The sequence below is a fragment of the Apium graveolens genome, chromosome 5, assembly GCF_009905375.1.
Source record: "Apium graveolens cultivar Ventura chromosome 5, ASM990537v1, whole genome shotgun sequence".
In the NCBI taxonomy this organism is placed as follows: domain Eukaryota; kingdom Viridiplantae; phylum Streptophyta; class Magnoliopsida; order Apiales; family Apiaceae; genus Apium; species Apium graveolens.
This window is the reverse complement of record NC_133651.1, coordinates 216433081-216505169: the sequence shown is the minus strand read 5'-3', so window position 1 is coordinate 216505169 and position 72089 is coordinate 216433081. Positions and strand designations below refer to the sequence as shown.

General features: G+C 36.6%; 1 non-coding gene across 1 annotated transcript; it reads right to left on the bottom strand.

Moving 5' to 3' along the window:
• Positions 1-27331: 27331 nt before the first annotated feature.
• Positions 27332-27438, bottom strand: LOC141662780 (small nucleolar RNA R71). Its single transcript, XR_012550872.1, has one exon. It is a non-coding gene; the product is annotated as a small nucleolar RNA R71 (small nucleolar RNA).
• Positions 27439-72089: the final 44651 nt, after the last annotated feature.

The window sequence follows — 72089 nt, the reverse complement described above, 5'->3', positions numbered from 1 at the left end:
CGGTAGTGACCGGCCAATCCTACCTCTGGTAGTCGACCAAACCATGATCATCAATTCATCAGTGGTCCTTTATCCAATCCTGTCAGGATCCTCCATGGGATCCTCCTCAACAACTATCCCTTCTAGGACAACATCCTCAACCGCTAAATCCTCAATATCAACATCATCCGGTTCTGCATTAGGACACTCTATCGGATCCACAATCCGATCTCCAATTAGTAATAAAATATCATCGCGATGTTGTTCCTCAACTTCAGGGTTCGGAGTCCCGCTACCATATACGATAACGAACTACGCTTCTATCGCTACATTTATAAGGGTTCCCATTAGGGTTTTAACTGTCAGTACTACGTTAGGTAGTCCGACTATGAACTTGGCAAGAGTTCTTATTATCTTAGTGAACTTATTATCTTAACGTCCCATCATCTCTGAGGTTTATAACGCTTAGCTCTGATACCATTTCTGTAACACCCCCAGATCCGGGGTCGGGGATCCGGGTCGTCACGAGTTCCATTTCCCTTAACAACACCCAATCTTAATAATTACTCAACTACTCTGTACTGTGACCCCACTATAAACACACACACCACACGTTATAGTCTCAGAGATGAATATCCAAAAAAATAATCACAAGTCATTTTATTCCACAATTATATGCCAATACACCTTAAACAGGTTTCTGAATAAATTTACATTTCTTTGCCATTATTACAATTCATAAATATACATAATCTGATACATCAAAAGTTGAAAGCCTAGCCTATTGGTAGTTCCTACCTCAGCTATGGCGGCATCAGTGCTTCTAGAAAACTGCGGAACGTCTCCTAACCTCTTGCGAATCGGGAGCTTGGTCCAGTTCATCTTGTCTATCTGATGTTGTGTGATGAAAGAAGAAAGCAAGGGTGAGCAGCAAGCCCACCAAAATAATATGTATAATGATTAACAATATATGAGCCTTCTCATAGTACTCATGAAAGTCTTGGTCAAAAGAAATGAACCAAGTTGATATCTTAATGCGATGAAGTCGCAAAATATTCAGTGTATATATATATACATATATACTTTTCAAAATATTGGAAGTCCTCTTCCATGCATAATATACACAAAGTCCCAGTGTATAACTGTATAAAAAAAATATCGTTGCAAGGTGATCTCATATATCTAACCTTGTCTCAACGTTTTTCTGAAAATCTTTGTCATTCATAAGACAATTATTAATTAGATATAAGTTTAAAAGATGAAGTTACAAGATACCCCAATATACTTATATATTTCCCAAATACTACTTGAACTACCACCGTTCAAGTTATAATTAGCTTCAAAAGTTCATCACATAGATGAGACTGTAAGGCAAGATTTGAATAGATTAAATCTTTAAAATATTATCAAAATAAAATGAAGTTACGAGATACTTCATTTGATGTAAACATCATTTTGAAAACTTGACCCTGCCAACACTCAACAATCGCCCAACTGTAGCCTTTCTATCGAAATGCTCTAGGTAGTGTTGCAGAAATTATCCAATTGGATGATGAACTCATTACGGGAGTTTGCCGCGCCAGGAAGACCACTTACGATGATCAGTCGTAGTAGTACAACCCCACCATTTTCTACATGTAGAGGAGAACCTGTCGGATTTACTTGTCAACCGAACACTGAACTCCTAAGGAATGGACCGCCTTAGCGGAACTTCCAGGCCATTTGGGCCAATATAATAAGGCTGGGCCGGCGCTACTCGGCCACTTATGCCACTCCTAGTTCAGATGAAATCCATGACTCTGAAACGTAAAGCTTGTCCCCACTTTCCCCAAGTAGAAACTTGTTGATACGGCTCCACCAAGAAGTCGTATCTATTTGGAAAGGAGAACTCACCGATATTTCCCAGGCGATGCCTGTTAATGGATTAACTTGTTCCAAGAATTTTACTTCCCGAGTGTTGGGTAATTAATCAATTCATTTATCAAAACAGCAACCTTGTTGCGAATATAAAACACACCACAGAGCCGGATCCCTCAGGTTTTGAGCGAGTATTTAAATCCCCTTTTTAAAAGGAAGATCTTAAATATAAAAATAGTTTTGGGATCCGCTCTAACTTTTGAAAATCATTTTAAAGACTCGAAAACACTTTAAAGAGTGTTTGGAGTGAAGCTGATTTAATGAAGTAAATCAGTCCCCAGAATATTTAGAAAATGTCTGAATATTATTATTTAAATAATATTCCCATAAAGAATAATCTTTATAAAATAATTGAAGTAGAAGTATTAAAACTTATACTTGAAATGAATAGCAAATAATCAAAGATATACTTATACGAAAGTAATATCTTTATTTGAATAATCAAAAGTAAGTTTGATTATCGACACCTTATTCTTTAATAAAATAAAGAATATATATCAGCAAATAATCGGAGTCATAGATCCTCAAATGAATATTCAAATAATATTCATTAAATAATATAAACTGAGTCATAAGCCTTCGAATGAATATTCAAATAATATTCAATAAATAATATAAAAGAGTCATAAGCCCTCGAATGAATATTCAAAATAATATTCAATAAATAATATAAAAGGAGTCATACGCCTTCGAATAATATTCGAAATAATATTCAATAATAAAATAAAGTTAAAGTTATCGAATAAACCTTATTCGATTAATAGTTTGGAAAACTATAACCATATATATATATAAATATATATATATATATATATATATCCATATCCATATATACAAAATCTACTCGGGATCCTCGACTCCCGGTTTTAGAAAATGTTTTCACCTTTGGGTCCCTATGCTAAGGGTATAAGCAAGTTACCGCTATCCTCTAGCATAGGTATTATCAACTTGAACCAACAGATATATATAGCAAGAATACGAAACAAGCATGCATATATATCATATAACATGCTACAATATATCGCAAAATTTGCTAATAACAATCATGCAATATCACAAGATAATGCATATACATATATTTACATCACAACAACAGTATAACGGGTAGAAAACTTGCCTGGGCGACTGGGGTTACGAATGGCTCGGGACGAGTCTGGTAACCTATAAACAACAAGTAAGTTGGAATTAAACCAAAGTCACTTGTAAATCTATACTTTAACTAACTTAGACTCTAACGCTTGTTTTGCGCTCACTGATTTGCTTAAGTCACTCGGGTACCCTCGGCTCCACCATTTTTAATAATTTAACCTTTACGAGTTTTAAAGCGATTCCTTCGCGGATGTCTTACCAACTGCTTATTACACCTTACATAAATGTTTCATACTTCAATTAGTCCTTTAAGGTCTTTAACCTATGTTTCAAAGTAAGGCGAGGGGAAAAGTATCGTTCGCGAAATGCCGTTACTTGAAACGGTCGTTTCTCCTAAACCGTGCATCGGAATCGAACGAACTACATATCAAAACGAAGCTCGTAACATGAGCTATCTAAACATGGCAGTGGTCATAATCTAGCAGGGGGTCCTCGGGTCCTAATGTTATGCACAAAACAGTCTAAAGAAAATCGGACGTTACGACGGCTATGTTTACGCGATTACCAATATTTATACCACTCCAATTTCTTTACCAATTCACTACAAACCACCCAACCATCATCAATACATCAAACACAACTTATATCAAGGCAAAGTCAGTCCATAATCTCAAGGTTTTCCAACTTATTCAACCACAAACATGGTCTACTAACCATAACTTAAGATTCATTAACCATTAACCAAGATTCATATCCAAAATCACCACAAATCCAACCAAACTATCTAACATACATGGATCTTGTTATACATACATGGATATTTCTATATATACATTAATCCATCCATAAACTCATCAAAACTCAAAGTTCAAACTATAAGTTAAAGGTGAAAGTTGTTTATACCTCCTTGAAGCTTCCTAACACAACCCAAGAGCTTTGAATGCCTAAAAGAACCTTGATCCTTGCTTGTATAACCTTAATCTTTCATAAAAATTCAAGAAAACCAAAGTTATTTCTTGAAGGTTACTATTCACCATCTTCTTCCTTGATTTATTGGAAGAGATTGTGAAGGAATTAGGAGCTTAAACTTATAGCATATCCATATCTATGTACAAGGAAGCTTAGATAATTACCTTGTGATTTAACAATGCTTGGAACTTGATTTTTGAAATTCTTGCCCTTGAAAAAGATGAAAAGCCGAGAGCAAGATGATGAGAATGAAATGATTTTGTGTTTTTTGATTTGTTTGGCTTAGCTTGGTTGTTTTTTGTTTTGTTTTTGGTTAATTACCTTAATAACCTTATATTTGTGTGGTTATAAACCAACCACACCTCCTCCTTCCCTATGTCATGCTTACATCACATTGCTATGTCATCCTCCCTTCCTTGTCCTCTTCTCATTGGTTGGGTGACATCACTTCCTCTAATCCCTTTGCTTAACTTCCTAATTGTTTGCCTAATGACCGCTGATCTGTTATACGGTTCGCTTAACTTTCGTTTTCGTTTATCGTTTGAAGGATCATACCCGGGATCTTATTACTTAAGTTCCCTTAACCTTTCTCATTACATTATATTCCTTTTTATGATCCTCTCTTATAATCCTTTAATTTAAATCCTTTTTATCCTGTTACCTTTTTCTCAATTCTTTCCGTATCTAGTGGATTTCCGGGAAAAATCAAAGTGTTCGGATTTGGATTCTGACGATCTTTACATACACTTATATCCCAGATAAAGTACTAATAAAATCTCAGAATATCCATATCAGAACCCCTACATAGTGTGGCATGAAAAGTTTTCTCATTCAGCAAAAATACTATTCATAAGGGTTTCAAAAATTTCCAAAAATTGAGGTTATTACAATGAGTGATGGATACTCTTAACACAAAGTTGTTGTTTGTGCATTCTCAAGAAAAGACATCACATGTGGTGATTGATCATATCAGAAGATCAAGCTGGAAGCAACCGTAAAAGAAATGATCATGTGGTCAGATAATGGGACTGAATTTAAGAAGCAGTTATGATTAATATCTGTAACATCAAGAATATTCTGAGACATATTCAGCACTAGGAGCTCTGTGTCATAATGGAGTGGTACAAAGGAAGAACCAGAACTTGATTAAAGCAACAAGGACAATATCAAGCTAATGAAGACTTTCTACATACCAAAGGGCTGGAGCAGTCAAAATAGTTTGCAACAAGTAAGATCAAGCCTTTATCAGGATGTATACATCAAGACCACTAATGAGTTAATGGCCAACAGAAGCAAACACCGGATAACCTCAAAGTGTTTGGAGAGAATGTTCTACAGAAGCAAACGATGAAATATTTTTAGTTGTTTGTAGATCTTAGCATTTGCAGCTAAGAGTCGTAAGAATATTTTCCATGGCTACTCAGTAGAGTCTACAACCTACAGGGCATTTGTGGTTGATCAACAGAAGGTGATAGAAAGTCTAAGTGCACAGTTCAACAACTCCATGCTCCAAGCTGTTAAAGGAGAGATTAATGGAATTGATGATTCATATCCAAGCAGTGGAATGGCAGTGTATAAAACAACTCATTATTTTAATGAAGCCAGTCAGCAAGGGTAAGGATTTTCAGGAAATCCCAGCAACAGCTTAGGGGGAGCAATAGAAGGATCAACTAGTCAGACATAACATGACATTGAAAATTAAGAGGACACTACAAGAACATATCTGCTGAGACAAAGGGTTTGATGTCAATATTATTCCTAAAGTCTAGTTCTTAAGTGATCCAGATGGTGGAGTAATGATTAGTAGGGCTATTGAGCATGAAGGATTATTTCTCTAGTTTTCAATCTGAAGAAGAAACTAAGAAAGTTACAGAAGCTCTGATAGATCCGGATTGATTGGGTGATTGCAAAGCAAGATGAACTCAATCAGTCAGCAAAAAGATTGTAGGGAAGCTGGTATCCAAACTAAATAACAATTTTGTAATTGGTACAAGGATAACTAGAAGTTAAACTGGATGACAATGACATTGTTACAAGGGACAAGGCCAAATTAGATGCTAGGTTATTATTTGGAAGCAATATCTAACATAAAGCACCGGTGACGAGACTTGAGGATATTATGACATATCAGGCACCTATTACACATTCTACCTGGAATTGGACTCTGGTAAATGTGAACAAGTGTACTCCTGGTTGGTGAGTCAAAGGAAGTAGTCAATGCACAACATTTCATGGATTTTATAGTTGCAGATCTATTGGATTATGTCTATCTCTTCTTCACAAGCTCATTTCAGGTTGGTATGAACTAATATACTACTCAAGCAATCATCAAGGACATGGTATGACACTCTAACTAAAGTTACAATTAAATATGAACTTATAAAGTCATCATATTAATAACTCTCTTTATCACTAGGCATAAACATTTTAAGTTATATGTGCTGTGGTATAATGAGAATTTTATATGTTGGTCTACTAACAAAAGCTTGTGCACGATTATTTGCTAAGTAATTGCAGAGTAGGTATGGAGGAGCGTGTTGGAAATGTTGCAATTCTATTTGGAATTACTACAAGCATACCAAAAGAATATTTATTTTAGAAGCTCAAGTAAACCAAAAGAATGAAGGCAATACAAGTAGGTTAAGGATCTTTTGAAGATGCAAAATTTGGAAGATTCTGAACATTCCAAGACTACTTACCAACTAAAACCGCTAAAGCTTGATCAGTGAAACTCGGGTATAATGACAAGCTATATAGGTATGACAAGCTCACTCTTTTACTCAAATGCTAATAGACAACATGTAATATTCTCAGGATGCCAAAGTGCAAGGTTCCAAGTGGATCCTAGAGAATCCAATCTTATAGCTATTAACAAGATTATTAGATATCTTAACAGAGTACCAACTATTGGAGTAAATTACCCTAAATATATTGTGCTTAACATGTTTGGATATATAGATATAGATTACGCAAGTTGTAAGAAAGACAGGAGAAGCAGCTCTGAAGCTGTCAACTTAAGTGACAGGAGAAGCATCTCAGGAAGCTGTCAACTTCGTGGAAGAAGATTAATTTCTTGTTATGATAAGAAACAACCACAAATCCAACAACCTTGTGGAACACTCTATGACAAGGCACCTTGACACCAGGTATCATTTACTTTAGAGAGCATGTCTTTTAGTCAAAGAGTCACTTGCATAAACACTTATTAAATCACTTGTTTAACGTTAATCTCTCAAGACTGGTTTGTAAGTGTGGGATATCATTCATTACGTATTAGTTGGAAATCCCATCTGTAAGAAATTCTTAATATAAGCTCACAAGTATTAAATCTTTTATATTTAAAGGACTTGTGAGTTTATCAGTAATCCAGTACCTCGTACTTAGTGCTACTATCTTGATTATCATGATTACAATGTCATATACATTTGTGGTAGTTAAGTATTATAACATTAAGTTTGAATATTATTTTAATTGATTTAAATTATGATGGTGGACAATTCCATTCCATATCAATCTCATAATTTAAATTATATTAAAATAATATGCAGCATAGTTATTTGTATCATGTACGATTAATTGTGATACTTTTAACATTAGTGATATTATTTAGAATTTTTGTTCTAAGTAATCAATGCTTATTTTTTAAAATAACTAATATTAAAAGTTGAAGTATTTTCTAAGTTATGTGTATAAAACTCTCAATATTTTATATGCTTAGAAAGTATTTCTAAAATTACTAATTATCCAGAGAGTGATTGCCATGTATATAAGTCATATATCCTTTGGTGATTATTCAAGGATAATTATAAATATTTAAGTGCTAGTATCTAACTCATAGATATTTAGTATTTATTTATTTAATATTTATTTTGGGTAGTTTGGATTATGGAAATTGAAGAAATTCAGTGATTTTATTTTCTCCATAATTCAAACTAACTTAAAATAAATAGGCAGCATGATTGATTATAACTAAATCTGTCAATAGTTAATATCTAATATATTGATGGTAACTTATGTGTTACAGTAATAATGAGATTTTGGTTATAGTGAATTTAGCAATGTTTACATCTCAAGAATTCACTGAAATCGGAATCATGATTGTAGCATGATTAGTTGTATGCTAATTCTTGACTTATATCAGTTAATGATATTTAGTTAAGAGTTTATCTATGAACTAATTGTGAAGTATTAGTATTTTTGACATTACTTAGAACTCCTCTAAGTAATCAATGCTTATCCTCAGTCACTTATACTAATATAGAAAGTGTAAAAATCTTTCTGAAAGTACGACTATGGTCAATATGGATAATACTTTATGACAACTAACCATATATTGTCAAGTTAGAATAATTTTTATATTTACTTGCAAATTCCTTAACACTTTGATGATAAATGTCATACGCAATGGATCAAAGTATATGGAACATAGAATATCTTTCTAAGATTGCAAACAAGACAATGTTGGTTAATGTTGCTTTATTTATCGAACCAATATAGTTTGAGATATTACAGTTGTTAGAAGTTAACAACTGTATAATATATGAAATTGAATGCTAATGTTTATTTAATAGATTGTTGGTATTTAATTCATTGATATCTTATTATAGTATATTTGAATTATGATGTTAGACAATTACATGTCAAATCAGTTTCATGATTTAAATTATATTAAAGTAGGATGAAACATAATTATTGGTATCTAAAGTACTTGACAAGTATTAGTCAATGATATATTGTTAATATTTTATTGCAGATAATTGTGAGATTTTAAGTTCTAGTGGATCTATATTTGTTGCTATATTTGACAAATTCACTATAATTTGAAATAGCAGCATAGTCATTCTTATTAAGATTATTTATCAACAAACAATGTTGTTGGTAATAATTTTATAGAGATAGATTATGGAACTTTTGACATGAATGAGAATTGCTTAGACTTTAACTTAAGTGATCAATGCTTTTACAAAAACTCATTCATATTAAAAGACAAAATCTTTCTTTCTTTTCTTAATACTGTTAGATCATCAGTCTGTGTCTTTTCAAATCATTTATCTTTTAGGCATAAAAACAGACTTGTGCATTCAAACAGTTTTAAGAGAAAAGTAAACTTCTTTTTATAGTGGTGATTGCTTATTTCATTAAAATCTTTTAAAATCACTATTGTACATCATATCTCTCAAAAGATTAAATGCATGACTTTCATTCATTATAGATCTAAAATTCATTTTATCTTTAAATTTCCATATGTTCTGTGATACAGGTTCCGCCTCCAATGGCCTTCTTTCATTTGATAGTCATGAGGTTGAAAATCCACAACTTCTATCCTAGATTGTAAAGACAAATACAGAAACATAACCAACCAACACTCTCTTACCACTAAAATGAAGTATGAATGAGAGTGAGGGAGAAAGTGCCTTAGTGCACCACATAAGGAAGGTTCTGAAGTCAACCCAGCAGCTCTGTCTCCTACAAAGTTGAGATATATTAAAACTAAGGCAACTGCTAGCCCCCATACATCTTCTCAAAAAGATGTAATGGCCGAAAAGGCACTGAAACAGTTACTAGATTCATCCTCTCAACAGGGTGCGTCTATTGAAATTCGCCCATCGGCCAGGGTATCTGATATAGTGTCACCACCTCCAACATAAACAAATCTTGATGCACAAGGATAAGTTACACACACAAAGGAAGAGTTGACGAAAACAAGATTTTTGACCATTTTACAGTCAGATTCGATTGTTCAAGGTTCTTTAATAGACCAATTTCCTTTATAGGTGTTAGGAGAGGATACTGATCCAATAGCCATATGTCAGTGGTCAGCGTCTACCTCCCCAGGCTTAAATCCCCTGGATGCATCTGCGGATAGTGGATCTGACATAGGTGCAGATCAGCAACTTATCGACAATGATTCAGATTTACCTGATGAGTCACAAGGAAATGTCTTCACAGACATTAGAAGGGTACTTTGATCTTTATGCTAAATTCTTTGGATCATTGTTTACCTTCCCAGAGTTCAAATCTGGAACCTCTAAAAGGGAAACTAGCAACTTGTATATTATGACTCAGATTTATTTGACGAGTCTAACAAGGATAGGGATTTGCGAACTCCCATTGCACCACCTGTGACCTCCTTAAGGATGGCTAAGGTGATTTTTCTTGCAGGTACAACTGGATTTTGGAGATATGAGATGAGTGATACACTTGTGAGAAATAGTGTGAACACGAGTGGACAGAAGAGTGAAACACATGTGAGGTACACAAAACAGAATCACACAATCATAGTGAGGAAGAAAGAGAAACACCATATCCCATTCTCTATCCCCAAACATGGTTCTTAATACTTCGGGTCTCAAATCTATTTATGATTGGAACCTAACTCTTAGGGATCTAACAATTATAGATTGGATTAGGATAATTCAGGACCTAATAAGTTGGGAGCTAAAAATTGGTAACAATTGGTGATCTCACATTTGGGAGGTATAAGGAGTTGGGAAGATTGGTGAACATGATGATCAATAATGAAGTCATTCTTGTAGCATTTAAAGGGACATGGTTGATCAGACTATGACTTGTTATTTCTTTTCCAACCAAGTAAAATATGAGAACTTCTTCAGACAACATCATACATTCCTTCTCTAAGGGGGAGATAAAAGCTTATATAATAGTTTGGAGGATTCCTCAACTAAGGGGGAGAAATAGCAGGCAAGAGGAAAAAAGTAAAGCATATGTACACCACAAGGTGATTTCCTAGCTATCAGAAGAAGTGGATTGGTTCATCACTATTCTTCATAAGGGGAGAAGATGTTTTCCAAAAGGGGAGTACCATTGGTTTTTATCTGCGGATCCTATGGTACGGGAGAGGTGGTAAACGAAGGTGATATCCTTTAAGCAATTGATTCTCATAGGGGGGAGCAAGAGAGATATGCGCTTCTTAACAGGAAATGTGGTTTTACAAAAGAAGCTGGTGATGATTACTTAAAGACTGAGAAGTATTATTTGGAAGAGATTTGAAGAACCAAGGAAATGAAGATGAAACCACTTGAATATCAGTTCAGTGCTAGAGGAACAAGCATTGTTTATTTCAGTTACACAAGAAATATGGAAATGCAGTATTTGATCTAGAAAACCAGTAGCATTATTTTGTAAGTCCCGATACTTTACTTTTTCCAAGTTGTTAGTTGAGTTATCCTCTCTATTTAATTTGTTTTTTAGATTTAACAATCAAATAAGGGGAGATTGTTGGTGAGACTACGTAGTTGTATGAACAGTTATGTGATAACTTAACACGAGAACAACATTAGAATATGACAGGTTAATAATACTACGTCTACATAAGAAATCAGAAGAAATGAAGATAAGGCAAATACAAAGAATCAAAAGATTAAAAGAAAGCTTGAAGTCTGTTCACAGGTCACTGAAAGAAGTTCATTAATATGATCATGGCTCAGTGAAAAATAAAGATTAAAGACTTTCAGGGTTTCAGAAATGATGAATATTCAGTGTATAAGTGTCACATGAAGATTTCAGTGTATTGGCATTGATTGAAGATAGACGGTGTTCGAAGCATAGGAATCTGAAGAATTGAAGACATGGTATAGACAGAGGTTAAAGAAGGCAATTGCAGTCTTGAAGTTATACTCACTGACAGGAGTTCATTTATATATTCAAGCGTCGGTGAAGAACAGTCAATGAAGTATTCAAGATTGTAGTAGCAATGAAAACGTTGTCTAAAGTACAAGAAGGATTCCAGTGAAAGTATAGTTGTTTATTGACAGTCAGTGTTCGAAGCGATAAAGTTGTTACAACCTTAACAATATAATCAAGACTATAATACGAAGACCTGAATCAGGGTTAGTCGTCTGTGAACCAAACAAGTTGTACTAGGCGTCAACAGCTCGTGAAAGGAATCTGGGTATTATCTGCTAAAGTACGAGAAAAGGTACGCGGGGTATACAGCTAAACTGCTTGAAGGATTGGCGAAACTCAAAGTTTAATTATTAAATTAAATAAATTTATTTAGTGGACTTTAATATAATTTATTTAATAAACTTAAAATGATTTATTTTATAAAGTTTTAATAAGTTTATTTTTTAAATCTAAATTAGTTTATTTATATAAGTTATATTTAAGTTTATTTTATAAATTAATTTAGTTACAATTTAAACTTAAATAAAAAGAAAAAGAAAACAAAAATAAAAATAAAAGGAAAAAGAAAGAAAAAAGGAAAAATAAAAAAAAGAAAAGAAAAACAAAAAAAAGAAAGAGAAAACAAAAGAAAAACAAAAAGAAAAGAAATAGAAAAAGAAAAGGAAAAACAATGAAAAAGCAAATCAAATAAACATATAAAAGAAACCTGGCAAACCAAGTTCATATACTAGTAAAGTTTTTTTTTAGTCGCCAGTTAGCTAAACTAGAAACAAGTTGTTTTTGCTTACTTAGTCGCAAGTTGATAGAATAAAAGAAAACCAGTCTTGGTCGCAAGTTGCGAATCCCTGGTCGCTAGTTGATGTGCCAAAAATCCTTGGTCGCAAGTTAGCAGGTCCAAGCTCCTCAACCATAATTTTATTGTTCTATCAATTAATTTGTGTGGTTCAATTTCAGCCACACAATTTAATTGATATAAGTCTACACAAGTAGCAGAAGCAGTTTAGCACTTGAGTTGTATTGTTCTGTTCATCTTCTCTCTCAAGAGAGCTGAAGAATTGAAGCAAAGAGAGACAGGGAAGATATACACCCAAATCTATATCAGTTATTCTTCTCTCCGGAGTAACGTTATAATGCTCGATTTTACTCTTGTATATTCATAGGGCCATTATAAAAGTTACCCGGTAATTAAATCCTTAGACAAACAAAAGCTAGAACATTGTATATAATTTAATTTGTTGATCTTTGTAGTAGCTAGGAACTTTGTTGTTCTTAGATTGTAGGCGGTTAATTTATTTACCGAAGTGTAGCAACACTATTACTCTCAAGAACACGAAACCACTAGCCGGGCACTAAATTTTATATCCGTAAAAGATTCGAAAGAATTAATTTAGTGATTATCGTATTCAACCCCCCTTCTACGATAATTCGGGACCTAATAATGTTAGTTGGTCGAATTCTTAAAAAAATTCTACTTGATGATTAGCATAGTAGAAGTTGCAGATGCAATGACTGTAAAGGTGGAATTGTCGTGGATTAAACAGAAAAATTAGTAGCGGTGAAGTTGGAATGCATTCGAGAATTGGTTAGATTATCATGACTTCTCGTAAAGAGATTGGCTGTCTAAACAAAGTTTCGTTGTATTTTATCAAACGGTCTGCAAATATGGTAGTCTATGACTTCGCAGGGGATTAATATAAATTCCCAGATTACATTTTTAGTAGGAATAATGTTCCTATCGAGTTAAGGGATTGCATTTTGTCAGAGATAGTCGTTAAATAAAACCTCTCATTTTTCGTCAAAAAAAGTGAGAGATAACAAATAAGAATTTTGGATTTATGAGAACTCTTAATGGATTAGAGTTAATATCATTTTTCACTCATCTGAATAGAATCTCTTGAGAATGATAGTGGGCTATATTTTTATTAGATAAAAAGTAAAACCCTAGCAACAAAGAAGAGAGAGAGAGAGAGAATTGAATTCAGTTTTGAGTGTCAGCACATGCTTTTCATCCATTCAAGCATTTAGCTTCCATTAGCGTGTAAATCATATGTTTCGGGATACGTGGTGATCGAGAAAAGTTTGGACCTTCATTATTCATTCTAATACGTGGTTATAATTTAGGTTAATTTTTTATATGTCAGTTGCCATTAAAGTTCTTTAATTTGTGTACGTGTACTTGTTTCAGTGGTACTAGTTTCTAAATTAACACTTAATTGTTATATAGTAATTTTGCTCTCTAATTTCCACACCGAAGAAATGGTAATCTTCACGAGTAAACGGGAATTCTAAATTTTTTATATGAAATAAAATTTATATATTTTTAATGCATCATTAACGAAAATAATTTAATAAAATCATGATATATATTAATATAAATTAAATTTAACATTATATTTCAAATGTCAATTCCTATTTAAATGTATCTTTAATGAAAGATAATATTATAATTAGTTTTTAGTAAATCATATTTTACAATGAAACTTTGATATAATTTAAAAATTTAAAAGTTTTGATAGGGATAAATAAATTATGATTGTATAATTAAATACTGCATTAATTGTACAAGCTGTGGGCTGCTAGGCCCAATAAAAAGATATATGATATTCAGACCAGAAAGGTTAAGCCTGATGGACCAGATCAGGCCTGGTGGAATAAAAAAGGCCCAAAAGCCCTGATTATTAATTAATTAATAAGGGAGAAATCAGATGCTGAAAAGAGTCCCGATAAGGATATAAATCCTTAGAGATTAGCCTCAAGGGGACCTAAAAGGATAAGGAATCAGCTTCCTACTTCCTAGGACTCCTAATTCTATCCTAATTCAGAGGCTTGTCCACCAAGTCTCCTATACCAAGTCCAATTCAAGGACCACCAACATCTATATAAGGGGTCTCACCCCACAAATCAGAACTACGTTTTTTGACTTGATCCTTGGCAATCAGCAAGGTACGTAGGCATCTTGTTAAGGCAGATTGAGTCACGAAACACAAGAGCAGTCAAATCGAGCCTTGGAGCTCACGTTCCTTAGTATTAAATACAGCAATTATATATAGTAGTTTTAATCCATAACATTTGGCGCCGTCTGTGGGAAAAACGGAACAACAACCATGGCGAGAACACGGAGAACAACCAGCACTCTGGAGGAGGGAACACCATCAGGGACAACCCAGGTGATTTCATCAACCGTGGAGGTTCCTCCCCATTCAACTTATGCATCTACTCAGGGGGAAGCCCAGACAGGGGCAACTCAACCTCAGCCACAAGGGACAACTCCCCCGACTATTCAAGGTACGAATCCTCAAGTTCAACAAGTACATATACCTGTGAATTCTCGACCCGTCGGGTATGAATATTCAACTGTTGTTACTACTAACCCCCCTTATGGGATGCCCCTTCACCCTGAGGTTGGAGGAAGCGGATATGCTGGGCGAAGTGAAGCACGAGGGCGGTCGCCCCCCTATATACGAGGTTTGGATCCTATCCCTGAGGATCGGGAATTTTCTGGTCCATACACTGAGAGAGACTCCGAATCTTCGGATGATGAAGTGGCCCCGAGAAGGAGGCGTCCTGGAAAAGAGCCAATGGCCGATGGAAGGCAACGCCCCCAAAGCACCCCAGGGGCGAATCCCCAAGAAGTGCAGGAAAAGATCAGGGCTCATGAGGCTGAAATCCAAAGGCTGAGGCGTGACTTGGAGGCTCACCAAGCCACCAGAACCCACATACCACCTAGGGGGAGAAATCCTCCTCCTATCATAGACCTGGATGGTCCGGTAAGAAGAAGGGCTGCTGTCCCAAGAACTGATCCAAGCAATCTCCTTCCCCTTGGAGATCCTGATGATCCAACTCCACCCTTCACAGAAGAGATAATGAATGCCCATATCTCAAGGAAATTCAAGATGCCCACTATCAAAGCCTATGATGGCACGGGAGACCCCGCTAATCATGTTAGGACATTCTCTAATGCACTGCTGCTGCAACCCGTGAATGATGCTATAAAATGTCGGGCCTTTCCTCAAACCCTGTCGGGTATGGCTCAAAGATGGTACAGTCGCCTACCCCCAAATTCTATTGGATCATTCAGAGAATTAAGTCAGGCTTTTATTAAGCAATTCATCAGTGGAAGAGTCCATGAGAAAAGTTCAGCATCTCTTATGAGTCTTGTGCAGGGAGCTAAGGAATCCTTAAGAGATTACCTGAATCGTTTTACAAAGGAGGCTTTAAAAGTCCCAGACCTTGATGATAAGGTAGCCATGATAGCACTGCAACAAGGAACTAGGGATGAGTTTTTTAAGATGTCTTTGGCCAAACGACCCCCTGAGAGCATGTTGCAGCTCCAAGAGAGGGCAGGGAAGTATATCAAGGTTGAAGAAAGTATGAGGAAGACCGTAGTAAGTAATGAGCCCACTGGAGGCAAGAAACGAAAAACTGATTTGGAGTATATCGCTAAGGACAAATATCCTAGAACCGAACAAAACCCTGATTCAACCCCCAAGAAGGGAGGACCTGGGCAAAAGTTCACTGAATACGCTAAGCTGAATGCTCCCAGAAGTCAGATTTTGATGGAGATTGAGAAAGATAGAGATATTCGCTGGCCTAAGCCCTTGAAGGCTGATCCCGCCAAGCTAGATAAGGGCAAGTATTGCAGGTTTCACAAAGATGTTGGCCATGACACCGATGAGTGTAGGCAGTTGAAAGATGAAATTGAGTTTTTGATTCGAAAAGGAAGATTGAACAAGTATACTGGAGATGGGGGAGACAGAAATAATAATGGAAGGAAGAACTTTGAAGATCGTAGGAGGGACCAAGATGATCAGGGGCGGAATCCCCAACCTAGAGGACCAGTTATAAACACCATTTATGGAGGGCCGAGACCTCGAGGGCCTGTGATAAACACGATCTTTGGAGGTCCAACTGCTGCGGGATTGTCCAAAAATTCCAGAAAGGCATATACTAGAGAGGTTATGCATATTGTTGGAGAAGCCCCGAAGAGGGCCAGGACAGAAGTAACATTGGCTTTTGATGATTCCGACCTAGAGGGTGTGAAGTTTCCCCATGACGACCCGCTGGTCATAACGCCGATAATAGGAAATAGCCCGGTTAAGAGGGTCCTTGTGGATAATGGTGCTTCTGTGGATATCTTGCTCCACGACACCTTTCTAAGGATGGGGTATAACGACTCCCAGTTGACACCAACCGACATGCCGATATATGGATTTGCTGGAGTAGAATGTCCTGTGGAAGGGATAATTAAATTGCCAACCACCATAGGTACGGAGCCAAGGCAAGCGACTCAGATGCTGGATTTCGTGGTGGTAAAGGCTAGTTCAACTTATAATGCTATCATGGGGAGAACAGGGATACATGCCTTCAAGGCAGTCCCCTCTTCCTACCATTCAGTCATGAAGTTTCCCACCCGAAACGGGATTGGAGAAGAGAGAGGAGATCAAAAAATGGCTAGAAGCTGTTATGTGGCCTCTTTGAGGGCAGATGGAGTCGGGGGGCAGGTTCTTCCTATTGAAGATATGGATGTTCGAGAAAATGATGAGAATAGAGGAAGGCCAGCAGAAGAATTGGTTTCGGTTCCTTTAGATCCCAAGAATCCTGAGAGGATGACTTTCATTGGAGCTACATTAGAGGAGCCCCTTAGAGGGAAGTTAGTGAAATTTTTGCAAGAAAATAGTGATGTGTTTGCATGGTCAGCAGCTGATATGCCAGGCATAGACCCGAAGTTAATTACCCACAAGTTAAACGTGGATCCAAGCCGGAAGACAGTGAAACAAAAGAAAAGAAATTTTGCCCCGGAAAGACAAGAGGCTATAAAGCAGGAAGTGGAAAAGCTCTTAGAGGCTGGTTTCATTGAGGAGATTCAATTTCCGGAGTGGTTAGCAAACCCTGTAATGGTGAAGAAGGCTAATGGAAAGTGGAGGATGTGTATAGACTTCACCGATCTGAATGATGCATGCCCCAAAGACTGTTTTCCGCTGCCTAGAATTGATACTTTGATTGATGCCACCGCTGGACATGAGATGCTGAGTTTCATGGATGGGTTTAGCGGATACAACCAGATCAAAATGCATAAGGATGACGTTCCAAAGGTATCATTTATCACTGACTTTGGCGTTTATTGTTATCTTGTTATGGCGTTTGGTCTCAAGAATGCAGGAGCCACCTATCAAAGGTTGGTGAATAAAATTTTTAAGGATCTTATTGGGAAGACTATGGAAGTCTATGTTGATGACATGCTAGTCAAGAGTCTAGTAAAGACTGATCATATAACCCATTTGAGGGAAGCTTTTGAGGTCCTGAGGTACCACAAGATGATGTTGAATCCCACGAAGTGTGCTTTCGGAGTAGGATCTGGAAAATTCTTGGGATTGATGGTCTCAAAGAGGGGAATTGAGGCTAACCCCGATAAAATAAAGGCAATCCTGGACATGGAACCCCCAAAAACTGTCAAGGATGTTCAGAAACTCACAGGAAGGGTTGCTGCGCTAGGACGATTCATCTCCAAGTCAGGAGACAAGTGCTTGTCATTCTTCAAGTCATTAAAGAACATTAAAGACTTTGTATGGAGTGAGGAAAATCAGAAGGCATTTGAAGAGTTAAAGAAGTATATGGGCCAGGCCCCGTTGTTGGCCAAGCCAGTTCTGGGTGAAGTTTTATTCTTGTACTTGGCTGTTTCAGAAAGCGCCTTGAGCGCGGTGTTGGTTAAGGAGGAACTAAAAGTCCAGAAACCCGTATACTATGTTAGCAAAATTTTGCATGGTGCTGAGTTGAATTATTCAGCCATTGAGAAATTCGCTTTAGCCTTGATAATGGCTTCAAGAAAGCTGCGTCCTTATTTTCAAGCTCACCAAATTGAAGTGCTAACAAATCAGCCACTGAGAAATATCATTCACAGTCCCAAGGCAAGTGGGAGACTGATTAAGTGGGCAATAGAATTGGGAGAGTTCGATCTCAAGTATAAGCCACGTATGGCCATAAAAGCCCAGGCACTAGCTGACTTCGTGGTGGAATGTACCATACCCAACCAAGAAGTCGGGGGGGCAGGAAGATACCACACCTCAAGACAAGGGAGTCGACAATGGGGACAAGGAGAAAGAATATTGGGTTCTCTATTTTGATGGAGCATCAAAAACAAATTCCAGTGGAGCAGGGTTGGTTTTGCAAAGCCCTGATGGATTCTTAATTGAGTATGCCATGAAGCTAGACTTCCCAACCACAAACAATGAGGCAGAGTATGAAGCCCTGATTGCTGGCCTTGGTCTAGCTGGGACACTTAGAGTCAAAAACTTAAAGGTCCGTGGAGACTCGAAGTTGATCATATCCCAGGTAAAGGGAGAATTTGAAGCAAGGGATGATACGATGGCAAAGTATGTTCGCCTAGTAAGGGCCGTGATGACCCAATTTAATGAATGCCATGTTGAACACATTCCAAGGGAAGAAAATGCTAAAGCAGATGCGCTATCAAAGTTTGCTTCATCCGAGATTGAAGAAAGTTCAGGAAGTGTGTACTTCCGTGTTTTGAAGACACGAAGCATAGATGTTAAGCTTGTGGCTCCCGTAGGCTTGGGGACGTCATGGATTGATCCCATCAAGGCTCACATTCAGACCGGTTGGTTGCCAAGCGATACAATTGAGGCACGGAAGTTAACTGTTCGAGCACTAAGGTACTCTTTGATAGATGGGATTCTATATAAAAGATCTTTCGTGGTTCCTTACTTGAGGTGTCTCAGGCCCGATGAGGCACGCTTAGCTCTTGAGGAAGTGCATGGAGGTATTTGTGGGCAACACTTGGGGGGCAGGGCCTTGGCTCATAAGATAACTCGTTTAGGCTTCTATTGGCCAGAAATGATGGCTGATGCCAAAGAATATGTAAAGAAGTGTGATCGTTGTCAGAAGCATGCACCAGTCGCCAGACAACCCCCCGAGATGCTGACCTCTATCAACTCACCTATTCCCTTTGCCATGTGGGGGATGGATATTCTAGGGCCTTTTCCTATGGCCACGGCACAAAGGAAATTTCTGATTGTAGCCATTGATTATTTCACCAAGTGGATCGAAGCCAAACCTTTGGCCAAAATCACAACTAAGCAGGTTGCACAATTCCTGTGGGAAAACATTATGTGCCGATATGGAATTCCCCGTATCCTCGTCACTGACAATGGAACGCAATTCAACAATGAGGAATTCAAGAAGTATTGTGAAGAAAATGAAATTGAGTTACGATTCACCTCTGTGGCTCACCCGCAAGCCAATGGGCAAGCGGAGGTAGCAAATCGGATAATCCTGGATGGATTAAAGAAGAGGATCGAGAAGTCAAGAAATAATTGGGTGGACGAGATACTTCCCATATTATGGGCCTATAGGACTACCTGTAGAGTCACGACGGGAGCAACTCCCTTCTTGTTGGCATATGGGGCAGAAGCAGTAGTTCCCGTGGAGATATCACATTCCTCTCCAAGGATTCAGGCTTTCAACGCAGAGGAAAATGGGGAAGGTCAGAGGTTAGCCCTGGATTTGATCGATGAAGTGCGAGATAAGGCACATGCAAAGATAGTAGAATATCAGAAAAAAGCTTCTTTCTACTACAACCTAAGGGTTAAAGAAAGGTTTTTTAAATAAGGCGATCTAGTCTTGAGGAAGATAGAAGCATCTGGTGTTGGACAAAAAGGGAAGCTTGCCCCAAATTGGGAAGGGCCGTACAAAGTCAAGAGCGTTCAAGGTAGAGGAACCTACAAGCTCGAGACTATGGATGGTTTTGAAGTCCCGAGGACCTGGCACGCACAAAACCTGAAGGTTTACTACGTGTAAGATAGGCGAAGTACGATTCTCACTTGTCATTATGACAAGTAGGTTTAAAAGCACCTGGAAGCTTTGCTTGCGTAGGATTTTATATTCCAGTAGAATTTACATTGTCTAGTTATTATTGATTAGGGTCGAACCCATGCTATGTAAGGTTTTGAAAAACCAGACTTCATATTAAAGAGTTTGAAATTACTTCAATCCAAGGATGTTTAAGGCTCAAATGCATATTAAACAGAAAGAGGCAAGAAAAGCAACATATAAAATATAAGCCCCAAAGGGTAATAAGTTTTGAATACAATTAAGTCAATACAATAAGACAAGCCATGCAAGGCTGAAAAAGCTCTAAGGAGCTGAGGTGCCCTCGGCGTCCATATCATCGTCTTCTCCGCTCTCGCTAGATGTCTCCGTCGTCTCGGAGGAGGAAGAGCTGTCATCCTCAGCAGGTCTGGAAGAAGACTCGGGAGGAGGAAGAAGTGGATCCTGAGGAACATGGTCCGAGACAACTACTCGGGTACGAAACCTCTGTAGCAAAGCCTCGTCATCAGGGCAGATGTAGTCCGCCGGGTTAATATCAGGACAAGCCTCGTTCACGGTCCCAAGGGCCGTGTCCCAACCAGTCCTAAAAAACTCGGGGAAGACTGAATCATCCCTAATCCTCATAGATTGGGCAAACTCCTCCGAGTCCAGATAGTTGTCTATAGCCTTATCCTTATCCGCCCGGAGTACCACCAGCTCGGCGTTAGACTCTCCGAGTTCTTCCTCCTTGCGCTTGAGCTTCTTCTCCAGGGTAGCATACTTCTTCTGCTGCCTCCTGAGGGCATTATCGGCCTTATCAGAAGCCCGCTTCCATGATTCGGCTTGCCTCACAGCGCCTTGAAAGTAGGCGTTAGACTGAAACAAAACAATTAACAAAGTATAAGGCAAGAAAGTGCTACAAGAACGAGAAATAAGTTTGAAAAAGAGAAGGCATACCGAAGCCAGAGATTGGGCTCCCATGAGCTTAATCCTCTCAAGGTCAGGGGTGGCCACCACATCAGTAAAGTCCTTTGGAGTCACGCTATGGTAGGACCAATCCCAAGCATGCTTCGTGGAACCAACCACGGTATCCCCTCGGCGGAATCCCCAGAGAGGCTGAAAGGCGCCTGTAGCAGCAGCAGCAGGGGCAGCAGCAGTGATAGGAGCATTATGGCCCTCAGCTCCTTCAGTTGAAGCCTCCCCCATAGGCTCCTTGTGCTTTCTCAAGAAGATAGGCTCTGTCGCCTTTCCTCGGGTGTCTAGGCCTGCTAACCGAGCTTTCTTCATCCTAGCTGTTTCCTCGACCAAGGGGACATTGTCCTCGTTAATCTCCTTAGCAGCTGAAACAAAGCAAAAGACAAAATAAGTGATGTTAATAATGCGTGAAATAAAGAAAAATTGAGAAGGGAAGAGAAATACCCTGTTGAGAAACAGAGGATAGTCCCACATGAATCAGGGAAAACTCTTCTAAAAGAGTCCAGCTGGTGGTGGTGCCATCATCCTGAGTGAGCCCATTGTAAATGATAGTTTCTTCAGGAGTTAAGTGAATGGATTTGAGGCTACCATCACTGACCTTCCCGAAGGAAGATCGAAAGAGCGTGCCCCAGTCGCCATTCTCCCAACGTAACCCAACGAAACTATTCCTCCAATTTGGATTATTATCAGGAATAGAGGCGCTATTAAAGATATGTTTGCTTTTGGGCCTTTGTTTGACGTAAACCCAGCCACAAATATTGGAAGAACTATTGTAACATTGAAAGACTTTCCTAAAAACGGCTACAGAAAGAGGAAAGCCCTCCCTAAGACAACAAACCATAAAACATAGAATATTCCTCCAGGCGTTTGGAGGAAGCTGACACGGGTTGATTTGTAAGTCAGCCAAAAGATGAGGGATAAAAGGATGGAAAGGGAACCTAAGCCCAGCATTAAGGGCGTCGGTGTAGATGAAGAGAGTATCGGGCCTCCAGTGGCAAGTACGGTCACCACCAGAGACTGGAACTAGTCTAAAGGGGGGAGGGACGTTATAACGAGCATTTAGTTTATTGAAATCTATGTTATGCCAAGTATTACAGTGATTAAAGGAGTCGAGATGTGCAGTGGAAGGATATTCATCCCCCCTAGTATTAATCATATCAATTAAAGACATATATGAAGAGCGGATCTCGATATCCTTACCTCGTTTTGAAGCCGAGGCTATCTTGGCCGCCCTCTCGGAACTCTTGTCAGCCATCTAGTAAAGACTGGAAAAGACTTGGGAGGAGGAAGGAGTGGATTTGAGAGAGGAGAAGATTAGAAAGTTTGAGATGAAGAGAAATGAAATGAGAGGTGTGAAGAATCACACTCTCATCCCACCTATATATAGGAGAAATAAATGGATAATGGGCCTTAAAAAGCCCATTTGGGCCCAAAAGTTGGAAGGTTCTGGAAGTTCCTGGAAAATTCAAGAGAATTCTAGTAAAAAATCAAAAGAAAAACTTGAGTTTTTTCAAGATTTTGGAAGAATCCAGAAAGATATTAGAAGAGTTTGGAATTTGGGCTTAGAAATGAGGCCCAATTAAAAAAAAAAAAAAACCTTGAAAAAATAAAGCCCAGCTAAGGGCCCAAGTGTTTAAAAAGCCCAGAAAAGGGCCCAGATATTTAAGGTTAACAGCCCATAACCCAAAATCCAGTCATAATGGGCCAAAAGAATGAAGGCCCAGCTAAGTGAAGGTGGCCCAAAAATAAAGTCCAGGGAGAAATGGATAAAAAGATCAGGAATATGACCCAATTCGACCAGGAATCATGGGGAAATCCTGGTCGAAATACAGGAGGTCGAAATTGCTTCGATCAAGGCACAAAATGGTACTTAAATCGGTCAAAATATTAGTTCCTGACCGAAATGGTCAGAATTCTGATCGAGAATGAATAAAACAGAAGAACCTTCGACCAGAAAGCAAGGCAAGATCCTGGTCGAATGGATCCCGCCCGAAAATCCTTCGACCAAGGCATCAAATGATGGCTAATTCGGTCAAAAAGCAGGACTCCTGACCGAAAGGGACAAAAATCCTGGTCGAAAAATTTCTGATCGAAAATTGTATAAAAAAAAAAGGAAAAAAAGAAAAAAGGAAGGGGTGAAAATCCTGGCCGAAAATCGACCAGAATTCCTGATCGAAACATTCCTGCTCGAAATTAAGTCGACCAGGGCAATATAGGGGTTAATTCGACCAGGATCCTGGCCGAATGGATTCCTGGTCGAAATCTGTATAAAAAAAAAAAAAAAAAAAAAAAAAAAAAAAAAAAAACGGGGGAAGGGGTGAAAATCCTGGCCGAAAATCGACCAGGATTCCTGATCGAAACATTCCTGCTCGAAATTCAGTCGACCAGGGCAATATGGGGGTTAATTCGACCAGGATCCTGGCCGAATGGATTCCTGGTCGAAATCTGCATAAAAAAAAACAGAAATTAAGGGAAAAATCCAAAAATTAGGATAAATCCCAGAAATTAAGGGAAAAATCCAGAAAAATTAGGATAAATCCCAGAAATTAAGGGAAAAATCCAGAAAATTAGGATAAATCCCAGAAATTAGGGAAAAAATCCAGAAATTAAGGATAAATCCCAGAAAATTAGGGAAAAATCCCAGAAATTAGGGAAAAAATCCAGAAATTAAGGATAAATCCCAGAAAATTAGGGAAAAATCCCAGAAATTAGGGAAAAAATCCAGAAATTAAGGATAAATCCCAGGAAATTAAGGATAAATCCCAGAAATTAAGGGAAAAATCCAGAAATTAAGGGAAAAATCCAGAAATTAAGGATAAATCCCAGAAATTAAGGGAAAAATCCAGAAATTAAGGATAAATCCCAGAAAAATAAGGAAAAATCCCAGAAAAATTAGGGAAAATTCCAGAAATTAGGGAAAAATCCCGGAAATAAGGGAAAAATTCCTGGAAATCAAAATAATTCCTAAATAAAAGGAAAAATTCGTTGTAAACGTGTAGGTCGCTCCACACTTTACGGAAAAACGAAACCCTGTAAGGGAACAAATGGACTTAACTTCTGCGAAACCTATTCAATGTTTCCCAAAAGTTGGGGGGCAAATGATAGGGATAAATAAATTATGATTGTATAATTAAATACTGCATTAATTGTACAAGCTGTGGGCTGCTAGGCCCAATAAAAAGATATATGATATTCAGACCAGAAAGGTTAAGCCTGATGGACCAGATCAGGCCTGGTGGAATAAAAAAGGCCCAAAAGCCCTGATTATTAATTAATTAATAAGGGAGAAATCAGATGCTGAAAAGAGTCCCGATAAGGATATAAATCCTTAGAGATTAGCCTCAAGGGGACCTAAAAGGATAAGGAATCAGCTTCCTACTTCCTAGGACTCCTAAGTCTATCCTAATTCAGAGGCTTGTCCACCAAGTCTCCTATACCAAGTCCAATTCAAGGACCACCAACATCTATATAAGGGGTCTCACCCCACAAATCAGAACTACGTTTTTTGACTTGATCCTTGGCAATCAGCAAGGTACGTAGGCATCTTGTTAAGGCAGATTGAGTCACGAAACACAAGAGCAGTCAAATCGAGCCTTGGAGCTCACGTTCCTTAGTATTAAATACAGCAATTATATATAGTAGTTTTAATCCATAACAAGTTTAAACTTTAAGAATGTATAGGGCATTATATTTATTCATAATAATTTATTTAATATAAATTATATTGGACGATAATCAGGATCAAGGCAGGGATATCCTAATCTTGACTCGCCCCGATTCATAATTTTTTTTATACTTTTCCCCGTTGCTTGATATGTGGCATTTTATACCACTTAGAGCGTCTTAAAATGGCTTAAATTGGTGTCTTGAAATCAAGTATTTTGTGTATTTGATGCGTTTTTCTAGTGTTTATGCATTTCAGGGTTTTAGTTGCATTTCGGGGGAGGAATCATCAAGAATAAGCCTTGCCATGTGTTCACCATTGCGAGAGGAAAGAAACGGGCAGATTACGGCGAAGAAACGGAGCGAAATCAGAATTTTTCCAGTAGAGGTCTGAGCGCCCGCTCAGCATTGCTGAGCGGCCGCGCAGCAAGCTGAGCGCCCGCTCAGCTATGCTGAGCGGCCACGCAGGGTCGGGAAAAAAGATAAATTATTTTAGGACTTCTACTTCTGTTTGGTTTCCACTTCTATGTAATCTGAGTTTTATGGGACTATTATATAAGTAGATTTGAGACGTTTTCACAAAGGGGGATTGAAGAAGATTGTGTTTTTACGCGAGGAGCGAAGGAGATAAGGAAGAAGACCGATTAGCACACCGCAACGAAGAGGAAGCATATATTCTTGTGATTCTTGTTTCGTTGTAACGTTGGATGCTAGTTTTCTTGCTTTGAACTTATTTACTCTTGTGACGTACTCTGTTTTAATATAATTAGTTTAGTTATTATTTTCTTGTGTTTGTTTATCATGATTTCATATGAACCCATGATGACGATAAGTGCTATTATGGGCTAATCGTGATCATGGGGTTGCAACGGATTTATTATGGAATTCTTTAGTTAATTGTTTAATACTTTAGTGTGTGATGATTGCATGATATCTAGTATTGGTTGTGCGTATTCGTCTTATGTGTGTCGCGAACATATAAGATAGGGTGTTAATCTCTTGTGAAGCGACGGTGGATCTTGAGATTTAGAACTTGCCATGCTAGCATAGGTTCATGTACGTTGTGCATGATTAGTGGGTAACTCTAACAGTTTTATTTGCCCTATGTAATCAAAAGGAATAACTTGTGCTTAAATCGTTGTGTTGTCAATTTCTATAGATATATGGGAACTCAACATAATTGATGACTATTCAACTTCTATCTTAATTGTGGATGCTTGGTCGAATGGTATTAGTACAATAAAAGTTGGCTTTTATCAGTTTCGTATTATTCGATTAATATCATCACTGTCTCATGCTAAAGGTAATAATAATGGCTATAGAAGGAAGTAATAATGAAGTTGTGATCTCATGAGTGTTTTATTATTGATAAATTGAAGTGTTAGTTAAGTGATTAATTAAGTAGTTAATTATAGTTAATATTTAATCAACAATTTTAAGTGTTAGTGTCTTAACATTGAGAAGTAATCATACATTGGTGAGTGAGTTTAATTAGACAATAATTTAGTCTGAGTCTCTGTGGGAACGAATCTGATTTATATCTTATACTACTTGCGAACGCGTATACTTGCATGAATATTAGCGCGTGTTTTCGCCCTAACAAGTTTTTGGCGCCGCTGCCGGGGACTCGGCATATTTGTTTAGTTTATGTACTTACCATCATTGGTCATTAGGACTCAGTGATTAGGACGTAGTAGTTACTTATTTTTTTTTTCCGGTTGTGTTTCAGGTACTTTAGCAAGCGTTTATGCAAACTCGTTCTCGTGCTCGCAAGAGGACTTTAGATACAGCTGAGGAGACAGACGAAGTTCTTGATATTCCGGAGAAGTTAGATTTTGAGGATTCGGATTCAGGAACTGAGCAGAAAGAACCAGTAAACATGGGAGATCGTATTGTTCAAGCTGATCCAGCTCTTATGGATTTTTCTCGGCCTAAAATTGATGACATTCAGTCAAGCATCCTTCATCCGGCTATTCAAGCTAATACCTTTGAAATCAAGCCGGGCACTATTCAGATGGTACAGAATTCTGTTTCTTTTGGAGGAGCGGCAACTGAAGACCCCAACATGCACATAAGGAATTTTGTCGAGATCTGCAGCACTTTTAAGTATAATGGCGTGACTGATGAGGCTATCAAGTTGAGGCTTTTCCCATTTTCACTGAGGGACAAGGCTAAAGACTGGTTACATTCTGAACCAGCTGGGTCCATCACTACGTGGCAAGATCTTGCGCAAAAGTTTCTGGTGAAGTTTTATCCGATGGCAAGGACTGCTGCTATGAGGAGTGCTCTTACTCAGTTTGCGCAGCAATCTACAGAATCTATGTGCGAGGCTTGGGAACGCTACAAGGAAATGTTGCGAAAATGTCCACATCATGGAATGCCGGATTGGATGGTGATCACTGGTTTCTATAATGGTTTGGGGGCCCAATCTCGGCCCATGCTCGATGTAGCAGCTGGAGGCGCCTTATGGGCTAAAAGCTATACTGAGGCGTATAATCTTATAGAGACGATGGCTGCAAATGAGCATCAAAACCCAACTCAGAGGATGACGTCAGGCAAGGTAGCAGGTATTCTGGAAGTTGATGCAGCCACCGCTATTGCAGCCCAGCTCCAAGCGCTATCAATGAAGGTTGATTCTCTGGCTACGTATGGAGTTAATCAGATAGCTATGGTTTGTGAGCTTTGTGCAGGTTCTCATGCTACGGATCAGTGTTCTCTTGTCAATGAATTTGTTCAGTATGTGAATAATTATCAGCGACAACAGCAGCCTGTGCCAGCGACCTATCATCCTAACAACAGAAATCATCCAAATTTCAGCTAGGGGAATAATCAGAATGCTATTCAGCCACCATATCAGCAAGGAGTGAGTAAACAGTTTAACCCACCTGGATTCCAGCAACCACAACAGTATGCTACAAGGCAATCATATCCGCAACAGGGAAGTGCAGCTGCACCTACTAGTGCTAATTTTGAGGAACTTAAGCTGTTGTGCAAGAGTCAGGCGGTTTCTATCAAGACCTTAGAAAATCAAATCGGTCAATTAGCCAATGCAGTGCTCAATCGTCAACCTGGTACTCTTCCCAGTGACACGGAAGTACCAGGCAGGAAGGAAGCTAAAGAGCAAGTCAAGGCTATTACCTTAAGGTCTGGAAAAGTAGCTGATTCTGAAAAGGCAAAAGAAGTAGAAGCTGAAATTAGAGATGAAGAATCTAAGCAAAAGGAGAAAGCGGCGGAACCAAGGAAGACTACTGTTGAACACACTCTGCCTGAGGCTAATACAGGGGAGAAACAGCTCTATCCTCCACCACCTTTTCCTAAGAGATTGCAGCAATAAAAGTTGGATAGACAGTTCGGGAAGTTTCTGGAGGTGTTCAAGAAACTTCACATCAATATACCTTTCGCGGAGGCTCTAGAACAAATGCCTAGTTATGCGAAGTTTATGAAGACTATTCTTTCAAGGAAGGTGAAACTGGATGACCTTGAAACCGTTGCTCTCACGGAAGAATGCAGCGCTGTTCTGCAGCAAAAGTTACCACCAAAACTGAAAGATCCAGGAAGCTTCACCATTCCTTGCACAATTGGCAATCTGACGTTTGACAAGTGCCTTTGTGATTTGGGAGCAAGCATTAATCTGATACCGTTGTCGATTTTTAAAAAGCTGGATCTGCCTGATCCAAAACTCACATACATGTCGCTACAATTGGCTGACCGTTCCATTACTTACCCAAGGGGCATAGTTGAGGATGTGCTCGTCAAGGTGGATAAGCTCTTCTTTCCAGCAGATTTTGTTATTCTGGATTTTGAGGAAGATAAGAAGATTCCCATAATCTTGGGAAGGCCTTTCTTGGCTACGGGCCGTACTTTGATAGATGTACAAAAAGGTGAACGTACTATGCGGGTCCAAGATCAGGATGTGACCTTCAACGTATTCAAGGCAATGAAATTCCCTACAGAAGATGAGGAGTGCTTAAAAGTGGATGTGATTGATTATGCGGTTACTTCGGAACTCGATCACATGCTAATGTCTGATGCATTGGAAAAGGCCTTAGTGGGGGATTTTGACAGCGATGATGAAGATAGCAATGAGCAATTACAATATCTGAACGCTTCTCCCTGGAAGCGAAAGCTGGACATACCATTTGAATCTCTTGGTACTTCTGACCTTAAGAACGCTGAAGGGAAGCTCAAACCATCAATAGAGGAAGCACCTACCTTGGAGCTCAAGCCATTACCTGAGCACTTGAGGTATGCTTTTTTAGGTGATTCATCTACGTTACCTGTTATTATTTCATCTGACCTTTCAGGTAGTGAGGAAGACAAGCTCTTAAGGATTTTGAGAGAATTCAAATCGGCTATAGGATGGACCATAGCAGACATCAAGGGGATAAGTCCTTCATATTGTATGCATAAAATTCTGCTAGAGGAAGGTAGTAAGCCAACTGTGGAACAGCAGCGAAGACTGAATCCCATCATGAAGGAGGTGGTGAAGAAAGAAATTCTGAAATGGCTAGATGCAGGCATCATTTATCCTATTTCTGATAGTTCGTGGGTGAGCCCCGTACAATGTGTACCTAAGAAGGGAGGTATCACTGTGGTCGCAAATGAAAAGAATGAGCTCATCCCTACTCGAACAGTTACAGGATGGAGAGTATGCATGGATTATAGAAAATTGAACAAAGCCACAAGGAAGGATCACTTCCCTCTTCCATTTATTGATCAGATGCTTGACAGATTGGCGGGTCATGAGTATTTTTGTCTTCTGGATGGTTATTCCGGGTATAATCAGATTTGTATTGCACCAGAGGATCAGGAAAAGACTACCTTCACTTATCCATTTGGCACGTTTGCTTTTCGCAGAGTTTCATTTGGGTTATGTGGCGCCCCAGCCACCTTTCAGAGATGTATGATGGCTATATTCTCTGACATGATTGGAAATAACGTCGAAGTGTTCATGGATGACTTCTCCGTCTTTGGACACTCATATGATGAATGTTTGAATAATCTGTGAGCCGTACTCAAAAGATACGTGGAAACTAATTTGGTGCTCAATTGGGAGAAATGTCATTTTATGGTGCGTGAAGGCATTATCCTTGGGCATAAGGTCTCTAGCAAGGGTCTGGAGGTGGACAAGGCCAAGGTGGGAGTCATTGAAAATCTTCCCCCACCTAATTCTGTGAAAGGAATCCGTAGTTTTCTTGGTCATGCGGGTTTTTATCGGCGATTCATCAAGGACTTTTCAAAGATATCTAAGCCGTTGTGCAATTTGCTTGAGAAAGATGTGCCTTTCAAATTTGATGATGAATGTTTGGCAGCATTCGAGACTCTCAAGAAGAGTTTGATCACTGCACCAGTTATTACAGCACCAGATTGGACAGAACTGTTTGAGATGATGTGTGATGCGAGTGATTATGCGGTAGGTGCAGTTCTGGGACAGCGCAAGAAAAATCTCTTCCATGTGGTCTACTATGCGAGTAAGACTTTAAATGGTGCCCAATTGAACTACACCACTACTGAGAAGGAGCTTTTGGCTATAGTCTTTAGTTTTGAGAAATTTCGATCTTATCTGCTTGGTACGAAAGTAACAGTATTCACTGATCATGCAGCTATTCGCTATCTGGTTTCCAAGAAGGATTCGAAGCCGAGACTCATTCGTTGGGTACTTTTACTTCAGGAATTTGAGTTAGAGATCAAAGATAGAAAAGGTACTGAGAATCAAGTAGCTGACCATCTCTCTAGGTTGGAGAATCCCGATTCTACTTCACAAGATAGGACGTTAATCAATGAATCTTTTCCGGATGAGCAGTTATTTGCAATTCAGGAGGAAGAACCATGGTTTGCAGATATTGTAAACTATCTCGTCAGCAATATAATGCCTCCTAATTTGACATCCGCTCAAAAGAAGAAGTTTCTGTATGAGGTGAAGTGGTATATGTGGGATGAACCATATTTGTTTAGACAGGGAGCTGACCAGATCATCAGGAGATGTATCCCGTTCTGTGAGACGGAGGGGATATTACGAGACTGCCATTCCACGGTTTATGGTGGACACTATGGTAGTGAGAAGACGGCAGCTCGTATTCTGCAAGCAGGTTTTTTCTGGCCTACTTTTTTCAAGGATGCTCATCAGTTTGTTTTAAGGTGTGATCAGTTGCCAAAGAGTGGGAAATTTGTCAAGGAAGGATGAGATACCATTAAATGTGATGCTTGAAGTCGAGGTCTTCGATGTGTGGGGAATCGATTTCATGGGGCCTTTTATCTCGTCTTGCAATAATCAGTACAATCTTGCTGGCAGTCGATTATGTCTCAAAATGGGTCGAAGTTAAAGCTTTACCGACAAATGATGCAAAGGCAGTGCTAAATTTTCTTCATAAGCAAATTTTCACAAGGTTTGGAACACCTCGGGTAATCATAAGTGATGAAGGATCGTATTTTTGCAACCGTAAGTTCACTTCTATGATTCAGCGTTATAAGGTGAATCATCGAGTAGCTACTGCTTATCATCCGCAAACAAATGGTCAAGCGGAAGTGTCTAACAGAGAGATAAAGCGCATTCTAGAGAAGGTTGTTTGTCCGTCAAGGAAGGATTGGTCTTTAAAGCTCGATGAAGCTGTTTGAGCTTACAGAACAGCATACAAAACTCCACTTGGGATGTCACCGTTTCAGTTGGTGTACGGTAAGGGATGTCATCTACCTGCGGAGCTTGAACATAAGGCCTACTGGGCATTGAAGAAGTTGAACCTGGATTTAGATGCAGCTGGTAAGAAAAGAATGCTTCAGCTTAATAAACTTGATGAATTTCGACTTCAAGCGTACGAAAATAACAAAATGTATAAGGAAAAGGTGAAGAGGTGGCACGATAGGAAGCTACATCCAAAGTTATTTGTGCCAGGGCAACAAGTTCTCTTATTTAACTCTCGGCTCCGACTTTTTCCTGGGAAGTTGAAATCAAGGTGGTCTGGACCTTTTATTGTCAAAACTGTGTTTCCACATGGAGCGGTGGAAATTTTTGAGAATGATCCGGACCAAGCATTCAAGGTTAACGGTCAGCGGTTGAAGCACTACTATAGGGACATGGCAAACCGAGAAGTGGTTAGTGCCATTTTGTTGACTACTTGAGAAGGGTACGAAACGTCAAGCTAATGACGAAAAAGAAGCGCTGCGTGGGAGGCAACCCATGAATTGTTGTTACAGGAACCCTTAGAAGTTAATAACCTATCCAAAAACACAAAAAATCAGAAAACAGGGGCTGAAATTTTTTTTTTCCAGTGACCCCATGAGCGCCCGCTCAGCTTTGCTGAGCGACCGCGCAGCAAGCTGAGCGCCCGCTCAGCTTTGCTGAGCGACCGCGCAGCAAGCTGAGCGCCCGCTCAGTTTTGCTGAGCGACCGCTCAGGGGTCGAGTACCAGAATTTTTTTTCAGTTCAGAAAAAAAAAACACAAAAACAGTTTTAGCCCATAAACCCACGATTTGTTCCCACTACCCCATCATTTTACTTCTTAATTCCCAAACCCTAATCTAATCCATACCCTATATATCCATACACCTATCCTACATATCTCCCACAAAACTTCCTACACTTAAACCCTGTCACAAACATCAAAAATCAGTTCTTACACACTTTTATTCACGAATCAATGGCACCCAAGAGAGCACGCACTATTGACAGCAGCAGCACAGTTCCTACTGCTGATTCATCGAGGGGTATTGCTGCAAGGCCTCGGTTAACTGACAGAGCTGTGGAGGAGGAGTACACTAGGTTATTGGGGAAGCCGATTCTGAAGGAGAGGGGGTTTTTACCATCAGGGAGGGATGGTGAGTTGCTGCCCATGATTGCAGAGAAGGGGTGGATAGCTTTTTGTGAGTCACCCGAAGCAGTACCGATGAGCGTTGTTCGCGAGTTCTACGCGAACACGAAGGCCGAAAAGAATGGATTTTCTGTGGTCCGTGGGCTGACGGTTGATTATCATCCTGCGGCGATTCGCCATGTGATTGGACAGCGAGAGAGGAAGCCCGAGGAGGAGAACTGGAATGAAAAGACTGCTGAGGATTTTGACTTGGATTTGATTTGTGCGACTCTCTGTAGACCGGGCACAGTTTGGACCTGTAGGACCGGCACTAATGAGTATCGTCACTTTCCGGCGATCGCCATGAACAGGTATGCCCGTGCATGGAATGCATTTATTTATGCTAATATTTTGCCTTCTTCGCATGCACACGAGGTCACAGTTGAGAGAGCACAGTTGTTGTGGGGAATTCTGAATGAGGAATGCTATGTGGACCTTGGTAAGTTTATCTACCAAGGAATTCTGAAGTTTTTGAGGGGAGCGAAGCATATGAACATTGCTTATGCATCTACGGTTACGAAGCTATGCCGAGCAGTGGGAGTGAACTGGCCGGCTCATGAGCAGTTGCAGTTGCCAGCAGCTCCGATTAATTCTGGCACTCTGAATGGGATGCAGGAGTGGACCGGTGGTGAGCCTGAGGAGCATGGGCTGGGTTATCGTCTTCCAGGAGGGCGTCCAGCACGAGGTGCTACTATAGCTAGGCCAGGACGTGATGAGGCTGGTTCTTCGAGAGCTCAGGAGGGTGCTGGGATGGTTGATGCCCAGTATAGGAGACTTTCACGGCGGATGGATGCCATGTATGAGACGCAGAACAGGTTTGCTCAGGAGCTCACCCTTGCGTTAGGGACTGCTTTTCGAGGCCTTGGAGCTGATATCCAGTGGCCAGTTTTTGGTGAGGACTCTGCATACCCGCCGCCTGATACTCCACCCACTGAGGATGATGATGATGATGACTCCGAGTAGGTATACCCTGTGTTCCTTTCTACTAATTTCACTGAGGACAGTGAAGATTTTTAGTTTGGGGGTGGTAGTTAAGGAAAATTTTGTGTGTGTCATTTAGTTGCATATTCATGATAGTTTAGTTCATATAGTTGCATAATTTATGCCATATAGTTTTTTTTGTTATGAATGTCATGTAGCTCATGCATTTACCATGATCCCTTTTACAATGATTTATCGACTGAATTGTGATATTGATGCGAGTGTAGTGATAGCATTAAAGTGATATAAAGTTGTGTAGGTTGATATGCATGCTAGAAACAATTGTAAGTCCACTAAGTCTTAGAGAATGCGTAAGGGCTAGATTGTTGTTATGATTTGGTTGTTTTCAAGGTCAATCTGCTTATTATGCTTAGAATTCGATTATAGGTTCTTAGTGATGAAGGCATGAAAAAGAAAAAAAAATTGGAGAAAAAAATATGGAAGTTGTTGCTAGTTGTGGCTAGGCATCAAATGGCTAGTAGCCGGCTCGCATATGGTGCGAGTAGTCTAGGGTTGAGCAAGATGTAGCGAAACGCACTTGCTCAGAAGTTATTAAAAAAAAAAAAATTTGCATAATTGATCAAGAGTGGGCTCTTTGGTATTCGAGTTATTAAGTTCTGAGGGGACTTTGTGCCTAGTGACCTAAGGCTTTTAGAGTCTGGGATCCGCTAACCTAACACTCGTTACATGGATACCAGTGTATAAGTCTTTTGTGGACCTCACTCATTGCACGGTCAAATAAGCATTTGAGTTGTAAATAAAAAGCACGATTCCGTAGTAAGCTCCAGAGTTCTTGTAGTGTTGTATATCACTTTGTGCCTAGAATTTTTTATTCTTTGTATAATCGTAGGATTGCCTTGAGGATAGTCTAGTCATAGTGATTGGTCTAGTTCCGAAGCATATCTGTTAAGCATTTGCACACACCACGTTTCTGGCTGTATGTCCGTTTGCATGAAGTTTATTGATCTTTAGTTGTCTAACTGCATTCGTTGAGATGTGACAATTTGGTTGGTTAATTGTAGTAAGGGGGATCGCTGCATTTTCATATAGATTGCATTCATGCATGTTTTTATTTGTTTTTGAGTCTGTGACGCTTGAGGACAAGCATCGATTTAAGTTTGGGGGTGTGATAAGTGGCATTTTATACCACTTAGAGCGTCTTAAAATGGCTTAAATTGGTGTCTTGAAATCAAGTATTTTGTGTATTTGATGCGTTTTTCTAGTGTTTATGCATTTCAGGGTTTTAGTTGCATTTCGGGGGAGGAATCATCAAGAATAAGCCTTGCCATGTGTTCACCATTGCGAGAGGAAAGAAACGGGCAGATTACGGCGAAGAAACGGAGCGAAATCAGAATTTTTCCAGTAGAGGTCTGAGCGCCCGCTCAGCATTGCTGAGCGGCCGCGCAGCAAGCTGAGCGCCCGCTCAGCTATGCTGAGCGACCGCGCAGGGTCGGGAAAAAAGATAAATTATTTTAGGACTTCTACTTCTGTTTGGTTTCCACTTCTATGTAATCTGAGTTTTATGGGACTATTATATAAGTAGATTTGAGACGTTTTCACAAAGGGGGATTGAAGAAGATTGTGTTTTTACGCGAGGAGCGAAGGAAATAAGGAAGAAGACCGATTAGCACACCGCAACGAAGAGGAAGCATATATTCTTGTGATTCTTGTTTCGTTGTAACATTGGATGCTAGTTTTCTTGCTTTGAACTTATTTACTCTTGTGACGTACTCTGTTTTAATATAATTAGTTTAGTTATTATTTTCTTGTGTTTGTTTATCATGATTTCATATGAACCCATGATGACGATAAGTGCTATTATGGGCTAATCGTGATCATGGGGTTGCAACGGATTTATTATGGAATTCTTTAGTTAATTGTTTAATACTTTAGTGTGTGATGATTGCATGATATCTAGTATTGGTTGTGCGTATTCGTCTTATGTGCGTCGCGAACATATAAGATAGGGTGTTAATCTCTTGTGAAGCGACGGTGGATCTTGAGATTTAGAACTTGCCATGCTAGCATAGGTTCATGTACGTTGTGCATGATTAGTGGGTAACTCTAACAGTTTTATTTGCCCTATGTAATCAAAAGGAATAACTTGTGCTTAAATCGTTGTGTTGTCAATTTCTGTAGACATATGGGAACTCAACATAATTGATGACTATTCAACTTCTATCTTAATTGTGGATGCTTGGTAGAATGGTATTAGTACAATAAAAGTTGGCTTTTATCAGTTTCGTGTTATTCGATTAATATCATCACTGTCTCATGCTAAAGGTAATAATAATGGCTATAGAAGGAAGTAATAATGAAGTTGTGATCTCATGAGTGTTTTATTATTGATAAATTGAAGTGTTAGTTAAGTTATTAATTAAGTAGTTAATTATAGTTAATATTTAATCAATAATTTTAAGTGTTAGTGTCTTAACATTGAGAAGTAATCATATATTGGTGAGTGAGTTTAATTAGACAATAATTTAGTCTGAGTCTCTGTGGGAACGAATCTGATTTATATCTTATACTACTTGCGAACGCGTATACTTGCGTGAATATTAGCGCGTGTTTTCGCCCTAACATTGCTCGCCTTGTACTTGCAAAATTTCCCGAATCCCCGACCCGAACGGGGATGGGATTGTATCGGGGATGGTGCAGGGTAGGTGAAATGCCCATCCCTAGCTGTCCGACCATCTCAACTAGTATATATATATATATATATTATTAAATTAGTTAATTGTGCGGTACGTACAAGGCCGCAAATAAACAGAGTCGTTGGTGAAAAAATTCGGGATAAACATGTTTAAGTGAACTTGTCTCAGTTCATTTCCTTAAACAAGCTGATCTTGAACATGAAAATGAGCTCATATGAGTAAATGATGTTAGGCACATGACATGTATATACCATCATAACAAGCCTACTCAAGTGGCAATATCAATTTACATGGTTAAAGGAATTCTACCATTTGAACTAGTGATAGGTTTCTTTTGTACATGTCTTATTTGCCTTCTAGACAACTCAAAATTCTATAAGAGCTTAGGAATTTCTATGTAAGAGTCATGCATATAATAGTTATAAAATAAATGGTTTAAGTTCAATGAAGATTGTTCAAACATCAAATTACAGAAAAGAAGACGTTTAGAGTCAATAAGTTGTAGGAATATTTCTAAGTTCAATATCGTGAAGTCTAGAAGAGTTATGTAGTGAAGTCCATCAAAGCCAAACAGTAAAGTCCAGGTCAACGCCATATTCTGAAGTTCAAATTTGGTCTATGCTGAGAAGTCCAAATTCGTTCAAGATCGTGAAGTCCAATTCTATACCAGATCGAGAAGTCTAACTGTAACACCCCAGTCCCACATCGAGGAGATTTGGGACTTCTGTTCAACTTATAAGGCAAAGTACTACTACTATGTGCACCAACAAATCATGATCTTTTAGGGGCCCGTGGTGGGCTAGTTGTTATCCAAGTTGGCTGCATTTGGGACAGTAGGCTTCGGCTTATTTTCGAACTCGTAATCGGGACTTGACCCGGTTTTCAAAAAAGGCTCGGGATTTAACCCGTGTTGTCACATATGGTATCGGATCTGACTCTCATAATCTTGATGCGTCAAGTTGCCGGAGGTGGTGACACGAAGGCTGGTGGTATTATCCCACAATGGCAACAGGTTCGGAGGTGGGGACATGAAGCCAGTCGGTATTATCCTACAATGGCTAGAGAGAAACGATCCAGACCTAAGGGCTTTCTGCTTTGGGCCTAATGAGGACGTCAGGAATTTTAGTGGGGGAGTTTATAACACCTCAGTCCCACATCGAGGAGATTTAGGACTTCTGTTCAGCTTATAAGGCAAAGTACTACTACTATGTGCACCAACAAAGCATGATCTTTTGGGGGCCTGTGGTGGGCTAGTCGTTACCCAAGTTGACTACATTTGGGACAGTAGGCTTCAGGTTATTTTCAGACTCGTAATCGGGACTTGACCCGGTTTTTGAAAAAGGCTCGGGATTTGACCCGGGTTGTCACAATAACTTTGTGTTATACCGTAAAGTCAATAAAGATGTTATATCGTGAAGTCCAGAGTTATTCTAAATCGAGAAGTCTAAAGTGAATTGTATCGTGAAGTCAATCAAAACAGAGTTCATGATATCATTACTTAGCTATTTCACAACAAGACAAATTAAGTTACAAATTATCAGAAATGAAGAAACAGAATCACACACCGTATTGTACATGAAGGTGATCCATGTATCAAGTTTACAGCTAAACTTGGAGAAAAAGAAAAGAAGAAACACACAACAAAAGATGGGGATCGTATAAAAGAATAAAGCGGTCCTCAAAAAGTTACAACGTGACGCCTTGCATAATAGGACAACTTACTGTAAATGGGTGTGTACATAGTGAGTATGTTGTTTTATATATAAAGTGTACACCCCAGCTTCTGCAAGTGTGTAAGAAATAGGAGATTGCATTGTAATATCTTTTCTCTCTCTATAAGCTGAACTCGAGAACTTGTTCTTGAGATTATTTTTCTTTGAAGCTGTAGCACAATTTCTTTATTTTATATAAAGTAAATTGAGTTAATATTTTGTGTTCTTGCATAATTACATTTCTGCAGCTAGTTTCATGTTTTAGTTGTCAAGTTTTAAAAATATATCGAAAGTTTTTCAGCTAGTCATTCACCCCTGCCTAGTTTTGAGATCCTTGTTTTCTAAAAAATAAGCCAAACAATTTTTTTTTTATTTTTCCGGCTTGGACTACGCTCGTTTTGATCGGAATCATCTCCGACTCGGCTCGAACTTGGCTAACTCGGCTCATATAAAGTTTATATACAGTCTGTTATAAATAATAAATTATTAATAATCTCTTAAATATTTTTATTAGTAAATTTTTCTTTTCATATATAATAATTTAATAATTTAGATATTTTGTTTATATTTCTAAATTGAATACTTAGTTTTTTGTAAGTAAACTATCAAAAATTATTTTCAGGATCTATTCGTCCCCGATCCTTCACATTTTCATAAACACCATTAAATAACTTGAAATTTATAAAAACCAAATTTGAGTAAAATATTAAGAGTTCGACATAGACAATTTAAAAAGTAATGTACGGTTTCTAAATTTATGAATGTCTCAATAATTTGAAAGGAAGTTGGATATATTCTTGAAACTCTACTTCAAAAATAAAATGATATTATTATATCTTTATTATATAATATACATAAAGGAATATTATCCAATTTTTTTGGTAGTCATGGTCCTTGTACAACCAATTTAACGAGGAACGTTAGATTTTTAAATAAATTGATTTAAGCCGTTGTAACTAAGATAAAAGAATATTCTACTACCAATGATAAGTAGGTATTTTAAATATCTTCTATATATAATAGCACAATAAGGGGATAATATTTTGAGATTAAAAAGTCTCATTGAAAAGACTAAACTACCCCTGTTTTTAATATTTATATAAAAGTTGTGTTTTGTGGGAATCGAACTCGGGTTGCTTCATTCTTCTGTACAACCTCGTACCACCACACCATATTGTCACATGTGTTTTTTATCGTACACATAATATGTAACTGTTCTAAAGGAGTATTTTATTTAACTTTAAAGATAGCTACTTGAATTCCGCAAAAAAAAATGATAGTTACTTGAATATTTGTACAATCTCTTCTATATATAATAGGAGAACAAGGGTATAATTTCATGAGATTAAAAAGTCTCATTGAAAAGACTAAATTACCCCTGTTTTTAATATTTATATAAAAGATGTGGTTTGTGGGAATTGAACTCAATTTATTTCATTCAACTACACAACCTCTTACCACGACACCATATTGTCACATATGTTTTTTATCATACACATAATATGTAAGTGTGCTAAATAAATATTTTATTTAACTTTAAAGATACTTACTTGAATTCAAAAAAAAAGGATAGTTAGTTGAATATTTGTACAGTTAATTTTAAAAAATTGAATTCCAGATATAAAATTAGGCATAGTACATAAATGAATTATTATCCTATTTATTAATCATTTTTTAGTTTGAAAATATATCTCAAATATTTTTAACATATTTTTTTATTATAAAAAGTAATTAAAATGTACATATATAATTTTTAAAAAAATATTGAAAATAGAATCGCTTATATATATATAATCTATATTGGTATTACATATTTAGATAAGTTCGAATTATAATGAGTCAATGCATTTTAGAACTTGGACCATTGTTTAAAACTTGAAATTTGACTACATGACCCGGCCGAAAAACATCGTCACATCCTACGTTTAGAAAATATAAATTACAAGCTCGGCGAGAATATCTTACTAATAATGTGAAATTTTTTGATATCTTATGTTAATATAAATTAATGTGTTTGAGGTCTTTATAGGATCAAGTCAATTGATTATTTATATTAAAATTACTAACTTCACTTGTAACGCATTATTATTTTTGGGATTTTTCCCGATTTTAAGAATATTTGAAATTTGAAATGAGATCTCACGAGATTTGTTAAAACTATAATGATATATTAAATCGATTTATTTTTCATTTTTCATTTTAAAAAAACTAGCTTTTTAAAAAGAATTCTTTTAGATCAGCAATATTCATTGATCAAGATAATATTGTAAAAATATTTTGAATTATTCAAATAAAAGTTATATCTATACTATACTATAGCATTTGATTCAATGCATTTTATATTATTTAAGGAAAAAAACATATATTGTTCAATAATTTGAAGGAATCGACCAATTCAACTGATTTTTATAAAACTTTATCGAAGTGAAATTTTTTAATTTTAGGAGAATAGTATAAAATGTTATCAAATTATTATATGAAAAAAATATTAGAGTCGTTATGCAAGAAACGTAAAAACGGTTTAAATAACGATATAAATACAATATTTCTTTCGAATTCTTGAAATAAATCATGAATATCAATAATTGAAAGGCATATGTCATAGCCTATTTGTTTATTCGAGGATTTAACTCAACTCAATTAAGAATGTAATAAGTAAATAGTGGATCTATCATCAGAGAGATCTCACAGAGTAACATATGTCAAAGGATTAAGAAGCATTGTTCATCTACAGACTTGATGACTTAATTCACTGGAAGAAGCTCAAGCAATTGATCAAGCCTCAGTGATATAAATCAAGATTGTGGATTTAATCAAGTGACAGAGATCTCGTCAGGTATTCAATTAATTACAAGGATTTAGTCTGAAGAAAATCAAGAGTATCAAGGTCAAGGCATGAAGAAACGTCACGGAAGTTAGTCACTCATGAACCAGACAGTACATCGAGTGTCAACATTGAAGTAGTGGAATTGATTCATATATTTCAGTGATTTTCAGAAGATATACAGAAGAATGGATGCTGCTCAAGATTAGAATTAATTCTCTATTAATTAATTAAGTCATATAATTTAATTAAGAAAATAAATTATATCTTCAAAGATTAATTTATTTGATTAATTGAATTAATTGATTAATTAATTCTGAATTAATATTAAGAATATTCAGAATTTAAATTGGTTTAATAATCTGTTTTAATTCAACAAGACAACTGATTGTATTAGTATGACAATCGGTATGACAATCAATAGTCATACCGAAAGTCATGCTAATTCAAAAGGATTGTCTTACCAGAATTATTATAGGATTTAAATCTATTTATTTTCAGCAAAAATAATCTGATTGTCCTACCGAAAGTCTTGCTAGTTCATTCTGATTGTCTTGCTAGCTCTAAAGATAGTTCTACCGATTTTCTTGCTGAGCCAAGGGATTGTCATTGCAGTTCATTTCCATTCGGCTGTTTTGATAAAAGAAGCAGAAGACATTCATTCTATTAAGATACAGAACACACAAGTCAAGAACACAGCAGAAACAAAAGCAAATCATTTCATTTTTCATCTGCTTTATTCAAGATCAAAATTCTAGATTGTAAAGTTAAATCCAAACCTCTAGAATTATTTATCTTGTTCTTGTGTAACAATCAAGCGGATCAAAATCCCTAGAACTTAATCTCAAATCGCTTATAGCATTTGATCTTTTTTATTGCAAAAATAGAAAAAGTTCATGTTGAATTTATTCTAGATTTGTGATAATTGATTTGAGATTAATCCCTTGTAAACGATACCGTTGTTGTAATACCTTTCAAGTTTAATAATAATTTTATTTAACTTGAATTTTGTTTCACTTTTTTATTCCGTATTTTATTCGATTAAACGGTAGTGTTTGTATTCAACCCCCCTTCTACAAACATATTGAGACCTAACAATTGGTATCAGAGCCTTCTGATTAACGAACAAATCAAGATCCTAGACTTTTGTGTTTCTTTCACTCCTTGAATTTTTATTTATTCAAAAATTCATAATGACTTCACAAAAAGTTGGAACCGTTAAAATTCCACTATTTGATAAAGAAAATTATATCATGTGGAAGAAGAAGATGCTATTGTTTTAACAAGTTGCTAATCCCAAATATCTGGAAGTGTTAAAGAAGGGTCCAAAAATTCCAATGGTTATTGAACCAGAGGTAATAGAAAATGATGTGGTGATCACCAAAGCTAGAACTTATGTAAAGAATCCTGAGGATTTTTCTCCTGCTGAAAAAGAAGAAGCCTCCCTGGATGCTAGCCTTCAATTAATTTTAGTAGATTCCCTTGATCCCTTGATGAATAGACATGTGATGAATTGTAAAGATTCCAAACATATCTGGGAAACTATTGAGGTTATTAATGAAGGCACAGAGGAAGTTAGGGAGAACAAGTTAAAAATCCTAACCTCTGAGTATGAATACTTTAAATCCAATCCAGGAGAAGGAATCACTGAAGTGTTTGAGAGGTACAATGCATTGATCAACAACCTGAACATTAATGGTAAATAATATTCCATCAGGGAAGTCAACAAAAAGTTCCTTTTAACACTGCCAACTCATCTCGAACATAGAATCACTGCCATAAGAGAAGCAAGAGATCTGAGTGAGATTTCTTTGGAAAGGCTCTATGGTGTGTTAAAGACTTATGAGTTGGAGCAGATTCAGCAGAAGGAAGTTTACGGGAAAGGAAGAGTGGTCAGCACGTCTACTGCTCTAGTAGCTGAAGATCAACAACATCAACAATCTCAACAGTCAGAAAGAATGGTACTATAACGACTCGTGTGTTTTTGAATTATTTAAATATGTGATTATTACGGAAATTATTAAATAAATATGTGTATTAGTTTTGACCGCTCTGTGTTGGTTGATTATTATATAGGTGTAATTTATGATATACAGGGTTGTTCGCGTAATTAACTAAGGAATTGCATTGAATTGTTCCACTTTTAAAAGTGAATTTAATGCAACTTTATTTGTATAAATATTTGAAGTGTCTCTAAAATTATTTTTATGATTTTATAATTACAATAATTATTTTTAGGATTTTATAAAATTAAGAAATCAATATTTTATTAATTATTTATCTTTAAATGATTTTCTGAATGCTTTTATTTGTAAAATCCATATTTAATTCTAGAATTCTTCAAAAATTATGAAACTCATATTTATTTAAGTTTGGAATATTCCGAGAATTTTAAAATTATTTTGAAAATTTTCGGGATTAATTTCACCCGTGCGTTGTTTCGTTAATTGTTAAAAAGCGGGTACCAGTTGCGATTTAGAAATCGTTTAAAAATTTCGAAATTTATGTTTTTATAAACTTCGGGATATTTGTAACATTTTAAGACTATTTCCGTAATTTTCTGAATTTATTTTAAGTACAGCTTGGTTCGTTAATTATAAAATGCAGGTATAAGTCGCGTTTCAAAATTTATTTAAAAAAATTACAAAATTCATGTTTTATTAATTTAGGGATATTTATATAATTTTAAAACTATTTTGACAATTTTCCGAGTTTATTTTTGTGCTACTTGGTTCGTCAAAATTACAAATATGGGTCGAAAAATCCGGCGTACAGGACACGTGGTTGTTAATCAGAAGTATGTATTGTTATATTAGTGTACGTGGCAGTAGCAGAATAAAAGAAAAAAATATATATATAAATATACTAATCAAAACCCCGACCTCTGTTACTTCCTATCTCTCAATTCTCTCATCTCTCTCTCTCTCTCTCTCTCTCTCTCTCTCTCTCTCTCTCTCTCTCTCTCTCTCTCTCTCTCTCTCTCTCTCTCTCTCTCTCTCTCTCTCTCTCTTATAATCCTCTATTATTTCCCTCTGTTCTACTTTCCCCTTCTTCCTCCTTCCCGTTCTTCTTGTTCCTGTTCTTTCTCCTTCGGGTTCTGCCGGTTTTCCGGCGACTCCGCCGCCGCCTTGGTAACTTCCGGCCTCGTTTGTTCCTTTTCCGATTATGGGCTTCAGTTGTGTCTTGTTGACTGCATGTGTATACCTTGTGTGTATATATGTAGGTGACTGTGTACGCGATTTGTGTGTGTGTGTGTGCAACCGCGTGTGTGGGTGCGTGTGTTAGTGTGTGTTGTGCGCGTGAAGCGCGTGGGTTATGGTGGTGATGTTTGTGTTCTGTGGTTCAGATACTGTTGGAATTTTAATGGGGAATTTTGAATTTTTTTGGCAGGAATACTTGATTGATTCGTGAAATAAATTATTCATGCGGAAAATGATTATTAAATTAATCGGTAGAATTCGTGATGGAAACCCGAAATAACCGGGCACCTCCGAATTTTGCCGCCGTCGACGGTGAACTTGGTGAGTCGACGGTGGACTATGATGAAATGATTCTGAGTCCTAAAATAAAATAAAATAAAATAAAATAAATAATATTTAGTATATAAAATTGATTTCTTGAAATGAACAATGTATTGTGTTATATCAAATTGGATTAACAGATGGGATTGTGAGTCGTAAATGTTGGATTGTGTGATTGATTGATTGTTGTTATTGGTTTGATGTCGATTGTATTCGACAGGTAGTCCTATAAACCAAAGAGACGCTGCCCGATTTTCGGGGCATATCCTGTAAAATATCAGAAATACCAGTCGAATGTATATAGTTCTATAATTATAAATAAAATATTTTGTAAAGTATAACTGGCAACCTGTGTCCTAAAGCGACGAGTATATGTGTTTTCCGAAAATTATTATCGAGTTGAGTTTTGAGTTCGTAAACTCTGATTGCTATGTGTATGGTATTAAGAGGTACAATTACGAGTCGGGTCATGATATCGTATGCGTAGGTGGTTAGCGAGGATATGTCAAGCATAACTGGGTGTCTAACATATAGTATTTCGACCCTGTAGGTTTTAGTCGGGAGACCGAAAGTGGGCGTTGGACTAAAGATAACATAGTGGTCAGTCGACGAGCTCAGTAGAGTTTTAATAGAAAGACCTGAGTGTCAAAGTCGAATCCAATCAGATCTAGTGGTTGGACGTTAGAGCTTGAGCAGCAGAGTCGGTTCAGAGTTGAACGGTAATAGTTGTAAAGCCTTGTAAGGCAAGTATTTCTGAACTTTTCTGCAAGATATATATTACCAATATTTGTTTTTGAACTGTTTTATAACATGTCGCTATTATCCAAAATAACTCCTGTTTTACATTACAAGAGCTTTAAACCATTGAACCTTGAACCCTGATTTTTCTTGATCTTGAGCCATAAGCCTTATTTTTTTATAACCCATCCTTTGTTGATCATCAGACACCAAACCATACAAATATAATACTACTCTTCAAAAGTATAACTACCAAACACCAAATACTGAAAGAGAATGATTTGAAACACTAAAACTTTTATATTCCAATCATTCTTTATAACATCCAAGAACCATATCCTGAAAAATCATTACAGATCAAATACCTGATCATTTTACAAACCGGAAAACCGTTTCTTATACATAACCTGATATACCCTTGTGATATCCATGAGTTTCCTTACGTTTTTATGCAAATGTTTAACCATTATTGATTATGATCTTGTTTTACTGAATCATATTATTATCATATTGAACGGCTTTAGGATTGGATAGTTTTTATATATGTGGACCAGATTCGTGGTGAGACCATACCAATGGTCAAGTTAGGCCAATGTGTGCCTTGGATCCAGTAATTAGAGCAATGCTGTGTGCTTGCTCGGAGTTAGTGCGTGACTGATCAGCAGCCTAACCTTGGTTTTTAAAACTTAAAATGAATATCCAATTCTAATGATTAGTTAAAAAGAAACTTGATTCCTTTGAATCATCTCATTTGATCATTGTTTAACCTCAGTTATCACTATTATGACTTGCTGAGCTAATTAGCTCACCCTTGCGATTCTTTTATATATTTTACAGTTGACAAGAATAAGGATGATAGTGAAGTTCCTCAGTCCAAAGTGCGGGCTAAGGTTCCAGTCGAGTTGGATCAAACTAGCAAAAGTTTCATGCGGTAAAGAGATAGTCAGATTATAAGAATGATTTTATTATCAATTGTAAGTTAAATTAGTTGGGATTTGGTACGATGTAATAAATTAAGGTTGTGGCTTGTTTTCATACTTTAACCTGTTGCGATCCGTGGTTTTGTGAAGCAGGGTCATTATAAATAATATTTCTTATACAGGTTGATTTATTATGTTTGTGTTGTGGACCCCAATCTTCTGACCCGGGTTTGGAGGGCGCCACAGGTACAGTCTTCCAAGGTTGAAGAAAATGTGATAGTAGCAGAATTTGATCCTCCTACTACAAATGAATCAGGAGATGATTTTTATTCCTTGGAAGAACTGGAGCAATTGGAGGATGAGTCAATGGCCCTGATTGTCAAGAGATTCTCAAATGTCAGATTCAAAAGGAATCCCAAGTTCAAGTACAAGTCCAACTACAACAGATTCCAGAAAGGTGGATCTTCATCATCTAACACCAGCAGTGGTGGGTACAAGACAGGGATGGTTGATCGAAGCACCATTCGATGCTTCAACTGTAATGAGTTGGGACACTTTGCCACAGAATGCAGGAAGCCAAAACAATTTAGGAAGAACTCTTATGATTCTAATCAGAAGAGTAAATCTGAAAGGGCTTACCTGGCAAAGGGAAGAAGCTGGGATGATACTGACAGTGAAGATGAAGAAGTTGGGAATCTTGCTCTCATGGCTAGTGATGCAAATACCTCATCGTCAAGAAAAGAGGTAAAATTTACTGATGCTGAATTAGTTTATCATCTAGGAGGTTCCTTAGATTGTGCTCGTCGTGATAATGAATTGTTAAATCAACAAATCAAAGACCTTGAGAAAGAGGTCAATGAATTAAGACTTGTACACATTAATCAAGATAAATTAAAAGAACAAGTATCTTTTCTAGAGAATAGAGTTGACTGTTATAGACAACTTGAAACTATTCTCAAAGACAAGATCACCGGTCTTGAGGCTAAGGTTAAAACTTACTTTAATTCTTGTTCGAAGTCCAAAGAGTTTTACGATAAGCAAGCTGTTAATCAAACATCTGGAATAGGTTATGATTACAATGCTGCTATTGGAAAATTAGGCATAAACTCCCCTCCTCATGTCTGTGCTAAAGGCAGGGAAGTACCACATGTGCTTAAGGGTGTTGATGAACCCCTCTATAAAGAATCAATTGCTGAACCATTTGATGAGACCTCATTTATCATTCAAGAAGAAATCCGTGCTGAAGATAATGCTAATGAGAAAGCTGTCTCCAAGTCAAGTGTGTCAAAAGTTCCAGTCAAGGTTGTGAAAGCAACTGAGACTAACTCAGACACACATGAGTTGGATAACACAAATGCCATGTCTACCATGCATAAGTTGCCTATTGTTAATCCCTCTCATAAAGCATGTGGTGTTCCTGATTGTATGTCTTGTGCTTTTAATCTGATGTATGCTTATTTTAATGGTAAGCATGTTTCTAATGATAAGACTACTCCTCGTCAACATGTGAATAATAGAAAGCATGATAGGTCTAAGACTGCTAGTCCTCCTAAAGCTAGAAAGGAGACATTTGTGCCTAAGCCTAAACAGAAATTTGTCAAGGCTGTTCACAAGGTCAAATGTCCAGTCATTGAGAAAGTTGAGAATATTAAAATTAAGAATGTTGTTTTGCCTGATAAAGGCCAATTTTACAAATATGTCGGACCCAGCCAAGCTTGGGTTCCGAAGAAGGTCTAATCCATTTATGTTGCAGGGCATTAAACAGGTACAACCGGTTGTGTGGATTCTTGACAGTGGATCGTCAAGATATATGACCGGAGATAGAGCCCTGCTATCAAATGTGGTTGAGAAAGCTGGCCCAGTGGTTACCTTTGGAGATAACAGCAAAGGTTTAACGGAGGGATATGGCTGTTTGCTAGCTGGAAATGTTATCATTGAAAATGTGTATGTTGTGCAAGGACTTGAACACAATCTGCTTAGCATTAGTCAGTTCTATGACAACGGCTACAATGTTTTATTCGACAAGCTGAAGTGTCAGATTCTGCACAAGAAAAGTGAAAAACCCTCCTTGATGGGAATCCGGAAAGGAAATCTGTTCGTAGCTGACATGAACTCTGGAAGCAATCCTGAAGTCAATTGTTTCTATGCAAAGGCATCGTCAGATGAGAGTTGGCTATGGCACAAGAGACTTTCTCATCTCAATTTCAAAACAATGAATTCTCTTGTCAAAAGAGAATTGGTCAGAGGTCTACCTCAGCTGGAATTCTCCCCAGAAGGACTATGGACTATGTGAGGCTTGTTAGAAAGGAAAGTCAAAGAAAGCAAGTCACAGAGGCACTGACACATCTTCCATAACTGGTGTTCTGCAATTATTGCACATGGATTTATTTGGACCAGTTAATGTCCTTTCGATGTCAAAGAAGTGTTACTGTCTTGTGATAGTTGATGACTATTCCAAGTATACGTGGGTTTTATTTCTTCACTCTAAGGATGAAACACCACAAGTTGTGATTGCTCATATCAAGATGATTGAGTTAGATTCTAATGTCTCTGTTAGAGCAATAAGGTCAGATAGTGGAACAGAATTCAAGAATTCACTTCTCAATGGATTATGTACAGACAAAGGGATTACCAGACAATTTTCAGCTCCTAGAACCCCTCAGCAAAATGGAGTGGTAGAAAGGAAGAATCGTACATTGATTGAAGCTGCAAGAACGATGTTAAGTGAATCAGGTCTTCCAATGTACTTTTGGGCTGAAGCTGTCAATACTGCATGTTATACTCAGAATCGAACTCTAATCAACAAAGACTTCATGAAATCTCCTTATGAGATTTTGAATGAACAGAAACCTTCTATCAAATACTTTCATGTATTTGGTGCCAGATGCTTCGTGCTCAAGGATGGAGATGATCGTCGTGGTAAATTCGAGGCAAAGGCATATGAGGGTATTTTTGTTGGATATGGAAGAAGATCATACAGAGTGTATATCATTGATCAACACAAAGTAACTGAAAGTGTCAATGTTACATTTGATGACACTAAACTCCCTAGTATCCAAACTGAAGATCCTTCTGAGAAACTGAAGTTTGATGATATGTCAGATTCAGAATCAGAACATGGTCAAGAACCTGAGGTTGTTGCTGGTGAAGAACCTGTTAATCATGATAATACTCAAGGTAATAGTGATGGAAACTTTGGCAATAATGGAGATACCACTGCTACTGACGGAGAATCTTCAAGTCAACATGGCAACAACTCAGGGGGAGATGCTGAAGGATCATCTAGTAGGACACAACATCCCAATGAATTTCAAGGCGAATCATCAAGATCAAATCTTCCAAGACAGACTGTCCGGAATAAAGCTCATCCTTTTGAGTTGATTATTGGTGATCCAGATGTTGGAGTCAGAACTAGACGTGCTACTCAAAATGAGTGTCTGTTCTCAGGATTTCTTTCTGAGATGGAACCTAAGAAGATTGAGGAAGCACTAACTGATCCAGATTGGGTGATTGCTATGTAAGATGAACTCAATTAGTTTGAACATCAACAAGTCTGGAAACTGGTACCTAGACCTACACACAAGAAAGCTGTTGGTACTAGGTGGGTATTCAGGAATAAACTAGATGAAGATGGTGTGGTTACAAGAAACAAAGCAAGAATGGTAGCTAAAGGGTATTCTCAAGATGAAGGCATTGATTATGATGAAACCTATACTCCAGTGGCTAGACTAGAGGCCATCAGGATATTTTTGGCATTTGCAGCATTCTCTAACTTTAAAGTTTATCAAATGGATGTCAAGAGCGCCTTTCTGAATGGAAAGCTGGATGAAGAGGTATATGTAGAGCAACCTCCTGGTTTTGAAGATCCAGATCATTTGGATTTTGTCTTCTTTCTTTTCAAGGCTATCTATGGACTCAAACAGTCTCCGAGAAAATGGTATGACACTCTCTCTGAATTTCTTATTGAAAATAGCTTTATTAGAGGTGTCATAGACAAAACTCTCTTTTCTAAAAAGCATGAGAATGATACAATATTAGTCCAAGTCTATGTGGATGATATAATATTTGGGTCTACTAATGATAATCTCTGTAAGAGATTTGCTAAGTTAATGCACATCAAATTTGAAATGAGCATGATGGGAGAGCTGAAGTTCTTTCTTGGATTACAAGTAAATCAAAGGTTAGATGGAACTTTCATTTGTCAATCCAAGTATCTCAAGGAACTCCTCAAAAAGTACAATCTAGAGGATTCTGCATCAGCAAGGACTCCGTCAACTACAGCTGTCAAGCTTGGACCATGTGAAAACTCCATTAAGGTAGATATCACAAGCTACAGAGGTATGATTGGATCATTACTCTATCTTACTGCAAGTAGACCAGATATTATGTATGCTACATGCTTATGTGCAAGGTTCCAAGCGGATCCTAGAGATATTCATCTCGTTGCTGTTAAACGAATCTTAAGATATCTTAAGGGAACACCAAATCTAGGTATTTGGTACCCTAAAGAATCTGGTTTTAACCTTGTTGGATATACAGATTCAGATTACGCAGGAAGTGTTGTTGATAAGAAAAGCACCTCAGGGAGTTGTCAATTCCTAGGTAGCAGGCTCGTCTCATGGTACAACAAGAAACAGCAAAGAGTTTCCAACTCAACGACCGAGGCTGAATATATTGCTGCTGGAAGCTGCTGTGCTCGGATCTTGTGGATTAGGAACCAGCTACGAGACTATGGCTCAGTATTGAACAAAATTCCTATTTTATGTGACAATACAAGTGCAATAGCCATCACCAACAACCCTGTGCAGCACTCGAGGACAAAGCACATCGACATCAGGTATCATTTTATTAGAGAGCACGTCATGAATGGTACTGTTGAACTATTTTTTGTTCCAACAGAAGAACAAATATCAGATATTTTCACTAAACCTCTTGATGAATCCACATTTACCAAATTAGTTGGTAAATTGGGTATGTTGAATAGCTTTAGTGATTAAACTTTTGAATATCTGAAATCTGTTCTTGAGTGAATTTACAAATAAATTTTTCATAAATGAAAAATTCATTTGCAAATTTATTTTATCATTTTCCAAAATTTCCTGCTTATTTCTATGTAATTTTTATTATCTCATCTGTTTTATTTACTCTACTTGTTAATTTTAAATATCTCAGAATATTTTATTTTCACTAAAAATATTTTTCTATGAATTTTACTTTCTAAAATTCAACAGAAATCTATTTTTGGAATGAAAATAATTAATTCTAAAATATTGTCTTTGTTTTTGTAAATATTTTCTGAATTTTTACTATTAATATAAGACTTTATTTCAGTTTTCCATATTTGTTAATATTTTCTGTAAATATTTAATTGTCTCTCTACTGAAATGACAATCGGCAAGACAATTGAAATTGTCTTGCTGAAAATCATTTCAGTACATATATATATATATTTATTTATGTGTGTTTATTTTGATTTTAATGCTGCTATGACAATCGGCAAGACAATTTCAATTGTCTTGCTGAAAGTCATTTCAATCTAATTGTGTTTTATTTTTTTAATCAGTATAGTTTTATACTAGCAAGACAATCGGTATGACTATCAATTGTCTTGCTAGTTATAAACCTTATATATAAATATTTTCCTTTTATTTTATACTGGTATGACAATCGGTATGACTATCAGATTGTCATACCAGTTATATATATTTAGTATTTATTATTTTTATTACTTTTATTTCTTCTATTTTTCAGAATTGCCTTGTATGACTATCGGTATGACAATCGGTAAGACTATCCCGAATTGTCATACCAGTTGTCTATTTAGTGTTTCTTTGTCTTGTTAAAATCATTCACTTCAGTTTTTCAAAAAATAAAAATAAATATTCCAACAGTTTTCTTCATTATTCTCTCATTTTTCTCTCTCTCTCTCTCTCTCTCTCTCTCTACTCGATCTTAATCAAATCCATCTCCATTGTCTGTCTTCCTTGCTCGAGTTTTTACTCAGCATACTAAAACTTCACTCCTGTGATATATACACACGTATATACTTACAGAAGTGCTGCCCATTTTTTTTCTTTCTTTTCTTTTACTTCAATTCGATTTTTCCCCAAAATCAGTTTTTTTATTTTTAATTTTAATTTCTGTTTTGTGTGTTTTGGCTTTTCAAATCTGCGTTTGTGAGTTAAGAATTTTAACGAGATACATTTCTGTCTAAATTTTTCGATTATAATTAATTTAATTCGAATTATTAAATTAATTTAATTAATTCGAATTTTCTTAATATTATTCTTAAAATTCTGAAAGTGTGTGTCTTATTATTATTTTAAATGGCTCTCAATTTCCAAATTGTTTCACATAATCTTGTTGGTTATTTTAATCCAGATAAATGTGATGTAGAAAAATTTAAGCCGTGGATTAGATTTTTAAATGACCATTCGATTGTTAGCTTTGCTATTAAATCAAATGTGATTTTAAATGTTGATCTGCTAAGAGTGATTTGCACAACCTCTACTGTGGCCGATGATTTTAAATCGTTTTCATTCACCGTGGCAAACACACAGTATGTGGTTAATGAAACAGTCGTCAATCGAGCTTTAAATTTTCCTATGGACAATTTCTGTAATTTGCCCTCTGAAAATGATATTTCAAACTTTTTCCATGCTATTCACTATTAGGGGGTGATCAATTTAACCAAACTTTCAAAATCCAATTTGGTGTCTGAATGGGACATTTTCTTCGATACACTTTCTAAAGTGTTTGCCAACTGCACTAAATCCAACTTTCACAACATCACTTCCACTCTGCAGTATATTGGTCTTGCGGTTGTTTTCAATCAAAGGATCAATTTTGGCAAACTACTTTTACCCATTCTCTTGAGACGTCTCACTACTGCTTTACGTGATCATTCTACAAATCGTAGGGTCTCGTGTTACTATGCTCGTTTTCTCATGCTTATAGCAGATCATCTTCTCACACCTGAGCACAAAGCCCTTTTTGCTAACTCCGCAGTAACCGAACCCCCTCCTGTAAGCAAAAAGATTTACACCCGCCAAGACACAACCTTCAAATTCATGCAAGTTCCAGTACTTGCATCTGCTTTCATGGCCACTTATATTCCCTTACCTATTTTCAATCTTCCCGGTCATGAACAGCAAGTGGAGGTGATGGAGGACATGGAGGTTCTAAAGGAAAGTCAGTAGAGGATCCCTCAACTAAGGGGGAGAAGAAAGGGAGTAGTGGAAAGGGAAAAGAAAAAGATACCTCTGCTGGAGACAAAGAAAAGGCTGATGATGTCTACTACAGTGGAGAACATGATGACTTTGATATTTTTGACATATCCACTGAACCAGTCTTGGAAGATAAAGATGGTTTATTTGAAGCTGAAGAGGAAAGTGATTTTGGAGAATGGGAAGAGGAAGCTACAGTGGATCCTATCTTTGAGAAAGAGTTTTAGCAACAGCAGTCAGACTTGAAAAGAAAAGAAGCTGAACTCAAAAAGGTATCCCAGATCATTGATATGAGGAAAAGCATTGAACGAACAGAAACTCTTGAAAAGCAACGTCTTCATGACATTAAAGCCAAAGAAAGGAGAAGAGATGTAAGGCTGAAGATTGGTGAAAAATGGGATGAGGCTAGGAAAGTACTTGATATGTCTCAGCTGAGCACTAACAATGATAGGCAGTTCCTACATCTCCTTGACAAGCTGGAAATCTCAAATCCTAACAATGACATGTACATGAATGCTATAAAGACTGAAGTCTCAAGGATCACAACTGCTTTTGACAGATCTCTAAATGAAATGAGCATATTTGTATATTGTCAAAGTGAAGGATCTTTCAAGGTGTCACTTCATCTGTTTGAGAATCGTTCTTTGTCAGAGATTTGGGTTCTTCTCAACAAAGTAAAAAGAAGCTCAGAATTGAATGAAGTTCTTCGAGAAAGGCTTAAAGAGTTTGCCAGCAGGGCTAGTCCTCAAGTGGTCAACAATCCTCATCAGGTGAGATTCTTTAAGTCTGATTGTCTTCAAATCTGTCAGCTAGATGCACAATCTCTTAAAGACTACTCAGCTAAGCATCTGGTCTGGATGGAACATCATTTAAGAACTGCTGGATACTCATCCATGTTGAAGACTCAAGCTGCTGATTTGATTCAGGCTTATTGTGAAAAGAATATTAAAAGGTATAATCAGTTCAAGAATAAGCTGAAGTCAGTTGGAGTTCAACCAGTCAGACCAACAAGCTTCACTTCAGAAAAGGATCGTGTCTTTGACAAGGAGTTGCTTCAAGATTTAGAAGAAGGTGAAGTCAGAAGAGAAGACAACTGAAGTCAATTAGCTCAAAACTCAATGTAATATGATTAGAGCTTTATGAATCAAGATAGACTAATGTAGTTATATGTTCAGGCTAGAGGAACATCTATCTTGTATTCACTTGTAAATTTCTTTTGGAATCTGGAAAATGTTAAATATAATTCAGAACTTTTCTGCTATTTACTTTGCATTACTGTTTATATCTTTTTCTTATTTGTTAGTTGAGTTATCCTCTAGGTATTTGTTGTTATTGTCTAACAAAGAAATAGGGGGAGATTGAAAGGCATATGTCATAGCCTATTTGTTTATTCGAGGATTTAACTCAACTCAATTAAGAATGTAATAAGTAAATAGTGGATCTATCGTCAGAGAGATCTCACAGAGTAACATATGTCAAAGGATTAAGAAGCATTGTTCATCTACAGACTTGATGACTTAATTCACTGGAAGAAGCTCAAGCAATTGATCAAGCCTCAGTGATATAAATCAAGATTGTGGATTTAATCAAGTGACAGAGATCTCGTCAGGGTATCAATTAATTACAAGGATTTAGTCTGAAGAAAATCAAGAGTATCAAGGTCAAGGCATGAAGAAACGTCACGGAAGTTAGTCACTCATGAACCAGACAGTACATCGAGTGTCAACATTGAAGTGGTGGAATTGATTCATATATTTCAGTGATTTTCAGAAGATATACAGAAGAATGGATGCTGCTCAAGATTAGTATTAATTCTCTATTAATTAATTAAGTCATATAATTTAATTAAGAAAATAAATTATATTTTCAAAGATTAATTTATTTGATTAATTGAATTAATTGATTAATTAATTCTGAATTAATATTAAGAATTTTCAGAATTTAAAATGGTTTAATAATCTGTTTTAATTCAACAAGACAACTGATTGTATTAGTATGACAATCGGTATGACAATCAATAGTCATACCGAAAGTCATGCTAATTCAAAAGGATTGTCTTACCAGAATTATTATAGGATTTAAATCTATTTATTTTCAGCAAAAACAATCTGATTGTCCTACCGAAAGTCTTGCTAGTTCATTCTGATTGTCTTGCTAGCTCTAAAGATAGTTCTACCGATTGTCTTGCTGAGCCAAGGGATTGCCATTGCAGTTCATTTCCATTCGGCTGTTTTGATAAAAGAAGCAGAAGACATTCATTCTATTAAGATACAGAACACACAAGTCAAGAACACAGCAGAAACAAAAGCAAATCATTTCATTTTTAATCTGCTTTATTCAAGATCAAAATTCTAGATTGTAAAGTTAAATCCAAACCACTAGAATTATTTATCTTGTTCTTGTGTAACAATCTAGCGGATCAAAATCCCTAGAACTTAATCTCAAATCGCTTATAGCATTTGATCTTTTTAATTGCAAAAATAGAAAAAGTTCATGTTGAATTTATTCTAGATTTGTGATAATTGATTTGAGATTAATCCCTTGTAAACGATACCGTTGTTGTAACACCTTTCATTTTAATAATAATTTTATTTAACTTGAATTTTGTTTCACTTTTTTATTCCGCATTTTATTTGATTAAATGGTATTGTTTGTATTCAACCCCCCTTCTACAAACATATTGAGACCTAACAATAATAAGTCTTAAAATATATATTTCATTTTTATGTTACAACCATGATTGATACTCAGTTGCGTAAAAAATAGATATGGATTGTTTGTCAGTGATAATGTGAATACCATATATAAATTATAGCAATTTATTTATTACATAATTTTAATTTTTAGATAATTATAAATACATGATATTTAAGTAATCAATTATCTCACTAGATTTAATAATGATTATACATGTACATAAATCAAATATTTAGCATATAATTAATTGAAACCATCATAATTTATTAAGAGATGTAACATACAATAATTTACATGCTAACACACACATATAACTTAATCTTACTTTGTTAACAGTAGTGTAAATAAAAAACTAACATTTTCCCATACATACATAAATATGTTGAATTTTAAAAACTAATATTTTTCATTAAAATCAACTTTAATATTAACAATAATGTAAATTTTACATTATTGTATATTATGATTGCTATTCATTCTGACTTCAGTGTTAGATATATTTGATAATGTCATGGCTAATATAATTTATGTTTAGATTTCAGATCTTACTTAACAGGACAAATCAGTACTTAACTGTTGATCAGTACTTATACTGGAAGTCAGGACTTAAGGATATCAGTACTTATATTATCAGGAGATAATCATCAGAAGTTAGATATCAGAACTTAAGTGATGAAGGACGATCAGATAAGGACAGTAGCTGATTAAAGGAAAGAAGATCGAGATAAACATAAGAAGAGATATGCATGAAGAAGGAGTTCCGTGAAGAATGGAATACTTGGAAGAAAAGATATCTGATTGATATATTTTAGGAAGCAGAATTATATTCCATATCAATTAGTGATTATCTTGTAACTGTGTAGTATATAAACACAGACATAGGGTTTACACTATAAGTGTTATCATATTCGAGAAGATTATTCATTGTAACCCTAGCAGCTCTCGTGATATTTGTTCATCACTGAGAGGTAACAGTTCCACACTGTAACAGAATTTATTGTTTCAATAAAGTTTGTTTTCTGTTACTTAATATCGATTTGATTGTATTATAAACTGTATTCACCCTCCTCTACAGTGTGTGTGACCTAACAAGTGGTATCAGAGCCTATCTGTTAACACACATACAGTTAAAGATCCAAACACAATCATGTCGGACACAGAAACTCCAACTAAGCCTACCAAAACTGAGGAACCACCAAAGACACAAATTCAGAGTCGGTATGAGACCATCAGAGTTCCCATACTGAGACCATCTGAATATCCCATATGGAAGGTAAGGATGACCATGTTCCTGGAAGCAACAGATCCAGAATACCTTGATAGAATCAAGGAAGGGCCTCACAAACCAACCAAGCTCGCTGTTGCAGTTGCCGGTGAAGCAGCAAAGACCGTACCAAAGGAGAAGAGTGATTATACTGCTGAAGATATAACATCAATTGCTAAGGATGCTAAGGTACGACACTTACTGCATAGTGCCATTGATAATGTAATGTCAAACAGGGTAATCAACTGCAAGACTGCTAAGGAGATATGGGATGCTCTGGAAACAAGGTGTCAGGGAACTGACACAATTAAGAAGAACATGAAGACAATACTCACTCAAGAGTATGAACATTTTGACTCAAGGACTAATGAGTCATTGAATGATTTATATGATAGATTTGTCAAACTTTTGAATGATTTGTCATTGGTTGATAAAGAGTATGATCTTGAAGATTCAAACCTTAAATTCCTGTTAGCTCTTCCTGAATGCTGGGATTTGAAGGCAACGACAATAAGAGACAACTACAATCTTGATGAAACAACTCTTGATGAAATCTATGGAATGCTCAAGACTCATGAGCTTGAGATGGAATAAAGAAGCAAGAGGAAAGGAGGAAAGTCAAGGACAGTTGCTCTTAAGGCTGAAGAAGAATCCCCCAAAGCAGCTTCCTCAAGGAAAGACAAGGGTAAAGCTCTTGTCATAAAGTCTGAAACTGAGTCATCAAGTTCTGAAAGTGATGATGACTCAGATTCTGAAAGCTTGCCTGAGACTGATGCTGATGAGGAGATGATGAAGCTGTGTGCTCTTATGGTGAAAGGAATCACAAAGATTGCATACAGAAAGTTCAGGAAGGGAAAGAAGTTTTCCAGGAAAGGCATAAGTTCTGACAAGAAGAATTTCAGAAGATCTGAAAGCAGAGGAGGAAAGTCTGACAGAGGAGATTATACCAATGTTAAATGCTATAACTGTGGTGAGAAAGGCCACATATCTCCTGATTGCAAGAAGGCAAAGGGTGACAAAGGCAAGGCTCTTGTCACAAAGCAGAAATGCTGGACAGACACCTCAGAATCTGAAAGTGAGGAGAACTATGCATTGATGGAAAATGCTGATAAAGAAAGTGCTGAGAGCACTTCTGAAGCTGCTGAAACAAAGGTACCTCAGACTACTTATGCTTTTCATACTGATGATATTAATGAGTTGAGAAGATATCTTAAAACCATGTTTGTTAGTTATAGAGATCAAACTTTAACATGTGAAAGATTAACTTCTGGAAATCTTGCTTTTAAGAAAATAAATGATTTCTTAGAAAAAAAGTTAGTCATGTTCCATCAAACTCAGAAAGATAGAGATGATGCTTTTTATGTTAGGGATGAAGTACTAAAAATGAATGAATCTCTAAAAACTGAGTTAGAAAAGGAAAGAGAGATTATCAGGACTTGGACTAACTCTGGCAAAACAACTCAAAATTTGCTAAGTAGTGGAAACTGGAAAGAAGGCTTAGGTTATGGAGAAGATAAGAATGATAAAGGAACTGAAGAGATTAAGCCTGTTGTTAAGCAAAAGCCAAAGTTAAAACCTGTTAAGTTTGTAACTGTAAAGTCTGAAAATGAAAAATCAGAAGTTAAAGAGGAATCAACTTCTAACAAACTAAAACAGGAAAAGACAGCTGAAGTGAACATAGGCTTAATGACAAAGAAGCAGCTTAAGCATAAGCTGAAAGATGTCAAGAATGCAAACAAGGTGAAATCACCTAGGAAAAATAGGAATGGAAAGGAAGGTGTGAATAAAAGCAATGATTATAAACCTGTTCCTGATGCTCCTAGGAAAACATGTCATAACTGTGGAAGTTCTAACCATCTGGCTTCTTTTTGCAGGAAGAATAAGAATATTAACTCCTTACCTTCAAAATCAGGAGTTAAGAGTCAGTCTGTTAGATACAAACCACAAAATCCTTGTTTTCATTGTGGTAGTTTATGGCATTCCATTTATACTTGTAAGGAATATCATAGTTTGTACTATAATTATTATCAAATAAAACCTTCTTTGAAGAAAGTTTCCATTGTTCCTTCTAGTGTAAATTCTGATTCAAAGTCTGATAGTGTAAGTTCTGATAAGAAAATTGTTAACATAAACTCTGATGCTAAATCCGCTGCAAATGTTAACAAACTTAATAAGGCCAAAGGATCCAAGCAAGTCTGGGTCCTTAAAATTAATAATTAGTGGTCTTTGTGATTGCATGGCAACATGAAAAATATTCTAGTTCTGGACAGTGGATGTTCAGGACATATGACTGGAAATAAGGCCCTGCTATCAGACTTTGTGGAGAAAGCTGGCCCAAGTGTTTCTTATGGAGATGGCAATATTGGAAAAACATTGGGATATGGCAATATCAATCTTGGAAATGTCATAATTAAAGAAGTAGCTCTGGTCTCATGACTTAAACACAATCTGCTGAGTATAAGTCAAATCTGTGACAGAGGTTATCATGTTGATTTCTTTGAAGAACACTGTGAAATTGTGAGTAAATCTAAAGGCAAAGTTGTTCTGAAAGGATCCAAGCGTGGTAACATTTATGAAGCTAAGCTTTCAACAAGTACTGATGGTTCTGAAATCTGTCTGATGAGTAGAGCATCAATTGAAGAAAGCTGGAATTGGCACAAGAAACTCTCTCATTTAAATTTCAACAATATAAATGAACTGGTCAAGAAAAATCTTGTGAGAGGACTGCCAAAGTCAGTATTTGCTCCTGATGGCCTTTGTGATTCCTGTCAGAAGGCCAAACAAAGAAAATCTTCATTCAAGAGCAAGACTGAATCATCAATTCTTGATCCTTATCATCTACTACATGTTGATCTATTTGGTCCAGTGAATGTCATGTCTATTGCAAAGAAGAAATATGCATTGGTCATAGTGGATGAGTTCACCAGATACACATGGGTGTATTTCTTGCACACAAAAAGTGAAACTGCATCTATCTTGATTGATCATGTCAAACATTTGGATAAATTGGTCAAAGATTCTGTGAAAATTTTAAGGAGTGATAATGGCACTGAGTTCAAGAATTTGATAATGGAAGAGTTCTGCAAAAACCATGGAATAAAGCAGGAATTTTCTGCTCCTGGAACTCCACAGCAAAATGGAGTTGTTGAAAGGAAGAATAGAACTCTCATTGAAGCTGCACGAATAATGCTTGAAGAAGCAAAGCTTCCAACCTATTTCTGGGCTGAAGCTGTGCAGACTGCTTGTTTTACTCAAAATGCAACACTCATTAACAAGCATGGAAAAATACCATATGAGATGGTGAAGAAAAAGAAGCCAAATCTGAAATACTTTCATGTATTTGGATGCAAGTGTTTTGTTCTCAAGACTCATCCTGAACAGCTATCCAAGTTTGATCTAAAAGCTGATGAAGGAATCTTTGTTGGATATCCACTTTCCACAAAAGCCTTCAGAGTCTATAATTTGAGAACAAAAGTGGTCATGGAATCTATCAATGTCTCTTTTGATGACAAGAAGATTACTGGTCTTGAAGATTTCATTGACCATGATCAGCTGAGATTTGGAAATGAAGACTCAAATTCTGATACTGAAAATCCTAACAGTCTAAGTCCTGATACTGTAAACTCTGATGGATTAAACTCTGATGTTATTGAAACTGTGGTGACTACGTCAAAGGAAGATGCACCTATGCAGGGGGAGCATACTCAAGATCCTACCACATCTCAAGAAACATCAGAACATACATCTGGCTCTTCAAGTTCTGATTCGTCAAGTTCTGATAAGCCAAGTTCTGATAGTGCTGAAAATCTAAATACTGAAGAATCCAACTCAGAGAGCATAGTTTCAGGGGGAGTATCAGATAATGAAAATGAAGACAGCATGGATCATGGGGGAGCATCCAGTTCTAGAGAAAACCTTCCATCTGTAAGGAAGTGGACAAAATCACATACACCTGATTTGATAATTGGAAATCCTGATGCAGGTGTCAGAACTAGAACAAGAACTTCAAATGAATGTCTCTACAATTCTTTTCTCTCTCAGACTGAGCCAAAGAAAGTGGAAGAAGCTCTTCAAGATGCTGATTGGGTGCAAGCAATGCAGGAAGAGTTAAATGAATTTGAAAGAAACAAAGTCTGGACCCTAGTGCCAAGACCAAAGAATAGATCTGTTGTTGTACAAAGTGGGTATTCAGAAACAAAACTGACAGTGATGGCATAATTACAAGGAATAAGGCAAGGCTGGTTGCAAAAGGATATTCTCAACAAGAGGGAATTGATTATGATGAAACATTTGCACCAGTTGCTAGGTTAGAAGCCATAAGGATATTTTTGGCTTATGCTGCTCACAAAAAGTTTATTGTCTTTCAAATGGATGTGAAAAGTGCTGTTCTCAATGGAGAATTGGCAGGGAGGTATATGTTGAACAACCTCCAGGCTTTGTAGATTTCAAACATCCAGATTATGTCTACAGGCTTGATAAAGCACTTTATGGACTTAAGCAAGCTCCTAGAGCATGGTATGAGACTTTAGCTCAGTTTCTTCTGGAAAGTGGATTCAACAGAGGAATAATAGACAAAACATTGTTCTACCTCAACCATGGAAAGGACTTACTTCTGGTCCAGATTTATGTTGATGATATCATTTTTGGGTCTACAAATGACAAACTTTGCAAGAAGTTTGTCAAACTAATGCAGTCAAGATATCAGATGAGTATGATGGGGGAACTTACCTATTTTCTGGGCCTTCAAGTCAAGCAGAATGAAGAAGGCACTTTTATTTGTCAAACCAAGTACACCAGAAACTTGCTGAAGAAATTTGGAATGCAAGATTGTTCAAGTGCATCCACTCCCATGGCCACTGTAACAAAACTGGATAAGGATACTTGTAAATCAGTAGATATTACTGACTACAGAGGTATGATTGGCTCTCTACTCTATCTAACTGCTAGTAGGCCCGATATCATGTATGCTACCTGTCTTTGTGCAAGATTTCAAGCAGATCCAAGAGAACCTCACTTAACAGCTGTGAAAAGAATCTTTAAGTATCTTAAAGGAACAGCTGATCTGGGATTGTGGTATCCTAGAGAATCAGATTTTAAACTAATAGGTTACTCAGATGCAGAGTTTGCAGGTTGCAAAATTGACAGGAAAAGCACAAGTGGAAGCTGCCAATTTCTCGGAGGCAGATTGGTTTCTTGGTTCAGCAAGAAACAAAAGTCAATTTCCACATCAACTGCAGAAGCAGAGTATATTGCTGCAGGAAGTTGTTGTGCACAGATTCTTTGGATGAAAAATCAGTTACTGGATTATGGGTTAACATATTTCAAAATCCCTATTTACTGTGATAATCAAAGTGCTATTGCTATGACAGGTAATCCAGTTCAACACTCTATGACAAAGCACATCAGCATCAGGTACCACTTCATAAGGGAACATGTGGATGAAGGTACAGTGGAATTGCACTTTGTTCCAACAGATCAACAACTAGCAGATATCTTCACAAAACCACTGTGTGAAGCCACTTTTACAAGATTGGTAAATGAACTTGGAATGATTTCAGGTTCTTTCTCTAAATCTGCTTAGTATTGTTCTGTATTATCAGACTTTATAATCAGTACTTACCGAATTTAATCTCTTTCTGTGATTACTTGCTAAATGTTTTTAAGTACTGACTGTTGTCTGATATATGTTTCTAAACTCTAATAAGTGATTTGTCTGTCTAAGTAACAATTCAATCCTATGAGGATAACTGTGCTAGATAGTGACCTAGTAGTCTTCAATAAACAAATGATCCCATGTAAGAAGTAATTATTTCTGTGGAAATTTTATGACACAAGAAAATTCTGATAATTAAGCTTAGTTGAGTTTACTTTATTTATCTTATTACTAAGTCACAAATTAGAATAATGCTACTCATCTGTTAAGTTCTGATACTAGTAAAATTGTTGAATGTACTAAGTGCTGATAAACCTCACTTATAAAAAGAAAAAGGATCAAAGAATAAAAATCAGGTACTCCTTTGAGATCTAGAGCAAAAATGTGGAAGGGAAGACCCAAGTGCATTGCTGGTATTAAGTAAATATGCATTAGAAAAGCAAAATATTTTCTTGGTGACTTTTCACAATCTATGATTACTGGAGAAATACTCTGATAATAGCATAAATTTTGATAAGCAGTCGTGACTCACTTACACTGAGAAGCCACTGTAAAATAGAATTTAAAAAGATGCATAAAATTAGCACAAAACAGTTGAGGTGGACTCAAGCATGAACTCATTCATCAGTAGGTTTCAGGATAATGACAGCTCTTTAGCAAAATTTTAGTTATGCCTTATTTCTAAGATATACTGAAGTGAATCAGACTTTACTCTTTGTCTGCTATTTAGCTTGATGCACACACTAATCACTCCATCTGAATGATAAAAATTACTGTGGTGGTCTATGTTGTTTTAGATAAACAGTCATTGTGTCATTTTGCACTAACTCTGAGGACAAGTTCTGGTTGTATATTCTGACGATTAAGTTCTGAAGAGTATAACTAAGCACTTGTATGAGGATTTACTAAGATAGGCATTCCTTTTTCGAGTTAAGAAATTATGTTCTGATGACTGTTAGTTCTGAAATAAGTCTAAGTTCTGATATTACAGTCTAAATTCTTTACTTGACTTATCTGTGGATAAAATTTGATAACAGTCTCGGTACAATCTAGAACATGTGAAGTGGAAGATTAATAGTCACTATGGTTAGGATTAATGGTACTCGTACTTGAACAGTCAACTTTTACTTGTGTCTTGTGCGCATTAAACCATGTTTTCTCTTTCCAATGAATGTTATTCTTTTTCCAAGTCTGGGGAGACGAGGAAGAATTAATTCTGCCTGTCAGCATTAAAAACCTTTGTGTCTCCTGGCATTCTCTTGCCTATATAAACAGCCTCTTCACAGCAGCCTTCCCATCAAATTCTTTTTCACAAACTTACCTTCATACTTTTTCTTTCAAAAACACAATGGTCAGATACAACATGTTTTTGAACTACCAAAACTTCAATATGGAGCTAAGCTGTGCCGACTGGCAGCAGGAATGGCACGTCATGGCCATTCCTGAGGAGATATGGGACTCTGTCCCACAGGAGGTACTAACCCACCTCCTGTTCTTCTATATGGACTACCATCGCCATCTAGAGCGATTGGAGGAGGAAAGGCTGGAAGCTCTCCGCCAGCAAGAGCGAATCATCCGACTCGCCATTCTGTTTGTCGAGAGTAGGAAGAAGAAATGATTTAATCTCATCTTCTTCCTGTTTTTCTTCATCATCAGCTTTGTCAGGCTTCTTAGCTAGGACTAAAGCTGTTGATGTTAGGTTTCGTAGCTTAGGGAAATCTTGTATAAGTACTGATGTAATTTCCATTTCATGAATGTATTCTCTTGATATATTAATGAAATCTGTCTTTATTTCAAGATTTTGTCTCTAAGTTATTTTGTAATGCATTGATAAATCCTGATTGATATTCTGATGACCATATATATTCTGTTTTAATTTAAGTTCTGACTTTCCTTTATCAGTACTTACTCATTTGATTTATCTTGGTCATTTTAACTTGATTTCTTATCAGAATATTAATGATGCAGTGAAAAATAATTAAATCAGTGGGAACGGTTTCAATTTTGAATTAAAACTGTTTCACCTTGATTAATGGAATATCTGGGTAAATGGAACGGTTTTTCCGTGAAAACAGGCAAGTGGGCAAGTAATGATTCCTGTTTTCTCGCGCTAAGTAACTATCCGTTATTACTGCATGTCTGACAGGTGTCCAATGGTAACATTTTTTTTAGAGTATAAGTACGACAGAGAAAGGATTTCTTTAATCTTTTATTTCCTTCATACTTTTTCTCTCTACTTGCTTTTACTCTCTGTTTCTCTCACGTTGGTTTTTCAAACAGACATTTTATCAAACACCTAACAGGCACTTTTAAATCTCAATTTTTCACATGGCACCTAAGGATTTAATCATTGATAGAGCTAAGTTTGTTCCAAACAACTATGCTGCAATTCTTGATCATGCTGAAGCTCCATCTGAATTGCATTTTATGCAAGATCTTCTTGCACATAGTGAGATTGGGTATGCACTGACCCAGCCTTCAGTCTTTTCGAGCCAACAAGTTCTGACGTTTTGGCGGACTGGGCATTTTGATGATGGTGGTAAACATGGCACTCCCAGTATTATTTTCGAAGTGGGTGATTCATCTTATGCAGTCACTCCTGGTACAATACGCAAAGCTCTACATCTCCCAGAAGGTTGTACTTTTTCAATTCCAGAAGAATCAGCTCTTCAGGAGTTAATGGCAAATTTGGGGTATGAACGGAGTTTGGCGAAACTTGGGCAGTTGAAACGGGCTCATATCAGAAGAGAATGGAGCTTCTTCTTCGACTGCATCACCAAAGCTTTTGGGAACAAATGTTCGAATTTTGATGCTATCCCAATTCTGAGTCAGCACATAGGGTATGCTATTATCCATCAAACTCATTTTGATTTTGCAACTGGAATAATTGGTTTTATTGGGGATAGGATGACAGAGGATAGGAATGTTGTCTATTTTGCTAGATTCTGTCAACTTATATATACTTTTTGTACTGATGAACCTCAATTAATCAGTTCCTCAACCCCACCTTTTAGAGTTGCAAAATGATACTTTAATGACCTGGTAAATGCTGATACTAAGAAATCAGTGGTTAGACCGTTACATATTCCTCAGTCTGTAAAACAGATCTTAGTAAATACTGATCCTCATACTTATATATATGTTTACTCTGATGTCCAACCAACCACAAACACCCAAAAACCATCATCCTCAGCACCTACCACTCATTCTACTCAACCTACCCTCAGGACATATCTCAAATCCTATCTCTCCACTTCACAGACTGAACAACCCTCAGCCTCAGCACCTACTGTGAAGCCTTCTTCCTCCAAGCCAAAGAGGACAAAAACTGTTCCTCAAACACCTCAAAAGAGAAGGAGGATTACCTTGAGAGATGAATCTGATACTGAGGAACAGGTTCCTTCTTCAGAACCTGTTGTAAGTGAAGCTGAGAAAAAGACTTCTCAGAAGGATTCTGGAATTGGGGGATCTAGGCTTCTCAAAAGGCTTAGAAGAATGACAGTTCCTGAAACTCCCAAGGAATCCAAATCAACAAAGAGATACCAGAAACAAAGGGCAAAAAGGCCAGTTTCAGATGATGAAGAGGAAGCAGCTAAGGAAGGGGATCAGGAATCTCTGATCTCACAAGACAAGGAATTTGCTCCAGTCACTTCTTCTCCATCAACTCCATCTAAGGAAGCTGCTACTGAAAAGGCCAACACACCATCTGTGTCTCCTGTTCAAAAGTCTGTATCTCCTGTTGATCTAGGCCTAAGTGCTGAAATTGATATTTAGAATATGGTTGTGCCTGACATACTTTTCTTAGAAGCTCCACCAGCAACTAATCCTTCTACAACACCTGTTCCTGATGCTGTTCAAACTCCAGAGTTATCAACAACATCTTCTCTGAATCATGATGCTGATGATCAGACTTTAGGTGAGCATCAGGATTTGGCTGTTGATCAGAAATTAGAACAAGATCAGCAATTAGAGGATGCTGAAGCCTCTATTGCTACTCACACTGTTGTCTTATCAGAAGATACTGATTCTTTAAGTTCTGATGTTGCAAATGCCGGAGATACTGGTGATGCTGCTCCAACTGCAGATGCTGATACAGCAGGTCCTTCAGGACATGCTCCTCAACAGACTATTCTAAATTCTGAACTGGTTAAGAAGTTTGTTACCGGATAAGCACCAGTACCTTGGAGTGAAACTCCTGCAGGTCAGGAGTGGACTAAGGAATGGAACTCAGTTTCCTGTGTTCCAACTGAAAAGCATCTTGCTGAGCACTTGACTAAAGCTGATGCAATGTTAAATTCTGATGATTTTAAAACCCAGCTTAGAGTCACTGCATTGAGTACTAAACATCTACAAGGTCTTCATTCAACTACTCATGCAGAGCTCCACAAGATTCAGGATAACTTTATCAAACAGGAACAAGTTTGGAAAATTGATAAGAAAAAGTTCTTCCAACCTACCATTGACAGGATTGCTTATATTGAGAAGACTCAAGATCATCAACAAGCTCAGATTGATGAAATTCTGAAAAATCAAGCTTCTCAGCAATCACAATTAACTGAAATCCAATCCTCAGTTGAATTGCTTATCTCTCTTCTACTACCTGCTGATGCTAAAAAGGGGGAGAAAGTAATTAAGTCCAAATGCAAGACTGACAAGATACTGGCAGGAAAGGATAATGAAAAAGATGATCAAGGAAACTCTGGAATGGGTAGAGGTCATAGTCAAGATAGAGGATTCACATCAAGACAAGCTAGTCACAGGACAAGTTCTGATACTGGGAACAGAATAAGTTCTGCTACTGGTAAAAGGATAAGTTCTGATGAACTTTTAGATCTTGATGAGGAAATGTCAAGACAGTTATTTCTTCAGAAAAATCCAGGAATGGACTTGGAGAGTTTAATGAAAGAAGAAGCCAGGCTTAAATCAGAGAAAGTCACATCTAAATCTGAAGCTTCTGGTAAAAAGCCACTTCCAAAACTCAAAGGCATTGTGATCAAAGAAAGGACACTTACTGAAGCAACATTGGCTAGATCACAACCGCAGATAGATCCAAGATCCAAGGGTAAAGAAAAAGTTGGTGAACCTATCAAGGTTTATGTGCCTCCTGGGGATGAAGAAATTACTGATGAAAAGGATAATCTTGCTCTGACTTCAAGAAAAGTTCTTAAAACAACCTCTGACATGGCTCAAGTTGTTCAGAGTCAAGAAATTGTAAGTTCTGATATTCAGAAGAAGCAAGTAACCTCTGACATAGCTCAAGTTAACTTGATATCAGAAGATAGACCAAAGACACTCCTACTAGGATTCACTAAAGCAAAACAGACTCAACCTTTGAAGACTACTGCAAGTGGTTTTGAAGCAAGAGTAGTTACTAGAAAGGAAGCAAGAGATAAAACTGGATTGGGAAGTGCTGATGAAAGGAGAATACATAATACTACCTATGATCCAACTTCCTTGAGTGAACCAGGTATTGGAGCAACTCCTGAGAGATTGAATCAACTGGAATCTGTACAGATGGTTTACCATACCTACTTGAAAGAATACATCATGTTGTATTTCATGACAGATGGTAGGGTTTATCATATAAGACAAAATGCCATTCCATTGAAGTATTTTGAAGAATTGGAGCATGTACTTTTCTTACTTCAAGTGGATGACAGAATAACAGGGACTGCTGCAAACTATTTAAAAGAACAGATTCAGAGACAGAAAAGGCTTTATTCTGTTAAGTCTGACAGCACATATGTTCCAAAGTACAGAGATCACAATGGTGATATTGTTGATATGAAACCTAATACTGCATAGATCAGAACATATCTTGGTATTAAGGGACTTGAATTCAATCTGGAGTCTGACAAAGCCTATGTCATAAGACTAGATCAGGAGTTGAGAAAAGCAAAGATCAAAGATCTCAGAGCTGCAATCTTTCAAACTGGTGAAGATACTGCAGAGCTTAAAGATGCCAAAAGGAGAATGATTGATGAACTCAGATATGCTGAGAAATGTTTGTTGAAGAACTATCTCAGAACAACTCCTGACATCAGAGAGATCAGATGATGAAGCCAAGTCGAAGATCTACAACTGCTTAAATTCTGATATTTGTACAGACTGAAGTTGTTATCAGAAGTTAAATATTGGTAAAGCTTTAAGGACTGTAAGTTGTAGTTATCAAGTCTAATTCTCATGCATTTGTACTTAATATTTTTGACATCATCAAATATCTGTTAAACTTGTATATTATGCTAATTTACAAGTTGGGGAGATTTTTATATATATTTGATAATGTCATGGCTAATATAATTTATGTTTAGATTTCAGATCTTACTTAACAGGACAAATCAGTACTTAACTGTTGATCAGTACTTATACTGGAAGTCAGGACTTAAGGATATCAGTACTTATATTATGAGGAGATAATCATCAGAAGTTAGATATCAGAACTTAAGTGCTGAAGGACGATCAGATAAGGACAATAGCTGATTAAAGGAAAGAAGATCGAGATAAACATAAGAAGAGATATGCATGAAGAAGGAGTTCCGTGAAGAATGGAATACTTGGATGAAAAGATATCTGATTAATATATTTTAGGAAGCAGAATTATATTCCATATCAATTAGCGATTATCTTGTAACTGTGTAGTATATAAACACAGACATAGGGTTTACACTATAAGTGTTATCATATTCGAGAAGATTATTCATTGTAACCCTAGCAGCTCTCGTGATATTTGTTCATCACTGAGAGGTAACAGTTCCACACTGTAACAGAATTTATTGTTTCAATAAAGTTTGTTTTCTGTTACTTAATATCGATTTGATTGTATTATACACTGTATTCACCCCCCTCTACAGTGTGTGTGACCTAACAAGTTATGCATTTTTTATCTTTTTAAATTGAGTAAGTTAATTGTAAGTTAGTAGTGAACCTAGACATAATATAGAACAATACATTTAGTTTATTTAAATAAAATTTAAGATTTTGGTCAACTCTGTATTCAACATATATGTTAATTTTTAGCTTTTTATTTGTAAACATACTAACGACATCCTACAGATTAAATTTAATCGTTTTATTTTAAACGTATACTTACTAACATGTTTATATTCATTCATTAAATATAAAATAATGGGTAAAAAAAATATAATATAATAATAGTTGAGGGGATATTAACTCCTAGAAGTGAGAAAGCATTCGAAGCTCCTAATGTTATAGAGGGGGACATGGAGTTTGTTGGAGATAAATTTTATCTTTATTTCTTCAAAATTTGACTCAAGAGCCTATATAAGGATATTGTTGGAGTTGCTCTAAACACATTATAATTTCTTGATGCATAAAAAAACTCTAGAAAATGAGCCGTGTCTCGCACGGGTTATTATGCTAGTTTAATAGAATATACTACCTTTTCAATGATTTTAAACAAAAAAGAAGTAGATATCCTAAACTGAAAAATAATAATGCAAAATCCATAATTTGTTTTTCTTCAATTTCTGAACAATATTTGTTGGACATAATTTTTAAACCATAACTAAATTAAACATTATTTCGTGATCTGTAAAATAGTCAAAATTTTATTTATAAAACTCATGACAGAGCGAAATAAAATCAGAAAAAATTCAATAACTTTTTAATTTTTTTTGAACTTTCATTTGATATTTTTTTAATTATTTCAAACTAATAATATTGATAAATAAAAAATAAAACATTCGTGCATTACATGTCGAAACATTAAAAATTTGGTAATCGATCAATCAGTCTCGTACTAGGATTTATGTAATACACGAGATTATTTTTATACTATATAACCGATGATAAGTAGGTATTCTAAATTGAATTGAATATCATAGCCTTTCAATGATTTAAACCAAATAGAAATAGGCATTTTAAATAATATAATAATAACGGAAATTCATAAAAAAAAATCAATTTCTAGATAATTTTTTGTGGATAAAATTATTAAACATCACTGGATTAATCATTACTTCATGAGTTTCAAATGAGCGGTAAAATCTTTGAAATCTTATTTATAGAATTCGTGATAGAGCTAAAATAATATTAAACAAAACTTAATAATTTTTTATTTGTTCGAATTGTAATTGGATTTATTTTTTAACTATTTCAAATTAATAAATATTTGTCAAATGAAAAAATAAAATATTTGTGCATTGTACATTGAAATATTAAAAAATTTGTAGTCGGTGAGTCGGTATCATACTTGGGTTTATATAATACATGGGTTGCTTTTGTATATATATGTTATTCATGCAACTTTTTTTTTCAAAATTTAAATAGAGATATTTCGTTCGTCAGTGTAATGACTTTGAAGTAAGACAAAATAATATACATTATTCATGGCTAAAGAAGAATTACACAATTGGTAGAGGTTAAAATAAATTTAAAATCAAACTAAGTATAATTAGTTGGATTTGGTCGGTATAATTAATTTCGGGTTAAAATAAAATAATAAACAATTGTCAGGTGAACTAGTAATTCGTTGATCAGTACAATATCCTCGAGATAAAATAAAATAATATATATAATATTCATTCGAGCTAAAAATTTATAGAATTGATCCACCACAAAACAAATTAAAATCAAAATTAAACACACATAGAAATATCGATAATACTATATATATCAATTAGTAATATTATTTATTTTAAATTTAAATACCTATATAATATTAAAATTAATTTGTTAATCGCACGGGTTGTAAGCTAATATTAAAAAATAAGTGTATAATATAATGTGTATTACTTTATAAGATAAAGATTAGTATTTAATCTTGATCTAACTTGTAAATTATAAATAATATTTTATAATTGGTCCAATAAAAAATATGCAAATTATTACCAGACAACTTCATTAGGGTGCCCGTGTCCCCTAGAATTTCACTTGCATCCCTCTTTTTAGTTTTTATATGTTTAGTAAAATTTACTTATCAAGACTAAAAAGAAAAAAAATCAAAAATAAAAATTATGTATTGCTTATCAGCCGCC